Source organism: Cryptomeria japonica, unplaced genomic scaffold, assembly GCF_030272615.1.
Source record: "Cryptomeria japonica unplaced genomic scaffold, Sugi_1.0 HiC_scaffold_406, whole genome shotgun sequence".
Lineage (NCBI taxonomy): Eukaryota > Viridiplantae > Streptophyta > Pinopsida > Cupressales > Cupressaceae > Cryptomeria > Cryptomeria japonica.
In genome coordinates, this window is record NW_026729227.1 from 47,839 (window position 1) to 119,927 (window position 72,089).

General features: G+C 33.9%; 2 protein-coding genes and 1 pseudogene across 2 annotated transcripts; all 3 read left to right on the plus strand.

Annotated features, from left to right (window-relative positions):
- The first annotated feature begins 9,583 nt into the window (after positions 1-9,583).
- Positions 9,584-11,379, plus strand: LOC131045705 (peroxidase P7-like). The gene is made up of 4 exons (XM_057979299.1): positions 9,584-9,873; positions 10,213-10,404; positions 10,501-10,666; positions 10,754-11,379. The coding sequence occupies exons 1-4, from the start codon at positions 9,667-9,669 to the stop codon at positions 11,137-11,139; spliced, it is 951 nt and encodes a 316-aa protein (XP_057835282.1). The 5' UTR covers positions 9,584-9,666; the 3' UTR covers positions 11,140-11,379.
- Positions 11,380-18,992: 7,613 nt separating this feature from the next.
- On the plus strand, positions 18,993-50,779 carry LOC131045679 (peroxidase P7-like; annotated as a pseudogene).
- A 15,074-nt stretch (positions 50,780-65,853) lies between these two features.
- On the plus strand, positions 65,854-67,892 carry LOC131045678 (uncharacterized). Its single transcript, XM_057979272.2, has 2 exons — positions 65,854-66,000; positions 66,100-67,892. The coding sequence occupies exons 1-2, from the start codon at positions 65,854-65,856 to the stop codon at positions 66,745-66,747; spliced, it is 795 nt and encodes a 264-aa protein (XP_057835255.2). The 3' UTR covers positions 66,748-67,892.
- The last annotated feature ends 4,197 nt before the right edge of the window (positions 67,893-72,089 follow it).

Genomic DNA, 72,089 nt, shown 5'->3' on the forward strand with positions numbered 1-72,089 from the left:
TTGGACTTGTTCAAATGAAGCATGGTCTGGACAAGTTATAACATTTAATCAAGCTCATAAACTGAATATTAAATTCTAGGATTTTGTCCACATGCATTATCAATCTTATTTCAGTTGAAGGCAGGAAACCAATAGCACCATTAAAAATTGTCAATTTAGTAAGAATTCTTTTACTAAAGAGCAACTTTTTTGGCAACTTTCTCATTCAAAATAATTTACTTGATTGAACTCATAAAACAATACATTTTAGGAACTACAAAGTAATATTTTTAAACTAAGAACCATGCAACAAACTAACAAAAGGGTGTATAGGGGTAATAGAGAAAATATTTTAAAAAATTGACATGAATATTGAAAATATTAATCGATGTGATAAATTTTTTAATGTAAAATTGAATAAATTTTAAATTAATATAATTTTTTATTTAATAAAAAATTTAAATTAAGAAAAAATTATATAATTAATATTTTTACAAATTTTAATAAAATAGAAGTTCACATTATTATTCTATCATCTTATATTGTTATTATATTATTATTTTTAATCTTATCATAATAGTAATGTATCACTAATTATATATTTATATGAAACACCTACATTAACACTCAAATAACTTCATTCTTAAAAACAATAAGAACTTACTGATCATAAACAATTTTTAAAATATTTTTGATTAAGGCAAAACCAGATTTTGAAGGGACCTAAAACCCTTTAGAATAAAATTACATATAATGTATCATTAAAGCTCAACAAAACAAAATAGACAAGAAAAACAACAAGATTCATAGAAAAAGAAGATAAATAGAGAGGAACCTAGCCCAAAACCATAAAAAAGGTAGCAAAATGCTAGTTGAAGAACATAGCAACACCAACAGATGACACAACACTAACCCAGGTTCTTTAAAGTTTCAGAAACTTCAACTCCAAGTTGATTCATCCTTTGGGCCACTTCCTTCAACTCCAATATGTCATGAGGCATATTAGCAATCTTCTTCTTTGTACTTGCCCTAGTTCTCTAGCTTGGACCCGAAGTATCCTCAGAACCTAGATCTTTATCCTTGTCTAGGTCAACAAAAACCCTATCTTGGTGAATTTTTCCAATCTTGGCCACCACAATACTCATATTATCAACCGATGATTTGACAATTTTGTGACTATATTGCATAAATTTTGCATAGGGTGGTCTCACATATTATTGATCCCCTATTCCACTTCCCTAAACTTGTTATCATTAAAATGTTAATGAGATATCATCCATAACTTGTTAATGATTTTTAAAATGTTCCAAAGATATCATCCATAACTAAAATGAACAATTTTTATTTTTTTAAAAATTGTATATCATATTTTTACACATAAAATTACATTAATCATCATAAAGAAATAAGAAAAGAATTATTTTAAAAAATTGACATTAAAAGTACAAAATATTAATTAATGTGACAATTTTTAGAAATAAAATAAAACAATCTTTAAATTTATAAAATGTTTATGTATATTATTAATTTAAACTAATAGTAATATTAGAAATCTAAACCTTAAAGTTTTATGAAAACTAAAAAAGCTAAGAACCAAGAAATATTAAAGAGAGAAAAAATATTTAAATGTTTAAATATTTAAATGTTTAAATATTTAAAACAAAAAAAGTATAAAAACCAATATTTATTATTTTAGGTTAAATTATGATGAAATTGAATAATGGTGTAGACATTAGCATACGTAGTGATGTTAGAGTTCCAACTGTTTTAATAAACATATATGCAAAATCTGGAAGCATTGACAAGGCAAGTGAACTATTTCAAAATGCCTCAAAGAAATGTGGTCACATGGAATGGATATGTTGAAAACGCTTTAGAAAATTTCAAGCAAATGCAAAATTGACAGGTGTGAATTCAACTTCTACAACCTTTGCTAGCATCCTTCTTGCCTATGCCAAAATGGTAGCTTTGGAACAAGGTATGGAGATTCATCAAAGTATAAAAGGATAAATAAATATAATTAGATGTTGTAGTTGCAACTATTTTGGTAGACATATGCAAAAAGTGAAAGCATCCTCCCTTCCTTTGCTAAAATGGGAGATTTGTCGAATAGGGTATGGACATCTCTCAAACAAAAAAGGATAGAAAAATTTTGTTAGATGTTCGAGTCATCATCGTCCTTGTTGACATGTATTAAAAATGTGGAAGCAATAGAGCATGTTTGAGAAAATACCTCAAAGAAATGTGGTCTCATGGAATTCCACGGTCAAAGGATATGTACAACATAGATTTGTTGAAATTGCTTTAGAAACTTTCAAGAAAATGTAATTGGCAAGTGTAAAGCCAAATTCCACAACCTTTGCAAGCATATTTCATGCCTTTGCCAAAATGGGAGCTTTCAAATAGAGCATGGATATCCATCAAAGCATGAAAAAGGCTTGTAATTTGTATGATAGAATTTGAACACAAACACACAAAAAATTATATAATTTGAGCACAAAAAACAATGAAAACTACTAATGAGATAATACAATGGAACAAAAAAAAATATAGAATTTATTATAGATATTTTTAGAATCAAATCTTTTGTCTGTGCAAAGATTTCAGAAAATAAAACTCATAGAGGCCATGTCAAGTGGCGTTCCTCAAGACTCCGCACAAATTGTACCCTGCTATCAACAATGCTTGATAAGAAAAAATAATGTGAGTTTGCAAGAAAAAATTATGAAACCCTACCACAATTTTTTTTTTTTTAATGAGTCAAACCAAAACCAATCCCTATACAACTGCTACTTCAATTAAATCATAGTAAATAAAAAGTGGATCTAAAAATATTAGATTTTTATGATAGCAAATATTTCACAATTGAAATACAGTTTGATTCAAATCTATATAAATGAAAATGAGAATTTAATTTTTAGACATGGCAAATTTTTTTTTTAAAAATTGAGATCATAACAAGTAACTTACCTCGAGATTCTCAATAAATTTTTCCCTACTATCAACAATACCAATTAAAATAAATGGGTAGAGTTTGCAGGAAACTTTTAGAAACCCTACCATAGTAGGAGACAAACCAAAACCAATATCCATACAAGTATTTCTTCAGTCAATTTATGGTAAATGAAAAGTGGATCTAAAATTATTGGGGTTATCGTTAAGATCATAACAGGTAACTTACCTCAATATTCTACACAAATTTTTCTCTACTATCAACAATGTCAATGAAAATAAATGAGAAAAGTCTTGAGAATTTTTTTAGAAACCTTGCCATAGTAGGAGACAAACCAAAACCAATCTCCATACAATCGCTTCTTCAAACAATTTACAACAAATGAAAAGTGGATATAAATTTATTGGGATTTAAGGGCTAAGATTTCATGACTGAAATTTGATTTGATATAGAGATTTATAAATACTCAATCAAATAGAAATTGAGAGGCAAATTTATACTCACCTATATGCATATGAATGGTTGTATAGTGCAAAATCACATTTTCTCCTTCCACCAAAAAATATGAAAAGTGAAATTTTTTTACCACTAGAATTTGGCATGCACGACATGACTTTTTTAGTGGGATCTTCTAACATATATAGCCTATTGGACTAAAAATAAGATAAGAAAATATTGGATGATTATGATGATGGATATAATGCTCCAACAACAAAATAATTGATAATAACATGGGAAAGGATTAATTTATTTCGCTTTTTTTAGAGTTAGAAGAGAAATAAAAATAATGATGTTTCAATCCTTCATCAACCTACAAAGTAATAGTTTTAAATTCACTTTTTGTTTTCAATCTAGTGTCTCCTATGGTTGAGGGTTAGATGGAAATCCACACTTGTGATTATGGGTTATTTATTTTTTGTTTTGGCTCTCTTGAAGATCGAGATGGTATCCTTGATGTGGGGATTTGGAACTGGGTTCTTATCCTCTCTATATTTGGGTAAGAAATACCTATCTTTCCCTACAATTTTGGTTTTAATCAACTTATGAAGCTATTGGTAATACAGTGGGTTGTTTCCTTAAGGTGAACTTAGATACTAGTAACTTCTTTGATACTACCTATGCCTATATCCTTGTGGATATGGATTTGTGAATAAATTTTTTGGTAAAGATATTTATTTAGGTGAATGAACAAATTTGGACTCAAATGATTGTTCACGACAGTATTCTCTTTCACCATAGACATTTTGATACTATGCATTTGGCCTCTACTTGTCTTCTTGGCTCTCATCTTAGGTGTTCCTCTACTTGGTGAAAGAATTATCTTATGAGTCATTTCAAGATTTTCCCTTATGACTCAAATGATGATTCAAATGATCCTATGGATTTTGTCCCTCCTTCCCCTATCACTTCGACCAATTTAGATGCCCTATATTTTGTCTCCTCTTTCGGTGCCCTAGTGCCCTATGACTTGGACTGCTCTCCTCTTCCTTCATTTGTTATACATACTCAATCTCTCCCTTTGGTTATTCTAGATATTCAATCTCTATTGCAAGAGGTGTCTCTCTCTAGGCCCGGTCTCATTTGGGTGGAATTTATTTTAATGATGCCTCCTCCCCTACTCACTAAATCTCCATTCATGATGATTCATTTTCTAGGTCAATTGTTTGACACAAGGATGAAAAGTCATTATTTGAAAGTATTTTCTTCTTAGGTAGTTCTGTTGGGGATAAAGTTGGATTTAAACTTAGATTTTAATTGATTTTCTTAGTTGTTTGCTAGTTTTTTGGTTTCACTATAGGATTATTCACTTGCAAGTTGGTTGTTGAGTTGTTTCAATCCTCCTTTTTTATACACTATTCATTTTTGAGTAATTTCAATCCTCATTTATTTTTCGTTGTTGATAGTAACCTCTTTGGTAACCTCCTTGTTTTGTTCCAAGGTTTGGTCCTTGTAAAAAGTAAACCTTACCTTAATAAAAAACATTGTCATGTTTACTTAAAAAATACTCGAGTCATCATATTCTTCTACATATGATGTCATTTACTAGAGCTAAAATAAGTACATCTCAATTTGCATTATATATTTTGTATTCAAAATAAATGTGATATTGGATCTATAATTCAATGTACTAGTTTCAAATTTAATACGTCAGAATTTTATTAGGTGAAATTGAGTAGGAGATGGAGCTACTATACATAAATATATTTTTAAACATATTTTTTTAAAGTACTAAAATAAATAAAATTAAACTGATTAGAAAATTGGAATATAGTATGACAATAGTGTTTTTATTTTATAGAACCTTAGCTACTCATATTCATACTAGATAAAAATATTTAATTAAATTTACTGTTTGCAAGTCAAAAACTTAGAATCATATTAATATTTGAAATAAAATACAAGTATTTTTTTGTTTGGAGAAACTTGAGCTTTTACCCTGATTCAGGCCTAGAGAGACCCCTCACGAAGGATCTCTTCTCACTTAGACCACTTCTCAAGGGCCATCTTTCCTTATTAACACACTTCACTTGTAAATTATTATTATTAATACATATTTTTCTTATCAATAGGTAATAGTATGGAAATTTTATTTGGAATTTATGCTATGACTATGATAAGGTAGTAGTATACTATTAATTAGGTGGACTATGAATTTGATTCTATTGCTAAACTATTATGAGTTAATGGCCCTGCTAGTTCATATTTTTTTACCTAGGTGGTATAAATAGGGATATTGTAGAAATTTGGTTTTTTATCATCATTTATTGAAAAAGGTCCAAGTGAATTTATCACTAATTATTCAGGGTTAAATGTTATTTCCCTATAAAAAGGAGATTGTGAAAGTATTTCTTGAGCTATTAGATCAGAGAGTTTTAATTTTTTTATACTTTTATGTTATTGGTTGTTTTCATTAATATGGTCATAAATCTCTCACACCGTATTGTATGTCTAAAAAAGGGTTTATAAATATCATGAACCTATTGGAAAGGATTCTTGAATACCCTATATGTATACAATTTTATTATTATCATGATTCTAGTAAAATATACACCTATTTGTGTGTTTCTCAGGCTAACTATTTTTCTCGAAGAATAAAAATTATTCTATCATATAATATTTTAAAGATCAAAATACTTGTATGTATTTGTATTGGAAGAGATTCAAAGAGCTACTAAAATAGATATAAACTTGGATCAATTCTTACAATATACACTCTTTAGTAGTTATATAATATACTTAAGTGATGTGATCAAATAATTTAGTTTAGTATAACAATATGGGATATGGAGGTATACTAGTAATTTCACACTAGAGAATCGCTTGATATTGTAATATTGATTAAAAAAATTATATGAATTTTGATTATTTCATTTCCTAATGTTTTTTTGAAAAGAAGGGGGTGAAAATTTATTCAAAACAAATCAAGAAGTATAAAGCAGAATTCCCAAGGCTATACAAAGAACACCCAATAACCGACAAATTGAGGTCCCAAAAAGAACTCCACCAAAAAAACAACTACAAAATTTTATCCTCCCTATTTAACTTTTCCAAAGTCTCAGTATACTCAGGACCCAAGAGACCCCAATCATTCAAATCCCACCTATCCAATTTCTTTGAAGGTCATTTTGCCAAACAATCAAAAACTCTATTCCAATCACAAGGAATATGACAAAAAAAAATATTATCCAAAGAAGAGCACAAATTCAAGATTTTCTTTATCACTAGGGCTAAATGGCAATTAACTTCATCTATATGTTGCACATTCTATTTCCTTTCATAGCTTACTATGATTCCTTGTTAGTATTAATATTTATTAAATATAAATTGGATTAAATTATGTATTTATATATGAACTTGTAGTTGTAGAATGGTACTAATTTTTAGTTAATTACTTCAAAAATATGATTAATTTATTGGTATATCTTAAAGGAGAAATGATAAAATATAAGAATAATAGTATGTTAGCTAATAAAATTAATAGCTTTCATATTCTAATTTATGATTTTATTTATTTTAAAGTACAGGGATTCAAAGAAAGCCATTAAAGTATGATATAAGGATAAGATTACAATTATGGTAGGCTAATCATTCAATACATAATGTACAAGATTCAATTATTCTATGTGCACATTAATTTACAATTTATATTTAGTGCTTAGAGACATTATTCCTACCTAAGTCACCTAACTTTTAGTTATCCATGTTTTTTTTAATGAATGGATGGTACACTTGATTTAAAATGTAATTATTAAATGATTAGTAGGTTAGATTTTTCCTCTTTGTCTAACACAACATTCTTTGCTCTTATATTATTTTGTAAACCTTAAAATTTAATAATTTTTAATTACTCTTTTGTTGCTCATCACACCTAGATACAATGCAACAACAAAAAGACTTACTTGGATTAGAAAAAACATGAAAACCAAAAATATAGAAAACCAAGATCAAAATCTTAGATATTTAAGTATTTTCCTATCAATTTTTAATTCTTTAGATTGTTGCAGAAAGATACAAGAGAAGATCATTCTATGTTTTCAATTAAATCCACATTTAATTTATATGCCCCTCAATTTTCATAAACTAAAAGCTAATAAATCTATCCGAGAACAATAAGATCAATTACCATGTTAGTTTCAAAAATAAACTTAAGCTAACCAAAACCTAGTACAAGAAAGAGAACAAATAAAATTATTTGAGCAATGATATGAAATCAAAATAGCAAAATAGAGTTACTTCCTATAAGATATGTAAATAATCAATAACTAAAATAAATATTATGAGAGTTCACATAAACATGAACAAATCAAAACCTATATTGGATACATATGTAGCATCGAGGAAAGGAAAAACTAATCAATGAAAAAGGTAGCTCTGACTACAAAAAGTAGGTAGGATTTACATTTATGAAAAAAATAATATACCATTATTAAACAACTCACTACAAGTAAGTAAGTTAAATTAATTGTATAGGAAAATACAAAATATCTAACTAAGAAAAATTAAGAACCAGTGCTAAGAGATTCACCATTTTGATGAAGTCTAGAATTTATTGAGAGAATGGTTTGTTAATAAACATTGACATTTTTTAGTGGAATATTGCTATTATTAATCCACTTATAGGGACTTACCAATACCGTGCACTAGTAATATTGATACTTTACTATTTTAGAGGTTATGCTTAGGGTTAAAAATTTCCTCGTCATAGCCCTTTATGAAATTATTGTAAAATAGTAGTGAACACTACTTAACAAGACCCCATCAAAATTCCTTCACACAAAGAGTACCTCATCAACTAGAGTGTATGGAATGTCTTAAAATCTATATGCTATATTCCTAATTATAGTGAATTCATTTGGGTGGTGTCCATTTTTCATATATCTAAATCCTGCTCATTCCATCCTTACCTTTTGCTATTCCTACTCAATCCAATAAGGGGATCCTTAGTCAAATGCTAGCATGCATAACCTCTAATGACTTTAATGAGCTTGATATCTAAAGAATTTTTAAGAATTTTTGTGATTGAATAAGCATGCCTCTTGTTGATTTCTCCATCGATGAGAGTTCTTCAATGCTAGAATGGATCATCATTGTTGTTTTGTTATTTGGTACCAAATGTTTTCAAAAATTTTAAACCATTCACCAAAGAATAGGTTTCCTTCTATAAGTTATGCCCGATCTTGTAATCCTTGAGAACCTAGCTATTATTGATCCTCTTTCTCTTCTTTGGGTGAGGATAATAGTAATGTTGTATTTGCTACCATGCACGTATACAATGAAGTCTTTTGAGAAGTTAGAATTTCTTAATAGAAAAATGTCTATGATTGTTTTCTTAATCACACCTTTATTCTCACAATTGTCCACTCAAACAAATATTTCTTAAACATGAATATAAAAGAAATTATTATTTTTATAATATTTTAAATATTTAATTAAAATATCTTTTAATATTAAAAAAAAAATCTCAAAAATATTAATTGTATTCTATAAATCTATAACATCCTTTATTTTGACACCATGTAAACATAATTTCTCTTTATAACCAGGTTTCAGCCTATAAAATAAAGAAAGCTCAAATATTACTTTTATTCTTTAAATATTTAACATCCCCTCTTTTCAATCCACATAAGCATAATTTCACTTAAAAATCGGTATTCTGCCCCTACGACCTTCGAATTAGATAAAAGAAATCCTGAAGGAGAAGAAAAGCATCTAAAGACAACACTTAGACTCAGTAATCAAAGTCTTCTGGTGATTAAAACATTAATTTAATATGGCGACTAGAACAATCCTCGTGGAAACAGAATCAGATCAGAAGTTTAATGTCTCGGTATTCTTTTTCAAAGGGGTTGACTTTGTTGTTTGCCAATTTCAAATCATTCTCTGTACATCATTAACGCGTGGTCGGCTTAACGCGTGGGGTACAGAGCCATTTAATATATGTGAATAAGTCAGTAACGTGTGGGGTACAGAGCCATTTAATATATGTGAATAAGTCAGTTCCGCGAGTTAGGGCATGGAAATTTTTAAAAATAATGAAATCTCGGTGGTATTACAGTATCTTTCTAGATGCAATTTCCGCGTGATTCATGTTGCGTGTAAAATTTGGTTATGTTCAATTATAAAAGCCCGTCAATCCTTACTCCACAATACATAGATTTGATTAGACATTCGACAGGCTTTCGATTGGGTTGCATAGATTTTTTCTCCTAAGAAAAAAGTCTCAGTTTGCAACAATGAGTTACTCTTACTCATTTCTTGCCTGCATTACTTTGGTGTCATGTTCGATTGCTGTTAATGGCCAGCTTACCTCAACATTTTACAGTACGTCGTGTCCCAATCTGTTGTCGACTGTTAAGTCTGCAGTGAAACAGGCCGTCGCTAACGAGAAACGGATGGGAGCATCCCTTCTGCGTCTTCATTTCCATGATTGCTTTGTTAACGTAAGAATTTCCAGCTTTTCGTTATGAACTTTGTAGTGTGCATTCATTATTTATTGCTCTCTGAACTATGTAAAAGTTACTCAATTTGGAAGCAAAAGTAATTACTACATTCTTGAGATTGTTTTAAAAAGTTTGATCTTTTTGAATCGTATATTTTATTCCAGTTATCTATAATCTTTTGAATTTTTTACTACTACATTTTCTTCTTAATTTTGTAACACTAGTTACTTTCCACTATTTTTATTCTTGTAATGTTTGTACACAAGATTTTCCCGACTATGAAGAATTACAATGATGTTTTTCAACACTTTAATTGTTAAAGTCATGCTGATATTGCAGGGCTGCGATGGGTCTATTCTGTTGGACGACTCGTCGACGTTAACAGGAGAAAAGACTGCATTGCCCAATGCTAATTCAGTCAGAGGTTTCAACGTGATAGACACCATTAAGACCAACGTGGAGGCTGTTTGCAGTGGTGTTGTGTCTTGCGCCGACATTTTGGCCATCGCTGCTCGTGATTCAGTTGTCGAAGTAATCCCTAATTCTTCTTATTGTAGTGAAAAATATGAAAGAGCTCGCATAAATTTCTATAGTTTGTTATACTAACTAATTAATTTTTACTTTTAGCTTGGAGGGCCAACATGGACGGTGCAGCTGGGAAGAAGAGACTCGTCAACTGCAAGCCTTAGTGGTGCAAATAGCAACATTCCTGCTCCCACATCAAACCTCAGTGCACTCATCTCATCCTTTAGCGCTCAGGGTCTTTCTACCAAGGACATGATTGCGCTTTCTGGTAACTTATTTGATATCGATCTCCTAATTGCTGTACGATATTTAATACCTAGAAGGTACAGCAGCTCATTTCTCTTTTCATATTCAGGTGGTCACACTATTGGTCAGGCTCGTTGCACTAATTTCAGGGCTCGCATCTACAACGAGACCAACATAGAATCTACATTCGCCACTTCATTGAAGTCAAACTGTCCAAGCAGCAGTGGGGATAACAACCGTTCACCGTTAGATCTTCAGACTCCCACGACATTTGACAACAACTACTACAAAAATCTGAGAAACCAGAAAGGACTTTTGCACTCCGATCAGCAGCTTTTTAATGGAGGTTCTGCTGATTCTCAGGTGACTACATATAGTACCAATCAGAACACATTCTTCACAGATTTCGCTGCTGCGATGGTGAAAATGGGAAACATCAGTCCTCTGACTGGCACCAATGGACAGATCCGAAAGAATTGTAGGAAGCCCAATTGATAGCTGTAGAAAACGCATTCTTCTGGTATCATAGGTTTATATTTGCTGTAGTAGTCATGATTCACTCTAATAAATTATGAGCGGGATCGTTGTCGATCACATAATAAATAATGTTCGTTCTTCAAAATTAATTCATACAGATTTGCTAGTGGTGAGAAATATTCAGATTGTACGTGAATCTCTATGGCTGGAGTACTTAAAATAGAATTCGAAAATAATGGTTAATACGATGATGAATTTCATTCTCAAAAAACTGAAATAACTATAGAATCGCATCGGAGACCATTAAATTCTTTTAGAAAATTAAAGTACAATATTTATGAATCTCTCTCTTTTTCTTTTTTTTTTTTCAATATATGAGAATGTAAACATTTATTCAGATTGTATTTAATTGATCTTTAATATCAAATGCATTAAAATTTTGAAGTCATTATGTCAAGGGTCAATCGGGAGAAAGTGTTCAAGAAAGATATAATTTATAGCAATTTAGGAAAGAAAAAATTATTTTTAAAATTATTAAAATAAATAACATTTAATTTTTTTATTTATTTTTTAACTGTATTAGTGTATAAGTAAAAAATTACATTAAGGAAGGTAGTCAAAAGACTATCAATAAGACTAAAAACAATAATCTAAACAAAACAACTAGACACTAAGCAATTAAACCAACTCAATAACAACTAGCTTTGAAATTGAAAGATGGGCTAATATCCACAACAATATTACATAACAACTCAAATACAACCAATCTAAAGTCCATAAGAAGGACCAAAATCTATCAAGACATTACAAAGATGAAGTAACAACTATAATAATAACTTGAACAAACTTTTAAGTCAACTAGAGAAAGTAAACTCTTTGGTATGGTGTTGGAGAGCTTGTGGCTTAATATTATCTAAATAATTTATGCACTTACAATGTTCCTTACTATCCCCTTGCAATTTAAATAAAATTGAAACAATTTGAAACATGATGTCATAATAAAACCTTCATTTTTTGCATCCTTGTGAACTAACTATTTTAAAAATAATTATAAAATCTTGTTCTTCCATATATTAAGTAAAATAAAATGTCTAACAAAATCAAGAATCACATGATTATGAATACCAGCACCTAAAACAACTTTTTTCCAACTCAAGGAATGATAAAAAATGGTAGGAACATGACTAAAAATAACATTCCTTTTTTTTGTTATAGAACAATCTGAGATTAAATGTTTTAATCTTTCATTCTACTGACAAAAGAGGTATTTGATAGATTGTAACGCATATTTCTGTCTATCCCTAATGGGTAACTTATAATGCAATTATTTTCATTCTAAAATTTGATCATTAGCTTCTACTTTAGATTTCCATATTTTCCCACTTAATCGCCCCCACTTCCTTGCTTGGAACCTACATCTCCATTTTTATTCAACTTCGGATTAAGTGATGAATGAAGAAGAAGACTCAAATTGATATTTCTTAATAGAAAGAAAGAAAAGTAATATTTAGATAACCATAGTCAATCTTTAGTAAACTTGCATTGTAAGTGGGTAGAAAGTTTCATAACAAGGTCCATCGACACTAATGAGTTTGCAAAAATAGGAAATCCTTTAGACATATTGTTTAATTTAAACTTAAACTTAATAAACTTATACTAAGTCCAATTAAATGAGCAATAATCTTGAACATCACCAAAATCATGAACCCCTTTCTTAAAATTATAATAACCATGCTTAGGGAAGGCAATTGCAAGAGGCTAACCTTGATATTGCACCTACCTATTCAACCAAGTATAACAATTTCCAGGCTGAGTTACCCATGTTGTAAGGACACATATTTCTAGCTTAAGCATCAATGAACAAGCTATCAAGCCTTCAAAATTGATAGAATACAAAATAAAGCTCTTAGCTAAAAGAAGGTGTAGGAAGAATCTTATATATCCATTCAACATTTTATTATTTCTCTTTAGCATTAGCAAGAAAAAATTGGTTATGAACTAATTTTTCCTATGGCTCTTCTCTAGAGATACCTCTAACTATCCAATTTGCAATTAAACCAAACCCTTATGTTTTAGGATCCAAGAGGCCCAACCCACCTTTAGCTTTTTTTAAAATATGTGATAATTCAATAAGCCAATATAAGCCAATAGTTCCTTGGAGAAACTATTTCAAATAATAATCCTTGCAAGAGGAAGGAAAATTATCTCTTAATTATCAAAGGGAGAGATAGATACACAAACTAACATTCTTCAGTCCAATAACAATCTAGTAGCACCTATTATGATATTAAATAAATTTTCAAAAACACTCTCTCATCTCTCAAATTTATATTGAAATGGGATAGTAATGCCACAAGTGATTTTTCAAAATAACATACCATCAAATGATGGTAAAATGTAAATTTCCACATCCAAAATGAAAACACAATTAAATAATATTAAATGTAAATCCCAATGATTTATGAAGAGAAAACTAACCTACATACCGATAATAGATGACATATTTGACTTGTAACTTTTCTATAATGACTTGTATCTCAAGGTGGGCATCCAAAATCAACACCTAACTCATGTGTGACTCACCAATAACAATAAAGAAGTCCCATCACTCAATTCTTATGCCAAAGGTAAGAAATTAATTTTAACTAGCTTTGTGACTACCACTACCAACTCTAACTCTTTGATGAATGGATACAATAGCTCATATCAAGATTCTGAGAGAATATAAATTATATATTAATTTCTTGTTATAACCTAGGCCTATCTAAGGACACTTTCCAAGAGTGTTGGAGACAAAATAATAATATATAAGTTGTCAAGGTAATTGGAAACTTAAGACTAATAGTTTTTAATTCATATAATATATTTCTCATAAGAAATCTAAGGTATATGAATATTAGTAATATCAAAATTTTAATATAACACTACAAATTTCAAACAATAGTTTAATGTTTGAATGCAAACAATTATTTTTATTAATTAATTAGAGAGGGTTTTATTATGTCTATCAACCTTGAAAATATTTTGATTAATAAAAACAGGGATAGGCCCAAACCTTTACATAACTACTAAACAAAACCTAGGCCTCATGAGGAATGCAAACTAGTATCAAAAAAAAAGAGAAAAAGAAAAAACCAACTAGCCACTCACCAAAGATACAAAAGGATGTTCTAATGGGTGGAGGTGTTACCCTCTTGCCAATCTTTACATGGTCCAATGACTTTATTAGAGATTTTTTTTTTTTTGTTAGAATCCTTAATAGAGGTTGAAGTACTAGAATCCAAAGTAGCTTTTACCACTAAGGTAGCGGACTCCATCATATCAAAGTGAGAGATTTCATGTTTCTTCCACTTTTGTTTCCTTTATTCAATTTCCTCCTAACTAGATTGTAAGGAGGTCTAATTCTTCCATGCCATCTCCTTGCTTAGTGTAGACATTTCCTCAATATTTTGCATCAAGATCTCCTAGCTCACCCTTGAAAATGTTAAAATGGTGAGAAAATTATAATTAAAGATCAAACCATAAATGCAATGTAATAGTAAAACCATAAAAAAGAATATTAATTTTCTTGCTATAGGTCTTACATTTGATAACGTTATATTTAAAAATCTTTAATTTCCTATGAAAACTAACCTATGGGAATAACTAACAACCAAATAGCATTTATTGATTAATCTAAATATTCTAAAACTAACTATTAATGTAATACCATCCAACATTTTCCCTTATTGCATTAATCTGAATAAAGGATGGAACATTGCAAGGGTTGATCACAATACCCCTTCTGAAGGCTTTGATAAAGCACCTACACAAATCCTCATCACTCACCTAATAAACACTAGGCTAACCTCATCAACAGATCTCATAATTGTAGAACCTACAACCATTTGTACAACATGAGAGAACATAAAGTGTACCCAACCTCCTTACACAATGAGACACCTTTTTTTTTCTAAAATTGCACGTCTCCTTTGAGTGTGTCTAATGCCTCCTCTAATGTTGCAGATGAAAGAAAAAATCTTCTCTTAGTGTCCACATCTCCTCTGTGTTAGTTAAATTTGTCCTCTTCTATACACAACACCAATAATATGTAAATACACTAAGTGCACCCACAAGAAAAACTAGCCTTCCCTTGCTCCTTGAAGGGACACAAATGATGTCAATTCCTCTCTTTTCTCCAGGGATGCTATTTATTAATAATTTTTATTCAAATACATTCTTTCCTTTTGCAATTGTTAAAATATCTCAATTTTTTCAATAATCTCCTCAAAATATTAGTGTAGGAAGCATTTTTGCATACCTTGTAACATTTCATTGTCCTATTATGAGAGTTGTTACTCTTTCATATGGGTGTAAGGATCCAACATGATATAGTTGAATTAATTATTTTCTCATGGGTTTAGCCCATGGATCTAAGAAAATATTTATGTTTCTTGGACCTCTTTGGCCCATATATTATAGTCATTGTATCAGTAATTTATGGCAATTTTCTTGAAAGCATATGCTACTAGAATGACTCCAAAAGTATATCTCAAGATCTCCACTAGAAGCATTGAACTATGTATATTATCCTAACTTTGTATTTCAGTTTAGTAAATTTAATGTACTTCTTAATCTAATATTTCCATAATTTTTTTCTAGGGAAAATATTGTGTTTTCTAAGATACAAAAGTTACTAAAAATAATTAATCTATAACTAATTAAACTATTTCTTTCATAGGGACAGTGTAGGATCTATGCTAGTTTCTTTTCAATACAAAGAATTATAAAATTTGTAAAACTAGCGAAGAATATGGTGTATTGATATTTAGATGATATAAATATTATTATTGTATGTGTACAAAGTTTGTAAAATATATAATTATGTTTCTTCTTATGTTTTTGGGATGGAAAATATTGAGGATTGTTATATTATGTGTCTAAGAATATAACATTAGAGAGACAACAAAGAAAAATTATGTGAACATCATCCATCTTTTTGGCTAGATTAGGTAATGCAAATATCTTGTGAAACTAATATATTAACTAATGGTTTGGTCTATGTTGGGATTACTTATATACCCCTCTATTATATTACAAGGAAAATGTCTCTCTATACATAAATTAAGTTGTAATAATATGCAATGAATAATATATTGATTATAATCTTGAACCTGTAGTAGATTTAGCTAAAAAATATTTCATGATGTTTTCTTACCTTAACAAATTATTCTATTTTACAATATATTAGATATTTTAAATTATTTTAAATTATCTTAAGTGATCTTTACTTTATATTAAGGATATTATTGTTATTTTGACATATTTTTAATCTTATCTGCAAATACTAGTAGAGAACACCATGATATTTTGAATTTCAAATGCACCTTTGCCATTTAGCTATTTGAAATGGGATAGTTTGTGGTTGAATAAGTGGTCAAAGTGAGGTGGTAAGTGGTTGATGAGGTGGTGACCCTCTTTTCTTCTCTAGAAAAATCACTAAGTAGACTAGCTTGTAGTTGAGGTGTGGATTCCTTCACCTATTTAAGATCTATTTAAATGGTAAAATGTTGAATTAAGACAATTGGGAAGATATCCAAAGAAAATTTAGCAAAAGGCTAATTTATAAATGGCTAAATTTGGTGGGTGACAAGATTTTTCTATTATTGTATTTTGCATAAGTCAAATTTGACATCTAACAAGTACTGTAGATGCCAAGAGATACATTTTTTAGCAGAGACCGCCTGAAAAACCAACATTGAGTCCCCTTCAATGACAATGTCTTTAATATTCAAAGAGATGGCAAGATCAAGACCAAAAGATAATGCCTAAAATTCTACTACATTATTAGAGCTCACACCAATATATTTTCTCAAAGCTATAATAATCTTAGAAGTATGATAAAAAATCACTACTCCAATTCCACATTTCCCCAGATTACCTTTAGAAGCCCCATCAAAATTTAATTTGAAGGAGAATTGGGGGGAAGGCCTCCATTTGGCCATCTTACGTTTGACAAGAGAAGATAATCCAGCTATTAAAGCCCCATGAGAAGGCATCACATGAAGTGAGCACCACTTCAAGGTTACCCAGTTATCCCAGTGAGAAAAAGACCTCAGATGATCCAAACTTTTATAGATGTAAGAAAGCACCACTTTAGAAATGGGGGATCGGATCTTTTCAATAACTTCTTCAAGTGAGGTTGATTTATGTTTAAAAATCTTGGCATTCCTTTCCAGCCAGATGCTCCAAACTACAAGAGAAGGTGCCACAATCCAAAGAGATGAATAAAAAGAGGATGAGTACAACAAGGGTCAAGCCATGAAATGCGACAAAGAAAAAAAATATGATCCATGGTTTCCATACAATATCCACATAAAACACAAGGGAAAACCACAATAATCCCAAGCCTATCCAGTCTCATCCTAGTGAGAACTCTATCTTGAATTGCCAACCAAGCAAAAGACCCTGCTTTAGGAAGGCAAGCTGAGTGCCAAAAAAGCTTAGCAGGTCAAGAGGAGGAGGACGAGGAAGTAAGAGACAAAGAATTATACCCCTCCTTTACTGAATAAGAACCTGAGACACTCTTAGTCCAAACCAAAGAATCCTCTTTATCTTGAAACACAAAGGATCTTTTCTAGAGCTCTGCCTCAAAAGCAACTCTAAGATCATTGTCAATGGGCAGAGGAGGAATATCCTTCCATCTGACTACTAAAAAGGGACCTACGTTAAACTTATATATATTAATTGAATTGAATATATTAATTTGTATATGACAAATAATGCTGGTAAGTAGATAGAGACCTTAAACTCTAATTAATTCTAGAAATCATTATAAAAAATCCATAAAATGAAATAACTCAAGAATAAATAATCAATTTTTTAAAATTCATTAAATCCAGATTTATTATGGATCATAGTACAGAAATAAGACAATGATAGGTAGTGCATTTCTTAGGTTAATAAATGCATCCACAATCTCGTTTGGAGCTAAAATTCAAGAGTGTTATCTCATGCATCACCTCTTAAATCAAGGAACTCATGTTTAACAATTTAATATGGACATCATTAGGGTTTCAGAAAATGTAGGAAGAGGACGTGGAGATTTTACAGTCATATAAAATAATCATTTATACATAATTCTCTTATTTATTTTTGGATTCGATTGTGTATACAATTTCATCATTTTAAAGAAAAATCAAACCCAGTGAGCAATGACAACGAAATAAAGGTACTATGACTGGTGCTGAGCGATTCTGAAGGGAAACAATCCATTTAGTTTCCAATTGCTCCAGGAAGTTGCATTCCACTTTTCGTCCATTTTAGGCGGAATGGCTGTAGTTTCCTATCACTATCATATTTGTCTTTATTTGTAGCTTTATCAGTATACTTTTTCACACTCTGGAGACGTCACCTGGTTATGCAACAGAGTCAAAACAAGTGAAAAAGCCTAATAAGACACCATAATTATCAGTACACACTTTAATTCTATAGACGCTCAACCAACGTGTAAACAGAAATGGGGGAAACCTGCCAACTAAATAAAAAGCCAATTATTGGTTTGAATACCATTTTCATAGTAAACCTGAAGACGATTAAGAAAATAGGCAGAAACAGCGTTGATTCAGCTCTACGACTTTCGGAAAACAAAACAATAGATAAAACAGAAAGAAATAGAATCACTGGCTATCTACTTCCAAGTTCCAACACGTAAATGTCGACATCAAATTAAAAATTTTATGTAACGTTGAGTACGATATTCTATTAGTTGCATTTAGACCTAATCTTCGGATTTTGATATAGGTGACGTATTTGAGTGCATTGACTATAAGATGCACCTAATATACAGTTGCAATTGACCCTATACGTTAGATCGTCGTGCCTCTTAAGGAATGAAAGACTCGATACGCGGAGATGTTTTCATGAACAAGACGAAGGATAATACAACTTTTCGTTGGGATCGCCTTACTATGGTTTGTCTTTAGCATAGGATTCACGCTTTCTTTTTGGCTCCTTTCATACCTTTTCTTTAAGGAATTTTTGAGAGTTTATGTGCAGTTTTCTGTTCATCTGGTCCTTACATTCAACAGGTTTAGGGATTCATTAAGATTTCGTGGAGTGGTAAGAATGACTTTTAAGCGCATATAAACGTGTTTTCAAATGTTTAGTGAAGTGATTATCTATAGTTCGATGTTAGAAAGGTGTTAAGTTTACATATAGGAAGAATTGTAGTTAAAATTTTATTGTATTTAATCTTTTGTAAATAATATTTATTATTTTGGTTTAAGTTTTAGGATTTCTACAACATTAAGTTCTTTGAGTTAGGGACATTTTGAATGAATTTTTCTTGTTTACCTTTTATAATCATTGAGAAGTTGACATATTGTTTAAATATTCTAATTATTGGTTTATGAGGAACATGTAGTGATTGCTTTCCCACTAGACTCAAGATTTTAAAGTTTTGATACAAGTGTCCCTTAAAATCTTAATTTAAACTGCACTCTGACGACTCCATATTCTAAATGGGCTACATTATCATACAACTTTTAAAGAGGTGGACCCTATGGACTAGGATTCATCCCACATACCACCTATATCAAGAAGAATTTCAGCATCAAATATATTTGAACAATCAACTAAAATAGTAGACCCACAATAAAAAATTATGTGAGAAGGCAAGGATTTCTATGAGACATACCTACCTAAAGATAAAGGAATAAAAAGAAAATTATTAAATGAGAACACTTATAAGAAAAAAGAACAATCTTTGAACTTATCAACACAACACCACAAGAAAGCCAAATCAATTATATTCAACATGGATCCATAAGTAAAAGTTTTAGTTTTCAACAAAGATACCATAGAAGTCGCGTAATATATATTTGGAATCATTATGGTAGAGGAAAGAAACCATAATAGGCTAGAAATTGATTTTGAAATTGTCGATAATTTGTAGAATGGTACATGAAATTAACCAATATAGAAAACATGTTCTTGACATGATAAAAGAATGGTAAAAATTAAAGAGGATATTTGAAAAAAAGTTAAGTCCCTAGAAATACTATTAAAAGTGTAGTTGGAATGAAAGACATGATATAAGAAGAAGTATATAACCTAGTAAGTATTATGATAATATATTCAAACAAGTTTATATAAGAATATCATTGCCATTGAGAGAGAAATACAAAAAATGAATGGTTTATATAGAGATTACAACCAAAAATTAGGAGATCACTAGATGGGAGATTATTTAACACTTATTTAGAAGTGGTAAACATTAGCTTACTATATTTAGGCTCTGTTAGGACTGTTTTTTGAGTTTCTTAAGGTTTGCATTTTGTTGTGCTTTGGCCTTAGAATGATGTTATTTGAATCATTTCTTTTTTTATCAGTGACTTGTTTTCCTAGTTACCTTTTGCTTAAGTTTGTCCCTCAAGGGTTTAATATTCTTCAAGACCAGTCCTATGTCCTAGCTCTTCTTTTTCAGCTAGTAATTCCAATATTCAAAATCCTTATAAGTTATTTTCCTCTTGTTTTAATGAGCCTTAGGTTTTTGGCCCCTTCTACATGACATCCTAGGGACATAACTTAACATATTGCCTTGAGCTGTTTTTGTGTGGGTCCTAGTCTTTAAAGCCCTCGGTATGCATTGAGATGTTCTATATGCCTTATTGAGCTTCCAAGTGCTATTTGATGTGGCAGCTTTGCAATGTTCCAAAAGGGAGCTCTGGACTCGATGAGACCTTTTCTTCTATTCTACCGAGTCTTGAGTGGTTTTATTTCTACAAGATTTCAAAATATTTGCAACTTGGATGCTTAGTGAATTGTTTTTTATCTCTCGAGAGTACCGAGTTATGCCATGGGGTGTAAGTGATTGTGTACTCAGAGCTCAGTGACTTCCTTATTCATGGTTTGGCAAGTGTCTGAGGAGAATGGTTTAAAATTGATCTTTTAAAGTAACTCAACACTTGTTGAGAGGCTTTCCTTCTCCTGGATGACTCTCCGAGTAAGTGAAGACAAAATGATTTCTTAGTAGATAAAAAGGATCCATCATGCTAGGGTGGCCTAATGGATTTCAACGAGCATTCAAGGAGTACAAGTAAGGCTAGTGATAAGGATATTGAAGGTTAGAAACGATCCCCTGAGGCAGGAAGATTCAAATTTCATTGGTGGTCGTCGATGGTTTTTTATCAAAGGTTCAGATTCAAACTTATGTAATGCCCATTTATGCCATCAAAGTTCACATGAATAACATTAATGAAAGAAAAGATTGAATATTAAAGGCAGCTATTTTACTGATTCATTTTCAAAGTCCAAAGCACAATTTGAAGCAAAAAGGAGAAAAAGATAGGGTTCCTGTGAAGAAATTCGACTACCTCCAAATCTTTTAGTTAGAACCCTAGGTTAGGATATCTATAAAATTTGAGAGAGATATTCTTTTAGAATTCACAAGATTTCCACTTCTTCCACGATTTCACAATCAGACGATCCAAAGGCAAAAGGGTCAAAAAAGGAAAATAATCTTCATGATGATTTAATTGTCTTATTGCCTAGATCCTCGTAGAGGCTGAGAGTTGGTGATTGTGCCTCTAAATTTTTGAACAAACAGAAAAAATTTAGAGGAAGATATTTCAAGGTTAGGGGACACCATATCTTTAAGTTTTTCCTATTGAAATCAGAACAAGAGATCACAGAATGTAACCCTTGGAGAGTAGGGATCACAAGACTATTTGTCCCAAATGTGTTTGTCAACTTAGATCTAATTAAAGCCCTGACCAATTGTTATATAACCCTGTTGGTAAGTTTACTAGCTTTATGAATGGAAGCTTATTAGAAATCAATAGGGACAAGATAATGGAAGTCTTTGACATGTAAGATTGTAGGGACTATACGATGAGGATTGATCTAGTAGGGTTGAAAGTAGAATATGAAGCCACTGAAAGGTTTAACATAAGAAAATGGTTACCTATTCACAGGTTTGGATATAGAGGTAACCTACAACAATTTGTCAAAATAGAAAAGTCTCCCTATAAGGTAGATTTGTTTCATATATATTTTGAGATGACATACTATTGAATATAGAAAGTGCTAGGGTATGAAGGAGGTCCTATGATACCTAAGGAGATAATGTTATTCACTTGTGATGCTCAAAGTGAAACTGGCTACAAAACATATGATTACACCTAGTTTGTTGCAAACAACATCCATAATGAATTGGTTAAGATTGAACAAGGTGAAAACACTATACCTTTAAGTGGTATTCATTTTTCATGCAAATGATGTTATAACAAGGACAAAAACATAATGTGTGGGCATCTAAGCTTCATGTAAATGTTCTTGACTCCAATTTCATTAAAAAGCCAATTGAATTATGGACTTTGATTCGAGATTATGGATATGAATACTCTCAAGCCCTCATATCTTAGCAACACTTTTTAAAAAGTATTTATGTTGCATGTAGTGTAGAGTTCCTGAGGATGGAAAAACAATAAATGAATTTCTTGAGGCCAAAGGGAAAGGAGCAGGAACTCAAAGTCTGTATTGACCATAATTGGTCAGAATAGTATATGACCAAGGATTACAAATATGTTAGGGTTTATAGATTCCGTGGGAAGCCCCATTATTTCTTTTTATTGTGACAAATAGGTTGCTTGCTCCACAAATAGTTTGGCATATGTTTGAAGCTTCTTCCCCTTTTAGGGTTCAGGCCAAGGGGTCTTTCATTCTTGTAAATTTGGATATTGGTGACTACATGATAAACCCTACAAAAGGCTATGACCAAGTTGTTAAACTGCTAAAATATTTCCTCTTGCTAGTTGGATTAACATGAAGACAATTTGACTTAGAGGGGTATTATTCTTCTTCTAAGAGGACAATTACACTAGGAAAATGTGACCATGGGTTTTTGTTGTGTGAGGACTTAATGAGGAATTGCTAGTCTTATGAAGAAGTGCAGGCAAGAAGGTCTACCCATTTCAAAGTGCAAAAGATTGAAAAAAGGAGAAGTCTAGAGAATCCATCCTATCAAGGCATATTTCCAGAAGAATTCGATAAAGTCAAGAAAATGGAGCTATTCATTCAAAATTCCCCTTGCTATTTTGACCAACTTGTCCACTTCTCCACCTCTAACCCCAAGCCCATCAATATTATAGTAGGAGGACTTGTGGTAGCCCCACCATTAGAACAAATGTCTTTGACGTCATCCTCTAATGTTGTAATGTTACAAGGAGTTGATGAAAGGGAAGATCAAGAAGAAGAAGAAGAGGTGGAACAAGAAGTGAGGATGTAACTTTACATACCCCCTAGTGAGAAAAATGATGATATTATTGAAATAAGTAACTATTTGATTGAGGATGTAAGAAGAAAATCCTCTGAATATTTTTTATCTGATGATGGATTTATACATTCTAAGGAATTCAAATTAATCTTATACAAATTAAAAGGAGTAGATTTAATCAGCAACAATTTGATATCCCCAATGAACAATGTGAAGAGTATAACAATAAATTCTATGAAGGTGTAAAAAAAGAGTTCAATAACATGACATCTGAGAAGGGGAGAGAATTGTTAAAATAAGTTGGTTTCTTGATCATTCCAAGGATGGACATCTCATCTTGCATTGTTTTTGACAACTTGAGAAGAAACTGACGGTTTGATTGCCATCTCATAGCTGAAGGACTTGACAAGTTATGTTTTGGATTATAGTTGAAGCCTTTAGATTAAACTCTATCAGTGTGGTGCTTATATCCAGAGGCAAGAGACAGACAATGATTACTAACCCACAACAAATCTTGGGGTAGATTATGGTTTACAAACTCGAAGTTGTTTCAACTACTTAGGTAGCAGAATTAAAGGTAAACACAATTCTCTTCAACAAAGAAAAATTTGAAGAGTAGGAGGATATTATTGTGCAACTTATGACTCAGAAAAAGGATTTGAGAGAGGCATTGAGAATGACTTTAGGAAAGGGTCTTTTGTTGGAAGAAGGGGCAAAAACTTCAAAGATGCAAACATATGTTATTCTTGAAAGGAACATGAGAGAAAAATCAGAAAGATATCTATCCAAGGTCAAAGTTGTTAGGTTTAGGATGGATCAAAATGTGGTTAAGGCTAAATTTGAGCAAATGCTACCTCATTTTCAGATCCTAAGGGCTAGACATCAAGAGATTGTTCAAGTCATCCAAAGATAATGAGAAGTAGAGATTCATCTGAAGCTTGTGATGAAATATTTTTCCAAAAATAAAAAATTAATCTGTTTCCTACACAAGCTTTCCAAGACTATAGAAGATGAAGAAAAGGGACCATGGGAAAATATGTTGAGTGAATTAGAAAATACAATGTCTAAAGTTGATGCATGACTAGTTAAGCATCATAAATATCATGGGCAAGTAGAAAAATATTTATGTAGGTTCAATCAATTGCAAGATACTCCTCCTCCATCATTCATAAAGGACATCAAGTAATATAAAAAAAAGCAAGAAAGGAGAATGGGGATTGGAATTTTTTTTCTACATAATATAATTGTCAAAGTCATAGATGATGTAGATAAATTAGAAGAAAATATACAGAGGCAACTAGATGGCTTGTATGAGATCGATCATAGCATTATAATTTTGAATAGATTAAATGCTTCTATAGTGAGTCAAGCATATAATACTCATCTTGATGCCTAGTGTCAATTTTTTTTCTAAAAGAGAAGTAAAGAGTGAAATGAGGGGATATTTCAGTGCCTTGGCCATTTTCTACCAAAGATATTTTCTTTATTTACATCTCATCTCTACCATAGCCTGCAATGCCATATCAATATCATATTGTTCTCTTCTCCAAATCAACAAAAAGATTAGCAACTGAGGAAGTGGTTCAAGAAAAATCATTGTTAGTCGTGAATTGTTTCTATTTTCTTTTATACTTCTCGTATCACGTGATGTCCTTGGTATATTCATTTGTTTTAAATTGGAATCTTGATATGTGAAAAATTGACTTGAATATTTGTTACTCCCTTATTTCTATAAGATGGAATTCAAGGTCATTTGCAAGGGGTTTTGAAATGTTTTGTATTGACATAATGATTAAATAGAATGTTCTTCATATATTGAGTTTGATAGAGTCTAGTTCTAGTGAATTATACTATTGCAGGCACACAAAATTAATGAAAATATTACCATAGATTATCTCCCATTTTATTTTCCTTTTGTTATGTGATTTTATTTATTAAGGATAAATGAAATTGTCTTTATGAATTTTTTCATAAATATGTGATGCATTAATTGGGTTTTCTTCAAGGAGGAAATTAAATATTGATTATGAATTACAGTAGCTTTGGGAGGATTGGGTGATTTGATAATTTTGATTCCTGTATATGGAAATGAGATGCATTTGTAAGGCATGTGTATCCAGAATCATACCTACAACTTGTGTCAAATCTATTAGATATGTGACTTTGTTCCAATAGATAATGCACTGGTCTTGTAATATACATTTTCAGTAACCAGTTCTAAATCAAAGTAGTTTTTCAATAAGTGAGTGTTTTAATGGATGGTTTTACTATCAAAGATGAATTTTATGATCCAAACACAAAATGGAGCCTATTCTGAAAAAAAAATCACATATGTTCTGGGTAGTTTTGCTGAGAGTCATTTGTTTACAATAAATACTCATCATCATTTGTTCTTGATCTAACATTATTGCTAAGTTTCATTTGCCTAGGTCTTATAGAGCCTGAAGAGTAGAAAAATTACATACCTTATTGGTAATTCTTATTAATTGGCTAATTGTTTCAATTTTTTGTTGATAGATGAAGGCTAATTCTTAGGAATACTGAAGAAACATTTGGAGGAAAAACCCAAAAAAGTGACTTTGCTAGGGAGTGTGTCATAAGAATGGTAGTGTACAAGACTACCTGAACTAGTCCTAGAACTAGAAGAATGTAGTTCCCTGTTAAAATACTTCAAAGCAAGATGCACGAGAGAAGATCTTTACATCAAGGGCATCCCAGTTCACCTCTAGGAGGAGGCAACCAATGCTGGTTGCCTAAAGGCAATAGAGGTAGGCATACTTCTTCCTCAAGTAACTTTCCCTTAGTGGCTTTAAATATAGATACGGTTGATGTTGATCAAATTTTCTTTAATCCATTAATGTATGGTCATCAAAGGTCATATGCTAATGAGTAGTCCCATAGATCTCATAAATACTATTTTGAAATTTCTAAAAGAATTGGGTATTATTACTACAATAGTGATGGGGATCAAGTTTATTATGATTAATAGGGGGGTATCTATATCACATCCTATAGTAAACCTCCTAAAGGGTAATTTAAGGGTCAAGATAAGAAGGAAGGATAAGGTGAGGGAACTAAATGATAGATTGGAACAAATGACCAAAGAGTTCTAGACAGAACTTAATGAAGAGACACACAAAGGCCAATTAAGAAAGGAATTAGGAGAAAACAAGAAAGAGGAAGATCTCTTTGTTGGGATGTTTATAAATAATACCACAGATCCACTTGTATCATCCATGCCTTTGGTGAATGTCTTGACACCCTAGGATAAGGGAAAAGAAATTCCAAATAATGCAAATGTGTGTTGAACTTCAAAAGTGAATACCAGAGAACTCAATGACCAAGAGTTGAGGGAGGATGTTGAGAAGTTAGAATTATATTATACTAGACAAGAAATGTTGATAAGAAAAGTTGAATTGCATAGAAGATTGTAATATCTAGATAGTCTATCACATAAGGGTATTAAGACTTCACAGTTGCCTAGTGTTCCAAAACTATTCTATTTAATGTCAGTGGTCCTCTATTGTTGATCTCTTAACTTGTGGTGAAAGTATGTAGCCTTAAAATATGACTCATGTGACCACATGTATATCTAGCCCTATTGTGTGTTATCCTGTTAGTATACCCATTGTTTCTATACCCTCAATTCAATTAATATCTCAGATGGGTAATCAAAATCCTTTGGCAACGAGGCATAATCATCCAATTGTCAATCCTATAGTTGTTGCAAGTGCAATGAATTCCTCAGTTCCTCAAATACCCTAACCCCTAATACCTCAGTAAATGAATATGTAATAAAATCAACTCTACCAGTAGTTGTTACAACAAAAACAACAATATTAATAGATATTGTAGTAATTTCAAAATCTATAGGTTCAATAGCAGAATGCACCTGTTAATCTGCAAGATCCTAATGGTATTGCAAATCCCTAGGTCATGGTTCCAAAACCAAATGCTGCTACTGTACCATAAAATATCCTAGATCTTGAACCTTATGTTGCTCCAAATATAAGGGAGGATTTCTTCGCTATACCCACAGTCCATATGGATAGATATAAGCAACTTGATTTTACTGGTATTCCTAGATATCCAAATCTAATCAATAATGATATAAGGTAGGAGTTGCCAAAGCTTTCAGGAAGTACTGGGTTATTGGTAGATGATCATATAAAAGCCTTCATGAATGTCATGGATAACATTGAATTTAAACATGAAGATGTATTAATGATTTTTTTATGCATTCATTAACAAATGATGCAAGAGACAAGTATAGGATTCTCTCAAGTGCACACATCAGTAGTTGGAAGGACTTTGAAAGAGTCTTTAGAGAGAAATATGGAGACCATATTGATGCAAGATTTAACCGAGGAGAAATAACAATAATTCAAAAGTATTAGAATTAGATGGTGACATAATTCAAAGCAAGATTTGTTAGAAAATTGAATAAGATACCACATCATTTGAGGCCAAATGATCAAATGTGTTTGATCTTTTATATGAAGGAATATGAATTTGTTTTGGTATGAGACAAGGTCAAGAGAACACCCTACTCTCAAAGATGATTTTAAAACAACACTTAACATTGAGAACAACAAAAATTTGGTTGGGAAAGTTGGTAAAAGGGATGAAGTAAAGATCCTTCAGAATCCAAATGGACACCACAGTAAGCAATTGAAGGAAGAAGAAAATTTTGACAAGGTCATGAGTGTATTGAAAGATATGAGTTATAAAGCTATGAGAAATGAAAAGGGGTTGTCTAATGAGAAGGCAAGTTTCCAAAAGGGTGACATACCAAGACTTCATGAAATTCCATAAAATACTAATTGGCATGATGACAAACCAATATAGAACATCAATAATAAAAAAAGGTACCTCAAATAAGGATACTCCTAATCCTTTAAAGAGGTTGAGTGCAAATATGCTAGATGAGACTCCTTGGTGTTGTGCGCGTGACCTTTATCATTCCCTTGTTCAATGTAGTGTTGCTTTAGCATACAACACACTGATGAAACTTGTGATCAACAATGTGATGATCAACAAACTATAAATATGCTTTCTTGAGGTCTAGATGTACTTTTACATGAGTATGATTAATCAGATGATGAGGCACCTGATAATGATTTAGATAATAAGAGACAATATCATGTTGTTATAGAACAACAAGTATTATCCGATATAGAAAACAATCTGGTAGGAGAGATTGTGGTAAAAAATTATGACCATGTACCTGAAAGGATCAATTTAAGAAGACCTTCTAAAGAAAATAATAAAGCACTGATGGTTGCAGTAGTAGCTCAAGCTATGAGTGACTATCAATAAAAGAACAAAAAATATTAATGTTTATCAAGGTCAGCCATACATTATGTTTGTGGAAGAGTCCTAGGATAAAACAAAGTTGGTGGATCAAAATCTTGAAGAAAAATAGAAGACTCATATGGATCCAAAGAATTATTATTCTGATTTGAAAGAGATCAGTAAGAGAGACAAAGAAAAGAGAAAAGTCCAGGAAACAAATGCCATGAAATACAACACCTCTAAATTGAAAAGAAGAAAAGTGTTCTAAGTGAAGCAAAAAAAATTGATCCTCGGCCTATTCATAGTGTTCATTCATTTGATATTGCACAAACTTTGTCTCAAATAAAGGTGTCAATTTTCTTGTTAGAAATGATGAAATTTGAGGAATATAGCGGTAGTAATTTGTATCTTTAATTTTAAATGTGTCTAGCTATTTTGCTAAGTCAAACCCATTAGTATCTACACAAGGAAAAACAAATAGGCAAATGAATGTTACTCATGCTGAGAAAATGAAGACACGTGAAGTCTATTTGGGTCAACTATTACTAAATGACCATCCCAAATTGATCCTTTCTACTTAACCTTATTGATTAATAATAATTTGTTAAGAAATTGTATGATAGACTCAAGAGCAATAGTTAATATAATTCCAACAAAAGTCATGAAAGAGATCGGATTAAAAGTGGATACCTCATACGAGAAGTGTTTTGAAATGGACAATAGGTCAATCCCAGTCATAGATGTTATAAAAGGTCTAGAATTAAAACTAGCGTCATGCCATGAAGTTGCATACATAATGGATGTAATTATAGAAGATATTGCTCCACACTATGGCATGTTATTGTCAAGAGAATGGGCTACTAGTATGGGTGGAAATGTATAGCTAGAATTGTGCTACACAACTATTTTAGGGGGTAGACAATATATTAGGGTTCATAAAGAAAAAAGATCTAAACAAGTTGTGGAGGAAGTAGATATTGATCAATAGGTATGCTTTTGTGATATTAACATTGACAATTTCAGAGTTGAATAAGTGGAGCCAATGTTGCAAAATACTGACCCTATGATTGATGAGGTTATTAGCACCTAGAGCAGACTATGGAAAATGTTCTTTGATGGTGCCTACAGTAGAGAAAGGTCTAGAGTTGGTGTGGTTTTCATTGCACCAAATGAGTAAACTTTTAAATATTCTTTCATGTTGTCATTTGAGTGTACTAATAACACTGGGAAGTATGAAGCACTACTACTTGGTCTTAGTATAGCTGTGAAACATGGTATAAAGATGTTGGTTATCAATTTAATGACTCAGAGTTAGTTGTCATCCAAATATTCTTCTAAGAATAAGAGGTTGAAACAATATAAGTTTGCAATTTGGGATACCATCAATATTTTTGATGCATTTGCAATCGGATGGGTGGAGAGGTCAAAAATATTATGGTAGATTTTTTGGCTAATGTTGTTTTAAAAAGAAATGACATTACCTTAGTAGGCATATCATAAATAGAGGTAAAGGTTAGACCCTCTATTCCTGATAACATTTAAAATTGGCAGGTCTTTGAAGATGATGATGATCTTCTCAAGTTTTTACACTGCATTGATTAGTATGAAACACAAGCAATTGATTTCAATGCCTTCCTTGAAGTTGAAGATGGTAGAGAAACCAATTTTGGAAATGATGTTGTCTATTTGAAAACTAATAAGATTACAAAAGGTTGGTTGAATTAGAGCAAGTATTTTTGGAAATGATAGTTATGCATTGAAACTTGCCCTCTGTGAATAAGGATGGTCTGGAATAAATAAATCTAGGAACTGATGTTTCTCCAAAGAAGGTATACATCAAGAACAAGATTAGTCTTAAGATTAGGAGGGTGTTGATTACATTGTTAATAAAATACAAGAATATTTTTGCATGGTTTTATGATAACCTCAAGGCAGATAGGGAAGATCTGTTCCAACATGAAATTTCCTTGAAACTAGATGCAAATCCTTTTAGAAAAAAACAAAGGCCAATAAACCCTATTTTAGCCCCAAAGGTGCAAGAAGAATTGATGAAGCTCAGAGATGGAGGCATAATTAAACCAATCAGACATTATAATTTGGTATCAAATTTAGTATCACTGAGGAAGAAAAGTGGGGATATAAGATTGTGTCTGGACTTCATAAACTTGAATGTGTCTTCTTTAAAGGATAATTATCCCCTAACCAATATGGAAGCCATGCTCTAAAGAGTTATTGGGTGCAATTTTTAAGTATGATGGATGGTTTCTCTAGGTATAACCAAGTGAAAGTTAAGGAGTCTAAATAGTATAAGATAACTTTTACAAATCCTTGGGGTACCTATGTGTATATCAAAATTCCATTTGGTCTAACTAATGTAGGTCCTAATTTTCAAAGAGCTATGGATGTAGCATTTGTAGATTTGATTGACATCATAATGGTTGTTTGTTAGGATAATCTCCCAACTTATTCCAAGAGGATTAAGGATCATTGTACACATTTGGAGAGGATATTTGTGAAAGCCTTAGAATATGGTATTACATTAAATCCAAATAAATTCAATTTTGTTGTGATAGAAGGTAAGTTGTCAGGCCACATTATTTCAAGAGATTAGGTAAGGATAGATCTAGAAAGGGTTAAACCCATTGATAAAATTTCAATCCCTAAGATAGTAAAGGCCATTCAATCCTTCTTTGGTCAAGTTAGTTTTGTGAGAATATTTATTTCTAACTTTGTAGAGATTGTCAAGCCCATTTCTAGAATGCTTAAAGAGGGTGCAAAACTTGACTACATAGAAGAGGCATTGTAATACTTTATAGACATAAAGAGAGATATCGAAGAGGCTCCAGTCTTAAAGTCACTTGATTTTGACAAGCCATTTCATATCTTTTCTTTTGCCTCAATTCATACCATCATTTTAGTTATGTTGCAAAAGAATGATGAAGGTTTTGAGGAGCCCATATCCTTCTTTAGTAAATTTATTTAGGCGACAAAGCTAAAAAATGATATTATTGAAAAACAGGCCTATGCTTTAGTTAAAGCAATTAAAAATTTAGACTGTGCTTTGTTGGTGCTAAGGTTATTGCATACATCCTCAATGTAGTGGTGAAGCACATATTTTCTCAATCTAAATTGACTAGTCCTAGGTGCAGATAGATAAATAAAATCTAAGAATTTAATATTGAGATTCAAATCACCAAGCACCGCAGAGGTATGGGACTTGCAAAACTGATGGCAGAAACAAACCTAGAGTCTGCTTAGGTAGACAATGTGGTAAAAAATGATTATGCACTAACAAGTATTGACAGGCAACCTTGGTACTCAAATATTGTGTATTTTCTAAAAAACATTAAGTGTCCTGAATAGATGAGTGACAATCAAAAGGGGGCATTAAAAGTTCTACAAGCTCAAAAATACATACTGAAAGATGGAAATATTTTCTTAAAAAACAGGGATGGTCTCCTATTATTTTTCTTATATGAGAGGAAATCTCAAAATATTTTGAGAGAAATGCATGAAGGGGTTTGTGGTGGATACTTTACATCAAATACTATCACTCATAAGATACTTGGGGTAGGCTATTACTGGACCACTATGTTTGCACACACCCATAACTATATGAGAAAATGTGAACCTTGCAAAATATTTTCTAGGAAACTCAATTACCTCTTAGGCTCCAATAGATAGAAGCTCTATTTTACTAGTGGAGAATAGATTTCATAGGAGAAAAGAATGAGAAGTCTAGTGGTGGCCATAGATGGATTTTGGTGGTAACTGATTATTTCACCAAGTGGATAGAGGTCATTCCCACCAAACAAGCAACCAGTAAACTGGTAATCAAATTCTTGTTAGATAACATACTCACAAGGTTTGGTGTACCAATAGAGCTTATAATGGACAATGCTATGTGCTTCAGGTTAGAAGAGTTCAAGGATTTATGTGAATAATATGGATTCATAATGTCATACTCATTCCCCTATCATCCCTGAGGAAATAAAAAAGATGAGTCCACTAATAAGAGTCTTATGAAGATTATAAAAAGGATGTTGGAGAAGAAAATGAGAGCTTGGGATTTCAAGATGAAACTTGCACTGTGGGTTGATAGGGTAAATATAGAAAAGGCCACATTTAAATCTCCTTTTGAACTAGTTTATGGGTCTCAGGTGAGATTGCCTCTAAATAACTTTCTCCCTATGTACAAGTTCATCCATGAGGAGTATGATGATATCATGGAACCAATGGAAGAGAGGATAGTACAACTGGTTGAATTGGATGAGATGAGAAACAAATCTTTAAAGGAGAATACTAAGTTGCAACAACAAATTTAATGTATATTTGATAAGAGGACTATATAGAGGAAGTTCTAGCAAGGAGATTTGATTATGATGTGGAATTCTAGAAACTAGGAAAAGGGGAAACATGGTAAATTTGAGGCTATTTAGCTTGGTCCATTTGAAGTAACAGATAAATATGGAGAGGGCTCTTATTTTCTTTGGAATGTAGAACATGAAGTTAAACAATTGATAGTGCATGGACAATTCCTTAAAAACTTATTTTCTTAAGCCTTGTTTTCCATACACAATATATTTAGGTTGTACATTTTTTATATATTCCTTTTAGATTAAAGTTTTAGTTCGGACTAGTCTCCCCCCAGAGTTTGGCTTCTCATCTTAAGCATGCTTCTTAACTATCCCCAAATAGAGCTATTGTTAGGACTATTTTTTGAGTTTCTTAAGGTTGGGATTTTGTTTTTATTTGGTGATAGAATGATTTTGTTTAAATCATTATGGGGATTCTTTTTGATCAGTGAATTGATTTACTATTTTCCATATGCTTAAATTTGTACCTCAAGGGTTTTGTATCATTTAAATTTTGTCCTGAATCCTAGCTCTTCTCTTTCAGCTCGTAATTTTAATATACAAGTCTTATATAAGTTATTTCATTCTTGTTTCAATGAGCCTTAGGTTTTTGGCCCCTTCTATATGATTTCCTAGGGACATAACTTAATGCATGTGCCTAGAGTTGTTTTTGTGTGGGCCCTGGTCTTTAAAATCCTCGATACACGTTGAGATGTTCTATATGCCTTATCAAGATTCCAAGTGTCATTTGATGCAGATTTGTAATGTTCCAAAAGGGAGCTCATGACTCGATGAAACCTTTTCTCCTATTCTACTGAGTTCCCAGAGGTTTTATTTCTACAATATTTTAAAATATTTGCAACTCAAACACTTAGTGAGCTATTTTGTATCTTTTATGTTGAGTCTTGAGTTATGCCACAGGGTGCAAACAATTTGGTACTTAGAGCTTGGTGACTTCCTTATTTCTAGTTTGGTGAATGTCTGAGGAGAATGGTTTCAAAGTGACCTTTAAAAGTAATTTGACACATGCTGAGAGGCTTTCCTTCTCCTTCGTGAGTCTCTGAGTAAGTGAAGATAAAATGCTTTATCAGGAGATGAAAAGGATCAAGCCTGTCAGTTTGGGACACGCCAAGACAGCCTAAGGGATTTTAGTAAGCAAATGAGGAGTAAAAGTAAGGCTGGTGATAGGGATATTAAAGGTCAAAAGTAATCCCCTTGAATAGGAAGATTCAAATTTTACTTGTGGCCATTGATGATTTTTGGTTAATATTTTAGTTCAAAGTTATGTCATGCCTGTTTGTGCCATCAAAGTTCACATGAATATCATCAATGAAAGTAAAGACTAGATATTTAAGGAAGCTATTCCTAATACTGATTCATTTGTTTAGTTCAAATTAGAATTCAAGGTAGAGAGGAGAAAAAAGTAGGGTTCCTATGAAGAAATTTGACTACCTCTAAAGTTTTCAGCTAATTCATCAAAAGCCAGTAAGTTGAAGAGCATGACTATATCATTGTGAAACTTAAGGTTAAGAACAATGATTTGAGAGAGGCACTAATATTGACTTTGGGAAAGGGCCTTTTGTTGGAAGAAGAGGCCACAAATTTAAAGCTGAAAATAGATGTTATTCTTGAAAGGAACAAGAGAGACAAAGTATAAAGATAGCTAGCCAAGGTCTAACAAGAAATTGTGTCACTGAAAAAAGAACTCAAACTTGGCAGGTTTAGGATGGTTCAAAATGTAGTTAAGGCTAAATTTGTCTGAATGCTACCTCATTTGTTGTTCATGTGGACTAGACATCAAGAGATTATTTAGTTCATCCAGAGACAATGAGAAGTAGAGATTCATTTGAAGATTTTGATGAAACATTTGTCCAGAAAGAAACAATTACTCTATTTCCTACACAAGCTTTCTAAGACTACAAAGGATGAATAAAAGGGACCATGGGAAAATATGTTGAGTGAATTAGAAACTACAGTGTTTGAAGTTGATGGACAGCTAGTTGAGCATCACAAATATCATGGACAAGTAGAAAAATCTTTATGTATGTTCAATTAGTTGTAGGGTAGTCCTCCATCATTCATAAATGATGACAGGGAATATAAAATAGAGAAGAAATGGAGAATGGATATTTGAAAATTTCTAGTGCATAATATAACTGACAAACACATAGATGATGCAGATAAACTAGAAGAAAATATACATAAGCAAATGGATAGTTTGTATGAGCTCGATTATAGCATTAGAATTCTGAATATATTAAATGCTTCTATAGTGATCCCAGCATATAATACTCATCTTGATGCTTGTCGTCATTTTTTTCTGAAAGAGAAGTAAAGAGTAGAATGAGAGGTTATTTCAGTGCCTTGGTCATTTTTGATTAAAGATATTTTGTTTTATTTACATCTCATCTCCAACATAAATTGCAAATGCCATCTCAACATCATATTTGTTCTCTTCTCCAACTCAACAAAAAGTGTAACAACTGAGAAAGTGTTTCAAGAAGAATCATTGTTATTCATGAGTTTTTTTGTTTTTTTTTTATGCTTCTGGTATCACGTGATGTCCCTGGTATATTCTTATGTTTTAAAGTTGAATCTTGACATGTGGAAAATTGACCCAAACCTTTGTTTCTCCCTTGTTTCTATAAGAGGGAATTCATTGCCATTTCCAGGGGGTTTTGAAATGTTTTTTTATGGACATAATGATTATATACAATGTTCTTCGTATACTGAGTTTGATAGAGTCTATTTTTGGTTAATTGTACTATTGCAGGCATAGAGATTTAATGAAGACATTACCATAGATTGTCTCCCACTTTATTCTTCTTTTGTTATATGATTTCATTTATCAAGGATAGATGGAATTGTCTTTATGAATTTCTCATAAATGTGCAATGCATTAATTGGGTTTTCTTCAAGGAGGAAACTAAATATTGATTATGTATTATAGTAGCTTTGGGAGGATTGGGTGACTTGATAAGTAGGATGTATGTTTATAGAAATGGGATGCATTTGTAAGGCATGTGTATCCAGAATAATGCATACTTGTGTCAAATCTATCAAATATGTGACTCTATTCCAATAGTTAATGCACTAATCTTGTTATATACATTTTTAGTAACCAATTATAAATCAAATTACTCTTTCTTTATTAGTTTAGTAAATGAGTGTTTCGGTGGAAGATTTTACTCTCAGAGATGAATGTTATGATCCAAACAAAGAATGAAGCCTACTTTGAAAAAAGTTCACATATATTCTGGGTAATTTTACTAAGAGGAATCTATTTACAAGCAATATTCATCATCATTTTTTATTCATCTAACATTATTGCTAAGGTTCACTTGCCCGGGTCTTGCAGATCCTAAAGAGTAGAAGAATTGCATACCTTATTGGCAATTCATGTTAATTGGCCAATTGTTTTTGTTTTTTGTTGATAGATGAAGGCTAATTCTTAGCTATACTAAAGAAACATTTGGAGGAACCAAAAAAAATGATGACTCTGTCGGGGAGTGCATAATAAGAAAGGTAGTGTGCAAGACTACCTCAACTAGTTTCATAACTAGAAGATTGTAGTTCTTTATTCAAAACCAGTGCTAGAAGCCTAAAGGCAATAGAGGTAGGAAAATTTCTTCCTCAAGTAACTTTACCTTAGTGTCTTTGAATATAGGTATGTTTGATGTTGAGAAAAGTTAATTTACTTTATGAATGTCTAGTCATCAAAGGTCATTTTCTAATGCATAGTCCCCTAGATCGCATAAATACTATTCTAAAATTCCTAAAAAAAACTAGGTATTATCACTACAATAGTGATGGGGACCAAGTTTATTATGATGATGAGGGGGACCGTATCAAGATCACATCCTATAATAAACATCGTAAAGGGTCACGTTTAAGGGTCAATATAAGTAGGAGGATAAAGTGAGGGAATTTAATGGTAGACTGGAACAAATAGCCAAAGAGTTATAAGTAGAACTTGAAGAAGAGACACACAAAGGACAATTAAGAAACCAATTAGAAGAAAGGAAGAAGAAAGATAAAGATCTCTATGCTAGGATGTTTATAAATACTACCACAAATAACCTTGTAACAACCATTTCTTTGGTGAATGTCTCATCACCCCAAGATAAGGTAAAACAAATTCTAAGTGATGCAAATGTGATCTCAACTTCAAAAGTAAAGACCAGAAAACTCATTACCCAAGAGTTGAGGAGTTGGAATCAAATTATACCAGACAATAAATGTTGATAAGAAAAGTTGAATTGCTCAAAAGGTTGCAAGATTTTGATAGTCTATCATGTGAGGGTATTAAGACTTCACAGTTGCCTAGTGTTCCAAAAGCTAGTCTAAGTAATGTTAGTGGCTCCCTTGTTGTTGATTTGTTAATTGGTGGTGTAAGTATGAAGCCTTCAAATGTGACTCATATGACCACATGTATATCTACCCCTATTTTATATTATCCTCTTTAAATGCCCATTATATTTATACCATCAAGTCAATCAATATCTTAGATGAGTAATCAAAATGCTTTTGAAATGAGGTAGAACCACCCAATTGTCAATCCTACAGTTGCTACGAGAACAAAGAATGCCCCAGTTCCTCAAATACCCCAACCCCTAATACCTCAGCAAATGAATATGCAACAAAATCAACTCTACCAGTAGTTGTTACAACAATAATAGCAATATTAACAAATATTGTAGTAATTTCAGAATCTACATATTCAACAACAGAATGCACCTGCTAATCCATAAGATTCTAATGTTGTTGGAAATCCCTAGGTCATGGTCACACATCCAAATGATACTAATGTAGCATAAAATATCCCATCTCTTGAACCTTGTGTTGCTCCAATTGTAAGCAATGATCCCTTTGCTAGACCCCCACTCCATATAGATAGATATAGGCAACTTGATTTTATTGGTATCCTTGGATACCCAAATCCAATGAATAATGATATAAGGTTGGAGCTGCCAAAGTTTTTAGAAAGTATTTGGTTATTAGGAGACAATCATATTTAAGCCTCCATGAATGTCATGGATAACTTTGAAGTTTAACATGAAGCGGTATTGATGAAGTTGTTTATGCAGCCATTAGCAAATGATGCAAGAGACTGGTATAAGAGTTTCTTGAATGCACACATCAATAGATGGAAAGAATTTCAAAGATTCTTTATAGAGAAATATGGAGACCATATTGATGCAAGATTCAAATTAGGAGAACTAACTACAATTCAAAAGAATAATAATGAGATGGTGGTCGAATTCAATGCAAGATTTATTAAAATCCTGAATAAGATACCACATCATTTGAGGTTGTATGATCACATGTGTTTGATATTTTATATGAGGGCATATTAAATTAAGTTAGGGTATGAGCTAAGGTCAAGAGAACCAACTACTATCCGAGATATTCTTAAAGAAACACTTAGCATTGAGAACAACAGAAAGCCTATTGCAAAAGTTGGAAAAATGGATGAAGTAAAGTTCCTTTAGAATCCAAAGGGACACCAAGGTAAGAATTTGAAACACCTACATTATTGTAATGTAACATTATTATAGATATTTATCTGAAACACCTACATTAATACTCAAATAATTCATTATTAAAAATAATAAGAACTTGTTCGCCATTAATGATTCTCAAAAAAGTGAAGAGGATATTTTTCATAAATAAAATAAAAGATAATATGTTTTTAAATTGTATATCATATTTTTAAATATAAAATTAAATTATTCATCATAAAAAAGTAAGAAAAGAAATAGTTTTAAAAAAAATTGACATTAAAAGTAAAATTATTAATTGATGTGAAACCATTTAAAATTAAAATTAAAAAATATTTAAATTTATGAATTATATCTTAATGTTATTTATCTAAACTAATAGTAATTTTAGAAATATAAACCTTAAAGTTAATAAATTCTAAAAACTAATAAAACTAAAAAAAAGAAATACAATAGTTGTAACTCAGTTTTCTTGCTATCATTGTATTGTTTGTTTGCATCTTGTATTTTCTCTTGTCATACCACATTTATTGTAGGAATTTAAGCCTTTTTATTATGGGTTTGGTCATTCTAAACCCAACAATTGATGTTGGTGTTGGTGTTTTGGCATCTGGAGACCATGGCTCATCCAAGCAAACGACCTCACAAGTTCATCCCAAAATTGTGTCACAAGGTATTGTTTCTAGTACTCCTGATGTTGTTTTGTCATTGAAATATTTTGATAGTGCCTATGATTGGCTTGAAAGTATAATAGGATTTTTTTTGGGAGGGTTCCACCTGAAAGCATGTTGTGTGACTGGGTTAACAAAGCTTGGGCCCCTCATGGGGTGTGGCTTGAGGACGTTAAAAATCTCCCCAAGGCTCTTTGGGTCCTAAAAAATGGGCCATGGTTTGTGCGGTCATCTCTAATGAAGAGAAGTTCAAGGTCCCAGTCTAGGTTCAATTCCCTAGCCTTCCTCTTCCTTATTTTTCATTCCTATAGACTATTGTCCAATCCATTGGAAAGGTGGTTTTCATGGAGTCAGATCGGTTTTTTCATGCTCGTCCTCAAAATAGGGTTTGCATTGAAGTTGATTTATCTCTGGATCTTAAGAAAACCATTGATATTTGGGTTGGTAGATAATGTTTTTCTCACCGTGTGCTTTCTTTAAATTTTCCCAATACCTACTATTGATGCCAATCCTCTAATAATAAGATTATGGATTGTCCTCTAGTTGCACCTCGCACTAAGTCCCCACCTAAAGACATTGCACCCTCTCATCCTTTTGACACTAAGTCTGAAGAAGGGTGGACCACTATGGGTCATAAAAATAATTCTAAGCAAGATTCTTCTATTGCTTTGCACCCCTCTTCACATCCTGCTACTTAGGCTAATCCGGTTTCTACTCATGTGCATGCTAATGTGCAACTAGATGTTTCAAACCCTATTGATAAGGGGAAGGGTTCTGCTAAGGGGATCTCTCGCTCTACATGGGTGCGTACCCCTCAAGTGGCTTTAGTTATATTTTCTTAGCCTCTCTCATTGCACCATTCTCATAGTCCTTTTGGGCAGGATGGTGGTGATGATGAAGAAGTTTGTGATAAATGCAAGGTTCTTCTAGGTGATTCTTACCCTGTCTCTTGACTTGCTTCATATTTTCTGCAGTATAGAGACTCCTCTCTTGAGGACAAGGACAATTTACATGATTTTGAATGATTAATTTTCTATCATGGAATGTTTGGGGTCTTCTTGACCTCGTCAGGAAATATTCTGTGTGGCATATTAAATACAATTATCTAGTATTTATGTTGTTTTCCTTCAAGAAGTTAAAATTATAGGTCTCATGTTAGTCACTGTATGTCGTGTGATTTGGCTAGATGGCCTGGTTTTTTCCTCATAACACAAATCTAGCTGAGGAGGTGTTCTTACTCTTCTCTCACCATGTTGGCATTCTGCTATAGTCGATCATGGGTTGGATCCCACTCAGTGCTTTTTGTGGGTCCTCATGTCAGTTGACAATTATTCCTTTGGGATCATTAATGTTTATGCTCCCAATGATGCTATAGAGCGGTCTTGTTTTTTGTGGTGGATAGCTGACTCTTTGCCACCTACCACTTGGGTGATGTGTGGGGATTTTAGTATGGTTGAAATGGCCTTCAATAAAGATGGCATTTTGCCTTTTCAATGGATAGTTGGTGAATGAGAGACTTGGTTTCACATGCACAATAAATTGGATCTTTTTTATCCCAACACTAACCGCCACCCTTCTTAGTATGTATGACACACTTGGTGTAATTATAGAACTAGCTCTGACAAGATTTTTAAAGGACTTGATTGTGCCATGATCTTGGCTCAATCTTTTTTTTCTTTTGGGAAAAATCAAGTCCTTTCAGTTTTACCCCTTGTTGAAGTCACCTTGTCAGATCATTTTTCTATCAAGTTTAGAATTGAATGGTAGTCAAGTTGTATGAATCCTTCTAAAACACATTTTTTCTCAATACTTCCTTGCTTAGTCATCCACCCACGTTGACCCACATCCAATAGGTCTAGAATCTTGAGAGTAGTCCCACTCAACTTGTTGGTTGGATTACAAAGTGAAATGATGCTATCCAACACACAACTCATTTTCTTCGCATCAATGAAAGAATACTAGATTTTTCTCATAGGCAATCCTATGAAACTACCACCAAAGATTTGAAATATTCCATTGAATCTTTGATGGCTAATCCCTTCATCCATGATTTACAGGTTAGGGTTTCCTAGCTTCACCATCACTGTCAATCCTAAAACATTAATAAAGCATCAATATCCACTTGATGAGTGTCAATTGCCAACAATCTCCCCCTTTGGAATTGATGAAAACACTCATGAAAAATGACTAAGTGTTGAAACCTGTACACCCAATCAAAATTTCTAAGGCTCACCCTTAGATCAAAAAATAACAAATCTGTAGCAACCTATCAACCCACAAAATTGCATCCTTCTTTACATTTTCACTCTACTCTCCCTCTTTGACAACAATTCCAAAGATGGGATGCTCCTCAAAACCTATATACATGGATATCCTGATACATTATACATACATGAAGATATCTTCAAAAATGGTCTTCAAAAATCCTATGTGAGTATCCCACCCATTCTTCAAGTTATCCAAAATTGTGATGAATGCACTAAAAACATAGGCATGAATCTCCACATCCTTCAACTTAGTTGAAACGGGTTGTGCCAAATCCTTCATACAATCTACTTTAATACCCAGCATGGTGTCCAACCGGGGGGCAATTAGGTTATGAAGTTCACCAACTCTCCTCAAAATTTCATCTCTATCTATATTAAGGCTCGCGATTTGATCATTTAGAGGCATTACTTGCCTTATATGATGTTGGTTAGGGCTACATTTGAGTGAATTGACTATGAAATTCTAGCTAGCTTACCCTAACAAATACCAATATTCTTGTCTATATCAACTGTAAATTTGGGCAAAATAAGACAAGACTTATATATCTTTACACTTTTAGATAGTGCCTCAGAGATTGTTTGCAAACCCTTTTTTAGTATCACTCTTTAATCCTATATCATCTTCCAGAATGTTTACATACGAACCTCCTTAAATCTATCTAGTACCTGCTTGGTAGAAGACTTCTCCAATGATTCAAAATTGGTATTTACATTATTAATCAACTAAAATATATTACCAGAGGGGTTAGCATTTGGATCTAGTTGAATGTTCGGTACCACCTTATGAAAAACATCAATAGACATCTGAATAAGTTTTTTGTCTTCACTCTTTGAATTTACTAAGTTCTAACTGGCTTAGCCTAGATTGTTGTAGCTACCATTAACCTTTATGTCAGGGACATCTATCCGATATAAATAGGTTTATCAAAATTAATGGATATGTATGGGAGAATTGATTTCCCTTTGTCCTTAGGAGAGTCAATTTCCATAGCTACTAAGACATTGACAAATATTTTCTCTACCTTCTCTGGAGCCTTATCCTTCTCTGCCTCTTCTTTTCCTGCAACTAGTTGTTGCTCAGTAAGAACTTCTTCTTTATCCTTTACTTATGCACTGGTCTCACCACTTGGTACAGTAACATCCTTAGGGGTCTCTTGAGCCTCTTCACCTTTTATCTCCACTATGTCCAGAGGATTTTAACTATTTGTAGTATCAAGGTTCGAATGGGTCTGGTCTGCCGAATGAGAGGTGTCATCCTTCTAAGATTCATCTTCATTGGTTGGTACCCAATTAATATTTAGAAACTTTCTCCATATGTATTTTTGTTCTTTTCTCATTTTTTCAACCCTACCAACCATAAGCCTTTTCACTCTAGTCTTTCTTATGAATTTCTTCCGGTTGGCCAGATCCATAAGTCTATCAACTTCTTCTTGAGATATGCAAGCACTTATGTTTATCAATTCTCTCTCTTTCATTTCTTTATCTAATTTGCTTTTTGTTAGTCTCCTAACATCAAGAATATTATACAAATCTTTAGGAATACTACATTCTAGCTCAATTAATGACGCCGAAGTTATGCAGATGCAACACAATAGCTTCCTCAACTTCTCTTTGCTAACTTTCATGAAAATCATCAAACTATACATTGATTTTATTAAGATTACCATCCTTAACAATTTCATCAATTAGCTCTTTTATAGTTAATGGAAGAATAGAGGTATGTTTACCCTCTACCTTGCCACATTCAAGGTCCTTATCAAACTATGTTAATACCCTTCTTCCTCTCTTAGCCCTATTGGTTAGAATAGGTTAAGATTTAGTCTTCTTTCTTTGCTTACCACCGGACTGAGGTTTCTTGATTACTTTGAAAAACTTACCTTTCTTCTTCACTTTCTCTGCTTCCTCATCTAATTCAGTTGTTGGACACAATGGATCACTAAGAGGGGGGTGAATCAGTGATTTGAACATTTTTTACTTAATCAGAGCTATACTGGTTCAATATGAGATACACAAGATGCAGACCGATTACCAAAGAAAAGTAAACAGAGTGTGTAGGAAAAATAACTAAAGGATTAATACATCACACACATGAAGATGCAACACATAACACCAAATGTACAAGGAAAACCCAATGTGGGAAAAACCTCGGTGAGAATAGCTGCTAGAGATCTTTTGCTCCAATCCAACCTCACAATGAAAAGATCTGATTACAAATTTTAGGGCACCAACCCAAGGAGCACCAACCCCTGACTTATGAGCATCAACTCAAAGGAGCACCAACCCCTACAAAATTTATAAGCTACAACCCCTGCACTCAACAATATGAAAAACTCAAATAAACAATTTGGATCCTTGCTGCAAATGAACTTTTGCAACCTTTCAAAACTTTGCACTGTCAGTTTTTATCTTACCGATTTATATCAACTCAACACACATTGCAACTTAGCATTCCTTCTATTTCTAACTCTCCTTAATTTTCTTTCCCTCTCTTCTACTGAAATCAAATTGCACTTGGTCACTCTCTATCAAGTACTGCTTCTTTCAGTTTGTCACCTCTACATTCTATGCTCACTCTGGCAATTTGTTCCTTACACTAGTTTACCTTGCTTCTCCTTACCAGTACAATCTTCACTCACAAACACTTCAAGTGTTTTTCTCTTTGACTCTTAGATAACAATTTCACTCTCTTCTTTACCCTTTAGTAGCAGCAACTCTATCTGTCTTAGGTTGCCATATTTTAAACTGAAGCTTTCCCGCCAAAAAACTAATTCAAATAGAGGATGGCTAGGGTTTACCTCTCTCGACCAAATCTGCATCCAATCTAATCCGATCAGCCTTGGATCACAAACCTGCATTGAAGGAGTAAGCCACCATGCATTTTTCATCTTTCCAAAGTATGTTTGCCAAAAATAGCAAACACGACCATGATTTCTGGCCTTGAAATCTGTCGACTCATTTATGACCCAACTGTTTCCTTCTTGAGGTCCTCTTGCAATCTGATTTCCTTGCTTCAATCCAAGTGCCAACAACTCCCTGATCTTTCTCTGTGATTCATTTTTCCTTAAGCCGCATCAATTTGTTATCGACCCGTGATTTGTGGCTATTTCATTTAATAGCGACTAACTACTCCAACAACCATATGAATGGAAACTTCACCGGCCTCTGCATGCACACCACCTTAGTTGCATGTGGCATCACATCGACATACACTCAGCTCATCGACACAAGGTCGGTTTAAACTTTATCATTCATCAAACTCATACATGCACAAGCCCTTATCAGTGAGACCTTCTCCTACTACTAAATCGATAGTATACACTACACCGGTAGCACAACTTCACCTTTGGTGGTCTGTAATCTCTTTGTCACTCTGCCTCTTTATCACAAACATTATCAAAAGTAAACAACCAACATTTATACTAGTTACAACTCATCATGCCAACACACAACTTCATATCACCTCTTATAGGTGATGTCACTGATAGTCTCGATAATTTTTTTTTTTTTTTCAATATGTCAGGGGTATCCCCGTGACCCAGTCCAATGAACTAACCTACCTTACCTTGGGCTTACTTTTATTGCCAAGTTGGGGCCAGGAAGGGGCGAACTGAGGTGAGACTAGTCCCCTAGGGGTTGAATCCAAAGCCTTTATGTTAATCTTCCTTATGTCGGCTCCTCTTCTTCATACCGGGTTGACATACCTCTACCGGTATCCTACAATACCAGTTGACATCAATGACAACTCAATACCAACAATCTCCCCCTTTACCATTGATGTCAACATTGTCTATTCCATTTTCTCTCCACCTTTGACAGCAATGGGAAAGGGAACCTTAGCCTGACACCAATAATCTCTCCCTTGGCTACACCCGGTTAGGACACAATCTCCCCTTGTGTCAATGCTTCATGATTCAAGAGTCATAAGAGAGTAACAAAGATTGACTCCCCTGGAATAATACATTCTCATGCACATTTAAGTGTTGTTGAATGGTGGGACAACTCCCATCTTTTTTCTTAAGTACTCAAATGGACCTAAAGGAAGTGGCTTGGTAAATATGTCAGCAATCTGCTCACCAGTTGGAACATATTCAACTATGACCTCCTTGTCTGCTACCTTCTCCCTCAAGAAGTGATACTTGATTACAATGTGTTTTGTTCTTGAATGCATTACTGGATTCTTGGAGATGTTGATTGCACTTGAGTTATCACCCCAGATTGGAATAGGATTTGGTATCTCCACATGTATTTCCTTCAATGTCTGCTTCATCCATAGCACTTGTGAGCAACATGTAGAAGCAACAGCTATATATTCAGCCTCAGTAGTAGATAATGACACTGAGTCTTTCTTCTTATTGTGCCATGATACTAACTGATCTCCTAAGTAGAAATCACCTCCACTTGTACTTTTCCAATCATCAATACTTCCTGCCCAATTTGCATTAGTATAAGCCTGCAAAGAGAAGTCTCCTTTCTTTGGATACCATAGGCCATAGCTGGTAGTTCCTTCCAGACACCTAAAAATTCTTCTGACTGCATTTAGGTGAGACTTTTTAGGAGCAGCTTGGAATCTTGCTACCATGCAAACAACTTGTACAATATCTGGTCTAGATGTTGTTAAATATAATAGACTACCAATCATAGACCTATACAGTGTTTGTTCAACTTCCGGTGACTCAACTAGTTTTCTCAACTTACAATCAGTAACCATGGGAGTACTTACTGGTTTGTTGTCCTCCATTTGAAATTTCTTCAGCATGTCTTTCACATACTTGGTTTGGGAGATAAAAATTCCTTTTGCCTGTTGTGAGATCTGCAAACCAATAAAATAAGACAACTCACCTAACATAGACATCTCAAATTTTGTCTTCATTTGATCTTCAAATTCTTTGTACATGATGTCCTTGTCGCCACCAAAGATAATATCATCCACATATACAACCACTATAATCATGAGATCTCCATTTACCTTGACATACAAGTTACTATTTGCATTCCCTTTATGGAATCCTTGCTCAAGTATTTATCCAACCAGGAATACCATGCTCTGGGCGATTGCTTCAAACTATACAAGGCTTTCTTCAACTGGCATACAAAACTCTCATTATCATCAAAAAAATAAATCTTTTTGTTAAAGTATTTTGCAGAGACCAGAGCGCTAGAATTTGGGGTAGCCTTGACCAATGAGGTAGGGGGATTCACTATTGCAAAGGGAGACTTTGTGAAGCTTTTCCGTTTCACCTTTCTATGTTCAATTTTATCCTTAATAGGAAGAAAGGAGGTTGAACTCTTCGAAGCCATCTCCTGGCTCAGCCTAGACATTTCCTCAACTTTTCTCTGAAGGACCTCCTACCTCTCCTTCAACTCCATCGGTGTATTTCTCTCAGCCCTCGAAGACAACTTCCCATTAAGATCATCATTTTCCTCCATCACCCATTTGTCATCCCTAGCCCTCACTTTTGCCACTACTTCAAGCATGTTTATCTTTCTTATAGCAACATCATACTATAAGTAACAATTTAATAACCATTTCCTATCACCCATTCTCTTCCAACTTAGACACTTTTACTTCCAAATTATGGGAGCTGGGATTCGGGATAGAAACATCTTATCCAGGTGGGAATGGGGCAACCTCCTCTAAGGCAACAAGAGACAAGTCAAACTTAGAGGCCAAGGAGGACTCAAATTACTCCAAAGCCTTCTCCTCATTATATTCCACCAACTCCACATCTTTAGAAGGTGGGGTTAGGATAATTTTTTGTTTTGCCCCTTTGTTAGGGTTGAAACTAGTAGGAACAAGCTTGGGTTTAGTTGAAGAAACAACATTGGATTAGGAAGCTCCATTAATAAATTTGAATCTGACAAAGGACTAGGCAAAATCAATGGGGCCCCAGTGGGTGGGGATTAAGCTAAGTGGATTTTGTAAAGCCTTAGAATTAGCCATTGATGAAGAGGAAGAGAATTTTTAGATTTAGCCTTAGTAACTGTTTGCATTAGCGAAGAACATACATTGTACCTTAGATTATTTAGCACTGGGAAGAGCTGGGTATGGAGTCCTTTAAACCTTCCTTCCAATGTGACATATTTCATCAACAATAGGGTTTCACCCTTCTATATCACTATTAGGTCTTCTCTATTATAACCACTTTATAGTCTTGAAACCCCTTCTTTAGGCTTGAAAAATCTCTTAAGTTCATCTTTGTAAGACCCTTTTAGCTTCTTAGGAAAAGTATTTCCTTTCAATGATAACCCAATAATAGTAGCTATCATGTCCAAAGAGACTTTAAAGGCAACTCCCCCGATTTTCACCTCACCCTTCTCCCACAAATGAGCAAATTTTTCAGAGAGATCAAGATCAAAGCCTTGCATTCCTTCAACATAATTTGCTAGGTTACCCTTAACAATTTTCAACTAGAGCTTTACATCAACTATTATGTTCAATTTGAATGAGGTTAGCGATCATAGAGAACCTAGTGGTGAAAACCATTGGGGAGAAACAAAAACTAGTAGTATGAAAAAGACAACACTTAGACGGGTTGGGAAAAGTCTGATTGCAATTTGAATGAGACATCTGCCACGTATACATTAAATGACTGGCATAAAGGGTGGTGATGCAAACAAAATAGGCAATCTTTTGATTATACTTCATCATGAGTCTTTATGTCATTAAAGATAATGACATGAACCATATCTAGGATATCATAAACACCCATCCATTTTTTCAAACCATTGAAAAATGGGCCCAAAGATGCTAGCCTATTGACAACTTTATTCCCTTCTCTTTTTATATTCCTAAAACTGACATCGCTCATCCTATGTGTGAGATCCCTATACTTGGCAATAAGGTGATCACATTTCCAATCAAGTTTGGCTTCATTTCTAAGCATTAAAATAGTGTATTTTGAATCACCTTCTATGATGATTTGACTATACCCTCTATCTTCCATAATAACTAAACCATAATAGGCCGCTACCACCTATGCCACACTAGAAGTTTTTGTCCCCAAGTTGGTCACATAGGCTAGGACCAAATTACCCATGAATCACTCCACCCCCGCCTGCTCGACCTGGATTTCCCTTAGAAGAACTTTTGAATTTCAATTTCAGCCAACTAGAGGAGGGGGGGAGAGGGGAAGTGGGGGCCAAGGCTCTATGCTTGTTTTCTTAATCAACTCAACTACTTTTATTCCTACAATTATTTATTTAAATAAATATTTCTTAAAAATGAAAATAATGAACCTTCTTAATTTATAGCAATTAAAATATTTTAAATAACTTTTAATATTTTTAGAGAAAAGATTAGAAAAAAATTAATTGTATTCTATAACATCCCTTATTTTTGACACCATATAAACATAATTTCTCTCAAAAACCAGGTTTGAGCCTCTAGAACAATGAAAACTCAAATATTACTTTTATTCTTTAAATATGTAACATCCCTTCTTTTGAATCCACATAAGCATAATCTCCCCTAAAAATCAGTATTCCGCCTCTACGAGCTTCGAACTAGATAAAAGAAATCCTGAAGGAGAAGAAAAGCATCTAAAGACCACTTTTGACTCAGTAATCGAAGTTTTCTGGTGATTAATCTTCACGTCAAAAATTTAATTTAATACAGCGACTAGAACAATCCTCGTGGAGATAGAATCAGCTACGAAATTTAATGTTTTGGTATATTATTTCAATGTAGTACGAAAATATATTGACTTTGTTATTTGCCAATTTCAAATTATTCACTGTACTCCATCGTTAACATGTGGTCGGCTTAGCGCGTGGGGTACAGAGCCTTTTAATACATGTGAACAAGTCAGTTCCGCCTGTTAGGGCCAGAAAAAATAAAAAAATTATGAAATTTCCGCGTGTGTCGTTACGTGTAAACTTTGGTTATGTTCTATTACAAAAGGTTGTCAATCTCTACTCCACAATACATAGATTTGATTGCTTAGACATTCGACTACACTTAGTCGACGAGCTTTCGATTAGGTTGCATAGATTTTTCCCCTGAGAAAGAAGTCTCAGTTTGCAACGATGAGTCGCACTTACTCATTTCTTGCCTGGATTGGTTTGGCGTTATGTTCGACGATTGTAAATGGTCAGCTTAGCTCAACATTTTACAGTTCGTCATGTCCTAATCTGTTGTCGACTGTTAAGTCTGCAGTGAAACAGGCCGTCGCTAACGAGAAACGAATGGGAGCATCCCTTCTGCGTCTTCATTTCCATGACTGCTTTGTTACGTAAGAATTTCCAGCTCTTTGTTATGAACGTTTATGGTGTTTTTACATTGTTACTTTCCACTCGTTTTATTCTTGTTTTTACAAAAGATTTTCTCGACTATGAAGCATTACAATGGTGTTTTTCAACCCTTTAATAGTTGAAGACATGCTGATATTGCAGGGCTGCGATGGGTCTATTCTGTTGGACGACTCGTCGACTTTAACAGGAGAAAAGACTGCATTGCCCAATGCTAACTCAGTCAGAGGATTCGACGTGATAGACACCATTAAGACCAACGTAGAGACTGTTTGCAGTGGTGTTGTGTCTTGCGCCGACATTTTGGCCATTGCTACTCGTGATTCAGTTGTCGAAGTAATCCCTAAATCTTTACCTATTGTTGTGAAAAATATGAAAGACTCGTATAAATTTCTATAGTTTGTTATGCTAATTAATTAATTTTTACTTTGTAGCTTGGAGGGCCAACATGGACGTGCAGAAGGGAAGAAGAGACTCGACAACTGCAAGCCTTAGCGGTGCAAATAGCAATATTCCTGCTCCCACATCAAACCTCAGCGCAATAATCTCTTCATTTAGCGCTCAGGGTCTTTCTACCAAGGACATGATGGCGCTTTCTGGTAACTTATTTTCCAATCTGCTAATCATTGTACGCTTATTACTACGTAGAAGCTATAGCAACTCACTTCTCTTTTTACATTCAGGTGGTCACACTATTGGTCAGGCTCGCTGCACTAATTTCAGAGCTCGCTTCTACAACGAGTCCAACATAGATTCTATATTCGCCGCTTCTCTCAAATCAAACTGTCCAAGCAGCAGTGGGGATAACAACCTTTCACCGTTAGATCTTCAGACTCCCACGACCTTTGACAACAACTATTACAAAAATCTGAGAAGCCAGAAAGGACTTCTACACTCTGATCAGCAGCTTTTTAATGGAGGTTCTGCTGATTCTCAGGTGACTACATATAGTAGCAATCAGAACACATTCTTCACAGATTTCGCTTCTGCCATCAAAATGGGAAACATCAGTCCCCTAACTGGTAGCAATGGACAGATCCGAAAGAACTGTAGTAAGGCCAATTGATAGCCATAACACATGGACGAGTTTTTTGGTATTATATGCTTATATTTGCTGTAGTATTCATGATTCACTTTAATAGATATGGATTGTGGTAATTTTTTATCAGATATTAAATATTGAGCACAAAGTTCTCATTGTTCGTGCGTCAAAATTAATGCATACAGATTTGCGAGTGGTAAAATATATTCAGATAGTACTTGAATGCCTACGGCTGAAAACTTAAAATAGAATTCGAAAATTATGGCTAATGCGATGATGGATCTAATGCTCCAAAAACAGAAATAACTATAGAATCGCATCGGAGAGCATTAAATTCTCTTAGAATATTTATACATCTCAAAATTTATTATTTTTTATAAATGTTAATATAAATATTTATTCACAATACTGGTAGTTAATTGATCTTAAATTTAAATGTATTAAAAGCTAGAATTAAATATGTCAGAATTCTATTAGCAGAAAGTGTCTCAGAAAAATATAATTTACAGCCATTTAAAAACTATATATTTTTAAATTTTTTAAGATAAATAATATTGAATTTTAATTATAATACAAACATAAAAGATGGAGAGGAGGAAGGGAAGCACTAGGGTTTTTGGAGGTGGGGATATTACAGGAGATTCAGAGGAAGGCAATGATGATGGAGATGGGAATTGTGAAGATGATGGCCATGGTGTGTGGATCCGCCTGGTCAATGGCTTGGCCTACTTTTGGGAAGTTATAATTCTAGGGTACTTGGTTTTGCCTTCTCCTATCTGATGCCCTATTTTGGGTTTGTTGGAGGTCATTTTCTGTGCCATAGGTGTGCTTGTGAGGGGTTTTTGCCCTCATCTCCCTTGTTCTCTTAGCCTGGCTCATTCTTCGGGTCCCCTTTGCAAATCTCATGGTGACATTTTGGATCCCCATTGCGGCTCTCGTGGTGGCTTCTATTTGTTTGGGTTTCCTGTTGTGCCCTTGTTCATGGGTCTTCTCCATACCTTGCTCGTGGGTTTGTCTTTTGCTTGCATTGGGCATAGTTCAAGGTAGGTGACAAGTGTCTAAATGCGTAGAACTAATATTTGAATGTTAAGATGTTGCAAAATGAATGATGGTGCACAGATGTCCATGTCATGTGCTAGTGTCTAAATGAATCACACTAAAAAATGATGAGTGATGAGAGAAAGTTGTGGCTAACATGAAACTGAGCTAAAAGATAGGTGCTTAAAAAAGTTTCCTGAGCATCCTAAGAGGGAAAAGGCTAATGCAAGGGTTGAAATGAGCCTACTCAAATACTAGGGGTATGGACACTAAAGTGGCTACAAAAGTGTAGGTGTAATCACAAAGGGATATATGCAATTTATGAGACTACAATTTCCATCACTTCTAATGTATTGTGGATGGTTGTGAAAATTAGTCAATTCCCTAGCTTGTAGATAAAAGGGAGAAGAGGAGAAAGCTCAAGACTAAAGAATGTGTGTTATTTCTTCACCCTTTTGTCCCTAAAGTAGGTCAAACACCACTTTAAAATGGTTAATGATATATTTGTTTATGCAGTAATCAACCAATTGATAAGGGATGTGGTTTATAAACTATTAGTAGATGTAATGAAGATCATTTCCACATAGGGACATTAGTTTGTCTAGAATCCCAAGTCCGAATGTGTCTGGTTGAGTGGGTTCCACCAAGAACCATTCTTGCTACCAAGGTGCTACACTAGTAGGGTCATCTTAATATATTTCACAAGATAAATATTAGAGGTATTAGTCCTTTTGACTTCCTACTATAAGATAGGGATCAAACTCACATTTAAGATAGGATTCCATGATTGCTTAAATATGCAAGTGTAAAGAACATAATCTATGAGCTTTAAGCCACTAATTTGAAAATATATTTAAGGCCAATAGTAACTATGAGCCTATGGGTAAATTAAAAGCCCTTGTACCCAATACCTTCCCAAATTATGAACTAACCTTGGAGGAATTCTAGGTCAACTTACAAGACCAATATAAACTTGAAAAATGATGCATTGCATTCCAACTATATTTTAAACTCAAGATCCTTAGGAATAAAAGGAGACATTATAAAGAAATTACATAATGTTGGAGAGATTCTTGGAGCCCATTTTTGAAGAATATAAGGTTGTTCAAAGGCCTCTCACTCTAGTCACGTGGCTAGAGAATGAGAACATAAACATTGAAATAGTAACTAAAAAATTCATAAGGAGAAGAATGACATGGATTAAATTGAGGGTACCAATAAACAAGACACAAAGGAGAACAAAGGCAAAGGGGTAGGGAGACCCATATTCCAAGGACAATAAGCAATTTACCAAAAGAATTCAAAGAGAGACAAGAGGCCGAAATAAGAAATAAAGGAAGAGGATGAAGAAGAAGAAATTGACCCTATTAAAGCTACAAAATTGATACAAAAGATATAGAGAAAATAAAGGAATTAGAATTCCTACCTGAGGAAACTAAGGTACGGATCATGTCAAGACTCTTAATAGTTGCACAAGCTTCCATTTCCTTAGCTAGAATACTCTTGAGATTGAAGCTTGGAGGAGCAAAGGAGGACAAAGTTTAATATGTCATATCTCTTGCACCATCTCCCCAAAAAAACTTTATCAGAAACCCCTTCCTAGAAGGAAACCACCACCTCCTCCAAGACAAGCCAAAGTTCCTAAGCCTCCAATTGAATCTATGAAAATAAATTCACAAATGAAGAATCAAAGGAAATTGAGATTAATGAGGAGATTGGTGGGGGACAAATGTTAGAGTTTCATGTGCAGACAAAGACTGTAGGAGAAAAATCCCCCTAGAAAAATGTGAATGAGGAAAAACCTCAAGACATATAGAAGGAAATTAGTATAAGTGCAATATCATGGAAAATAGGGATCACTAGTATAATAATACAAACTAGGAATCCAACACAATGCCATCAATTATATTGAAGAATATCAAATAGGCCCAACTCAAAAGTCGTGGGAGAGTTGGGGACAATGAGCTGATTGTTCTCTTTTGTTGGTTGGATAAGTTGAATGCAAGAACTAGGCTAAATAGTGCGAAATTGGAAATAAGAAGCATAATTAAATAAATGTAGAACTGATAATAAGAGAAAAAACATAGATCTGGAAAGGGGATATAGACACTTGCCCAAGAACCTGTCATAAAAATTTCAGCTCAAAATGGGTGGACTATGGGGCATGGTGGCATAGTCTTGATGCCTGTCCAAGTCTAGAACAAGAATCAAATTAAACTCAAGAGATCCCAATCTTCTATCTTGTCAAATTTTAGGTCAAAATACCAAAGATATGTTGCTAGGCCCCCTCGTTCAAGTGGACTATGATGCTAGTCCCTCATCTTTTCTAGTGAACCTCTCACTGGCCTTGTCTCTATATACACTATGCTCATGTATCCTTTACCTAAACTAGAAATCTATTTTTGAGCCTAGATTTGAACATGAGATGAGAAAAAAGGTGTTTGGGTTGTATAGGATCTTTCCTCAGTCTAACCATAAAATAATGAGGAATACAAAATAGAAATATGAAATGAAATAATTGAATGGAATTGCTTAATATAAATGATTATACCATTAATTTGTGATGCAATGTTCTTAGGATAAATCATCTATGTTTTGATGAAATAACATGATTAATTTTAACAAAATCTAGCATAAATCCATCATGAAAACATAATTAAAGATGTCTTGTTGTATCTTGTTGCTCCTTGAACTCAGAGCTACTCTTGGGGAAGAATGATTGATGTTGGAATGAAACTTCTAGATGATGAAATGAATTAGGGATGAAGTTTTATATAGGTATCTCAAAGTTTTCAAAAATTGTCACTACTTGATAGTTATTATTTGGGAGTTGTAATTTTTTTTAAGTGATTACCTTTTTATCTAATTTTTAAATTTTTTTCTTTATTTTCTTAATTTTTAACCATAAATAATCTAGGAAATTCTTCAATATAAATTTTAACTTGTAGAAACCAAATGCTTGACAACAACTCTTGATTAAATATCATTCTAAGAAACATATAAATTACCTAGATTTTGTGACATGTGAAGCTTCATTCACACAAATTAAAGTATTAAAAACACATTCATCAATTTTAGGAACTTACACACAAAGAAAACTACCAAAACTTTCAATTGTCTTCATATTTTTGACTAAAATTTTTCATAGAATTTCTCTTGTAGATGTGTTAATATGATCAAGTAAATGTGTGAATATTATTATCCATATAATGTTCAGTTCACATTAAGTATTTAATATGATTTCTTAATATGTATTTTAATGTTATAATCCATACTTTATTTTTTAATTTAAATGATAGTTTATGGTACTCTATGTAAGGAAAGCATAGTGCAGAAACACCTTCCTAATATCAATTAACCAGGAAGTTCATGCAAGAATGCAGTTTAAAATTTTCACAGAACATTAAGAATAACATAGACAAAACACATAGAATCAACAAAGAGACACAAAACCAAGAATTACATGGGAAAACCCTTTCAGGAAAAAACCCACCACCAACAGTTGAACACTTTATTACCAGTAAATGAATTTACAATAAAGTTTCAGTCTACAACTACTGGTATTTGTTCTCAAATTCTCATGAGTTGGACACTACAATCAGCATACAATAATCAGTTAAATTCACCATAGTTATCCAATGACTTCATATATCAGATTGTTGAGAGTTCATTTGAGCAACTACACCAACGGTTTGAAGTCTAACCATCTATGTCGGTCTACATTCATGAGAAATACAATATCCCACATGCACTAGGAAGTTGGGGCGGTTTGTATTCATATACACCGACAAGACCATCTTCAATGTCCAATTATTTATATTTTGGACTTCGGTTCGAGTGCACACACATAGTCAATCTCTACACCATTGACCATCGGAAAGACCACAAAAGCATTGCTCTGATCTTCCAATGAACCAGCAGGTGACTCCACTAAAGTGGCTCCAAATAGATGTTCTCCATTGGCTTATCGGGATAGCCTTCAATAGGTAGACTCGATCTCCGATATCAACCCGATCGTCGAAGGTGACCTCATCGGGTATCGATGTAGAAAACAACCAATACTCCTAATCTCTAGTAATAACCTGATCATCGAAGGCAATTCCATCAGTTCATCGATAAGACAACCAAACAACTATCCTTATTGTCTGATATTCCTTGATCTCTTTCTGCGCTCCACCACATGACACCCCCTGATTGGATCCGATGTCCTTGCTCTACCACCTTAGCATGACCTCACTAACCACCTAGAATGAAGCTCTCTTGCTGGGCCCCACCTTGGTGGCCAAGCCACGGAGGATAACCTTTGTGCATCTCGCCATACTGGTATAGCGACAATTATCTGATCATCCCAGACTTGCTCACTCGTTAACTCACCTGAGTTGCTAACTTGTCGGGCCCCACCACTTGGTCGCCAAGCCGCGATGGATAACGTCTGTGCATCTCCATTATGCGGTATAGTGACAATCGTTGATCCACCTTCAACCTGCATGGTCTTTAACTTGCTTCTTTTTGCACATGCTTTATAACCAACCCATAGGGGATAATCTTTGTGTATCTCTCCATAGCAATATAGAAACAATCGTTCGACCATCCTGATCTTTCTCACTTGTTAACTGATCATAGGAAGAAGGTTCCATCAGCTCATCGGCAAGAGTCACACTGACAACTGTTCCATCAGGATAGGTTACTCCAATCAGTCTAAACACAATTCAAGTTAATTCGAGGCACATATTTCCAACAAACTCCCACTTCACGAGGAATTCACTGGACTGATTACCATTTCAGACAATACTGAGAATCAGGGGTACCAAGACCCATAGAATTAGAACACCACCTAAACTTGTGAGTGCTCACCAGTTTCATCAAGGCATCTGCAACATTTTTCAGAATGTCTACCTTGTTAAGAATAACTTTTCCATCTTCCGCCATGTCACAAACAAAATGATACTGAACATCAATATGCTTTGATCTGGCATGGAAAGTAATTTTCTTTGTCAAACATGTGGCACTTTGACTAACACTCCAAATTTCAACCTGCCCTGCATTAAAACCAATATCTAAACTCAAATGCCTAAGTGATACAACTTATTTACAAGCATGTGTGGCTGCGATGTATTCTGCCTCTATAGTGAACAAAGGGACTATAGATTTCCGCTTGCTCATCCAACTAATTGCTCCACCATTCATGACAAAAACATATCCATTGGTGGATCTTCTGTTGTCTAGTCTCCTACACAATCAGAATCCACAAAACAAAATCTGAATGACAATGATATCACAAAGCAAAATCTGAAGTTCCCTTTAGAAATCTAAACACCCTCTTTACATCATCCCAATGCAGCCTTCCTATTCCTGGATTCGACATAAACTTGCTAAGAACTCCCATTGGCTAGGCAATGTCTAGTCTTGTATAGACCATTGCATACATCAAACTGCCAATAGCACTTGCATGAGGTACACTTTTCATGTCTTCTATCTCTTTTGGAAATTTTGGACTGTCAAGCATAGACAACTTAGTTCCCTATAAGATGGGAACAACCTATGACTTACAGTCAGACATATGAAACCTATCAAGAACATTGGTTATATACTTTCTCTAGCTGAGCCAAAGTTTCCTCTTAGATCTATCCCTTTTGATCTCCATTCCTAGAATGTAATTTGCTGCTCCTAAGTCCTTCATTTCAAATTTCATAGATAGTTGAGATTTTAAATCTGAGATCATACCTTTTGTATTTCCTATGAACAACATGTCGTCTACATACAAAGCTATGATAATAATCCTATCACCTTCGGTTTTATAGTAAACACGATGATCATATTTTGATCTCACAAATCCCATGGACAAAACAAATGTATAATACTTTTGATACCACATTCTAGGAGACTGTTTCAAACCATACAAAGACTTCTTGAGTCTGCATACCAAATGTTATTTACCTTTTTCCACAAAATGCTCAGGTTGAGACATATAAATCTCTTCATCAAGATCACCATGGACAAACGTTGTCTTCACATCCATTTGCTCAATCTCCCAACCATATGCTGTTACAAGTGACAAGAGAAATCTGATATATGTCAGCTTAGCCATAGGAGAAAAGATCTCTCCATAGTCAATACCTTCCTTTTGAGAATACCCCTTTGCAACCAATCTTTCTTTGTACTTGTCAATGTTGTCATCTGGACCATACTTCACTTTGAATACCCACTTGCATCCTACAGGCTTTTACCTTTAGGCAATGACACCAAATACCAAGTTCTATTTTTATCCAATGATGACATTTCATCATTCATAGCTTCCAACCAAGAATCTGAATTAGGCATCTTAATAGCTTCTTTGACAATCCTAGGCTTATCAGTATCTACAAGTAAATGATAAGCACAATTAACATTCAACATGAGTGATTGTACTTATTAGTTGTATACCTATTAGGTTGCCGCCTCTCTCAAGTAGATCTTCTCAACTCTGGTGTTGAGGCTTCCTGAGGTTCAACAAGAGGCTCATCATCATGTTCTTCTTCAGAACTACTTGAACTGCTTGAACTCTCCTCATCTTCAAGTATCTCTAGAGATTCTTCCTTAGCTAGAGGAATTTCAACCTCATCTTCTTGTTTCTTTCCTATGTTGTGATCTAGTGACATAGGTTTCAGCTCATGAAAAAACACACTTCTATTGTACATAACTTTACCAGTCACTACATTCCAAAGTTTGTATCCTTTCACACCAACTCCATAGCCAATGAAGATACATTTCACAAATTTGTTATCAAACTTAGATCTATTAACATTAGGCACATGAGCATATGCCTCTACACCAAAAACATGAAGGTACCATAAAGAAGGTTTCTTACCAGACCATGCTTCCATAGGTGTTTTGTCAACCAATATTGAAGTAGGAGAACGATTCAGTAGGTAACATGCTGTAGCAACTGCTTCACCCCAAAAATTTTGTTCCAGCCCAGCTCCACTCAACATGCTTCTTGCTTTCACCATTAGAGACTGATTCAACCTTTCAGCAACTCCATTTTGTTGTGGAGTGTAAGGTAGAGTCTTATGTCTCTTAATTCCATGATCAACATAGTACTTGTTGAAATATGCACTATAGTATTCACCACCATTGTCTATTCTTAAACATTTAATCCTTCTCCCAATTTGATTTTCAACAAGGTTCTTAAACTCCTTAAACTGACTAAACATTTCTAATTTACTTTTAAGAAAGTACACAACTACCCTTCTTGAATAATCATCTACAAAAGATACATAGTACTTAGACTTAAACAGAGGAGGAACATTCACTAGACCAAACACATCAGAGTGAACATAATCCATAATGTTAGAAGATTTATGAGAATTGGACTAAAACTAAACATCATTATGTTTTCCATATATGCAATGTTCGCAGAAATCAAACTCAAAACTCCAATCATCTAGACCTTCAACTTATTCTTCAAAGATTTTAAACCTTTTTCACCTATGTGGCCTAACCTATTATGCCAGAGCATTGTTTTCTCAGCAGGAAGTTTAGCTTCCAAAGAATTAGCATTATGCATCTTTATAGTATTCTTAATAGACTTTTTAAAGCTTACATTACAACATATAGGTTCAACATTTAACTTATACAGTGTACCAATGCAGTCACCCTTTGCTAGTACAATGGAACCCATAGTCATCTTGCAACCACCAGATACAAATGTAACTTGTACTCCAACATCATTAAGTTTACTTACAAACAAAAGTTTCTTGCCAAACTTGGTATATGAAGAACTCCATTGAACCCCTTCACTCTACCATCTAGGAATTGAATTTTAATTATACCTCTCCTTAAAATCTCCAATGTAGAATCACTAGCCAAGTATACCTTTCCACCAACATATGCTTCATACTTCGAGAACCACTCCTTGTGGGAGGTCATGTAAAAAGATGTGCCAGAATCTACTAACCAAGTGTCATATGAGGTAGACACTACTAGGTCTGCTATAAATGCATCTGCATCACTCTGAGAAGATCCAATGTCAGAATACTTCTTCTTCTTCTCCTCCTCGCAATCCTTTTGGATATCTCCTTTTTGCCCACAATTCCAGCACTTCACCTTTGACGTCTTGCCTGGAGATTTTGATCTCTCTTGAGACTTAGACTTGAACTTCTTTCCTTTCTTATTGTCTTTGTCCTTTGGTCTGTCTCAAATAGAGAGTGCATATTTTGTCATCTCAAAAGACTTCTTTCTCATTTCTTCTAACAAAAGAGTATTAACCACATTATCCATCTTGAATTGGGTCATAGTACTACCGATAGCCATCACTAAGTGATCCCAAGAGTCAGGCAATGAACATAATAGTAGCATGCAATGTTCTTCTTCCTGAATGGACACACCAACAAAATTTAACTATGCAAGAACCATGTTGAATGTATTCGAGTGGTCTGTGAATGGTGTTCTTGCATCCATCTTCAAAGAGTACAACTTCTTCCTCAATAAAAGTTTATTCACTAAGGATTTGGCTTGATAAATATCTCCCAACTTATTCTAGAGAAGATGTACAGTTTTCTCCTCATGGACGTTTAACAGAATAGAATTAGCAAGATAGCCCGATTAGACCCCTTGCCTTCTGGTTGGCTAATTCCCAATCCTCTTGCTTCATGCCTGTAGGTTTCTGCCAAGACATAGCAATCCAAAGGTCTCGGTCGACCAACAAGTCTTCCATCTTGAGTTTCCATAGTTTGAAAATAGAACCATTAAACTTCTCCATGCCTATGCGCCCTGAGGTACTCACCATCTTAACCTATTAAACAAACAAGTAGACACTCTGCAAGACTCCCACTAAAATAGAACTGACACAAAAAACCAACCCTACCCAACAAGGATAAAAAAATGGGCCAAGTTCTAATACCACTTGTAAGGAAAGCACAGTGTGGAAATTCCTTCCTAATGTCAATTAACATGGAAGCTCATGTAAGAATGTAGTTTAATTCTTTTACAGAACGTTAAGAATAACATAGACAAAACACATAGAATAAACACAGAGACAAAACACCAAGAATTACATGGGAAAACCCTTTCGGGAAAAAACCCACCACCAACAGTTGAACACTTTATTTCCAGTAAATGAATTTACAATAAAGTTTCAGTCTGCAACTATTAGTATTCGCTCTCAAATTCTCACCAACTAGACACTACAATCGGCATACAATAATCAATTACATTCACCATAGTTATCCAATGGCTTCATATATCAGATTGTTGATAGTTCATCTAAGAAACTGCACCAACAGTTTGAAGTCTAACTGTCTATGTTGGTCTGCATTCATGAGAAACACAATATCCCACATGCACCAGGAAGTCGGGTCAGTTTGTATTCATATACACCAACAAGACCAACTTCAACGTCCAAGTGTTTATCTTTTGGACTCCAGTTTGAGTGCACACCTGTACTTAGTCTCTACACCATCAGCCATCAGAAAGACCACAAAAGCATTGCTATGATCTTCTGATGAACCAGTAGGCGACTCCACTAAAGTGGTTCCAAACAGATTTGCTCCATCGGCTTATCGGGATAGCCTTCAATAGGTAGATTTGATCTCCAATATCAGCTCGATTGCTAAAGGCGACCTCATCGGGTATCAGTGTAGCAAACAACCAGTTCTCCCAATCTCTGATAATACCCCGATCACTGAAGGCAATTCCATCGAGTCATCAACAAGACAACCAAATAGCTATCTTGATCGTCTGATCTTCCTTAATCTCTTTCTACGCTCTGCCATGTGGCACCCCTAATTTGCTCTAGAGTCCGTGCCCTACTACCTTAGCATGACCTCACTAACTGCTCAGAATGAAGCTCTCTTGTCAGGGCCCACCCTGGTCACCAAGTCATGGAGGATAACCTTTGTTCATCTTGCCATAGCGGTATAGTGACAATTGTCCGATCATCCCGAACTTGCTCACTCATTAACTTGCCTAAGCTGCTAACTTGACGGGCCCCGCCACTTGGTCACCAAGTCGTGATGGATAATGTTTGTGCATCTCCATCATGCAGTATAGCGACAGTCGTTGATCCACCTTCAACTAGCACTATCTTTAACTTTCTTCTTTTTGCACGTGCTTTGTTGCCAAGCCCCAAGGGATAATCTTCATGCATCTCTCCATTGCAGTATATTGACAATCATTTGACCGTCCCGAACTTGCTCACCTATTAACCGATCACAAGAAGAAGTTTCCATCGGGCCATTGACAAGAGTCACACCGACAGCTATTCCATCGGGATAGGTTACTCTGATTAGTTTGAACACAAGTCAAGTTAATTCGAGGCACATATTTCCAACACTCTACACATTACAACTATATAAAAAAAGAATGTGATAATAATAAAGAATCATATATTAAAACACCTTCAATCAGTGATGGTGCACCTAGTAATGTGTACAGCACAAAATTTAGAGAATTTCACGATTTCTTTTAATTTCTAAGATTGATACTACTTAACGTGGCTTACTAAAAATATTATAAAAAAACTATATGCTAAGGATATAAAACTATAAACTTGTCTTTCTTATGGTTACTACTTATTCTGACACTTTAGAATATTTTTTGAAATCATCATCAATATTGAAAATAATTAAATATACTCAAAATAATACCTTCCTCTAAAATGATTGAACATATTTTCAATTATCAAATCAAAATTTTATTGAAAATTAGTATCCATGTCTAAAGATATTATCAAAAGATCATTAGATGAAAATAATTACAATTCTTTCATTAAATATTACTTAAAATAGCTAAAATATAATAAATATGTATATTTAACCAAAAGATTTATTAATAAATATTTATACTACTCAATCATTAAATAATTCCCTTAAATTACTCTTTTTCTTTTGGGTGGAGGATTTTTTCATCCAAAAAATCGTTTTAGCTATCTAAATTCGCTTGAGGCTCGCATCGTTACTTTTTGATGTTGGAGCTTTGCACTTAGCAAAACTTGATTACTAGTGGACTCACTACGAACCTTTCTACTTAACAAACAAACCAAAAACCCACTGAAAAATTACTAAATTTTATTCAAACACAACTTTAAAAAAAAAAAGCCCACTAACAACTTTAGAGAAAGGAAATGCTTGCCGACAGTTTGAAATCATTTACATCTTTTTATTATTTTGTTCAGCCCTTTTAAAGTGTAATGGCATGGAAATAACTCATGGGAATACTTTTGAAAAAGAGAGACCCAGGCAAGCATAAAGAAGAAAGCAGCATTCTTCCTTCTGATTGTTTCTCACGTAATGTAGTATCGAAGACATATTCGAAACAGGTTATCTTTGATAAATTCCAAAACGATTCAACAATGTTGAAACCTATAATCTCAAATCCTAATAAGATGCATAAAGTTATAATGTGGGATGAGAAGTGAAGACAGTAAATTCTTTTTCTCCTTGTTTGCCTTCAAGCGTTTGTTTTAATTCGCATGATTTGGTGGTCTAGAGGCATTGACATTGAGCATTTGTTGCATTTGATTCGCCGTCTTCAAATAGAATGGTTTGTGAGGTGTTTGGTTGTGACAAGCATGTTGGTGCAGCTTCTACTGGTTGTTTGTGCTGCCCGCAGGTATATTAGCTCATATCAATTCATACGGCTACTTGTGTGGGGAGCTTAAATCTTAGCTGATGATGTGTTAATATAATCAAATAAATGTGTAAATATTATTATTATTGATATTACATTAAGTATCTAATATTATTATTATTATTTCTTAAAAAGAACCTCCATGTTTTATTCTTCGACCATTCGTAGAGATAGAGGCTTACAAACCGCCGCTTATACATCTTGAATAAAGCATAAGATAAGCAAAGGAGGTAGTCATCTGTTGGCTGTCGGTCTTCGTGGCTCCATACATGTTGTATGGTTGTCACACCTGGAAATTCCCTTGGGGATGTAGGCCATAGATGATTTTCCCACCAATCATTGAGCTGCTTCTCTCCCACCACGATATAATTGAATTCTCCTGGTTCTATCTTGTCCTCATGCTCCATAAATTTATAAATAGGTTCAGTAGAATTCACGATTTCAGAATAAGTGGCGAACGCTAAGGCAGCTGTTCTTTCAACATACTTACAAACTCCTGCGACTAGCAGAAGAAAACCAGCAGCCAATACAAATCCTTCTTGTTTGCATATGCACATAGCATATCCGGCAACAGAAACTTGATAAACCATAGTGCATGCATGCCTTAACCAGAGTTCGTTGTCAGCCAAGGCATACGCAGTAATGCCATAAGGGCCCCCCAAATGGAGAAGCAGCAAAGGAGCCCATATAACGTACAATCCGTTATGAGCATTATGCATCATCTTTCCAAGGGCGGAGATGGCCACAGCGTCAACTAAGATGTAGGCTCCCCACACAAGTACCCGCAGAGATCGACTTGAGCTAATATACCTGCGGGCACCACAAACAACCAGCACAAGCTGCACCACCATGCTTGTCAGAACCAAAAACCTGATCACTTATTCTATCTGAACTTGGCGAGTCAAATGCAGCAAATATTCAATGTCCATGCCTCTGGATACCGAAATCAAATTGATTACAACAAATGCTTGAAAGGACACACCGAGCAATATAATATATTATGTTCGCTTCCCTTCCCACACTAAAATATTATAGATCTTATTAGGATTTGAGATTTAGTGGCTTTTCAGCAAAACCATAGCTTGTATGTTGACAGGTTTCAACTTTGTTGAATTGTTTTGGAATTTGTCAAAGATAGCCTGTTTCGAATAGTTCATTACGTGGGAAACACTCAAAGGAAGAATGTTGCTTTCTTCTTTATGCTTGCCTAGCTCTCTCTTTTTCAAAACTATGCCAATTTCCACGCCATTACACTTTAAAGGATTAAACAAAATAATTAAAAGATGGAAATGAATTCGAATTGTCGGCAAGCATTTCCTTTTTATAAAGTTGTGTAGTTTAAAGCAGAAACAAAATAATCAAAAGATGCAAAAGATTTTGAATTTTCGGTAAGCATTAAAATGTGTCCAATAAATTAATTTAAAGAAATGATTGACTAATATAAATATTTATTTATAAATTTTTTTATTAAATATGTATATTTATAATATTTTAATTTTAATTAAAGGGGTGTAATTATTTTTATATATGAAGGAAAAAGAAACAATTTGTAATTATATAAAGTGGATTGTGATAATAATAAAGAATGATATATTCAAATGCCATGAATAAGTGATGATACATCTAGTAATGTATATAGAACAAAATGTAGAGAATTTTATAATTTTCTTAAATGTAAAGATTAATATTATTTGATGTGACTTATTGAAAAATTGTATGTTTAGGAAATAATTATAAACTTGAATTTGTTATGGTTAATACTTATTGTGTCACTATTAAATATTTTAAACAATATTAAATATAATTAAATGTATTAAACATAATTTCTTTCTTATAAAATTATTGAAAATATTTTCAATTATCTAACTCAAAATTTAATTAAAATCAATATCTAATTATAAAAGTATTATCAAAAGATGAATAGACAAATAATTACACCCCTTTAATTAAAATTAAAATATTATAAATATACATATTTAATAAAAAAATTTATAAATAAATATTTATATTAGTCAATCATTTCTTTAAATTAATTTATTGGACACATAAATTAATTCTTTAATAAAAATGCTTGCCGACAATTCGAATTCATTTTCCATCTTTTAATTATTTTGTTTAACCCTTTAAAGTGTAATGGCGTGGAAATTTGCATACTTTTGAAAAAGACAGAGTTAGGCAAACATAAAGAAGAAAGCAACATTCTTCCTTTGAGTGTTTCCCACGTAATGAACTATTCGAAACAGGCTATCTTTGACAAATTCCAAAACAGTTCAACAAAGTTGAAACCTGTCAACATACAAGCTAGGGTTTTCCTGAAAAGCCACCAAATCTCAAATCCTAATAAGATCTATAATATTTTAGTGTGGGAAGGGAAGCGAACATAATATATTATATTGCTCTGTGTGTCCTTTCAAGCATTTGCTGTAATCAATTTGATTTCGTTGTCCGGAGGCATGGACATTGAATATTTGCTGCATTTGACTCGTCAAGTTCAGATAGAATGGGTGATCAGGCTTTTGGTTCTGACAAGCATGGTGGTGCAGCTTATGCTGGTTGTTTGTGGTGCCCGCAGGTATATTAGCTCAAGTCGATCTCTGCGGGTACTTTTGTGGGGAGCCTACATCTCAGCTGATGCTGTGGCCATCTCCGCCCTTGGAAAGATGATGCATAGTGCTCATAACGGATTGTACGTTATATAGGCTCCTTTGCTGCTTCTCCATTTGGGGAGCCCTGATGCCATTACTGCGTATGCCTTGGCTGACAATGAACTCTGGTTAAGGTATGCATGCACTATGGTTTATCAAGTTTCTGTTGCCGGATATGTTATGTGCATATGCAAACAAGAAGGATTTGTATTCGCTGCTGGTTTTCTTCTACTAGTCGCAGGAGTTTGTAAGTATGTTGAAAGAACAGCTGCCTTAGCATTCGCCACTTATTTTGAAATCGTGAATTCTACTGAACCTATTTTTAAATTTATGGAGCACGAGGACAAGATAGAACCAGGAGAATTCAATTATATCGTGGTGGGAGAGAAGCAGCTCAATGATTGGTGGGAAAATCATCTATGGCCTACATCCCCAAGGGAATTTCCAGGTGTAACAACCATACAACATGTATGGAGCCACGAAGACCGACAGCCAACAGATGACTACCTCCTCTGCTTATCTTATGCTTTATTCAAGTTGTATAAGCGGCAGTTTGTAAGCCTCTATTTCTACGAATGGTCGAGGAATAAAACAAGGAGGTTCTTTTTAAGAAACGGTCTAGAATGTGAGAATGTGTTCAGAGTAGTGTCTTATGTTCTGCAGCGCTTGCTGTGGAGGTTTATCAATTCTGCAGAGTTCTGACATCGGACTGGAGTATGGTGTGGTTCATTTGTGCTGGAATCAATGGAGAAAAAATTAATCCGACCGAAAAAGATGTATTCAGTGGCACAACTTCAAGCTCAAGCTTTTTCATTTAACTAAGTGTCTGCTCCGCAGGATTCGGAAGCGGCTTGGAAATCAGTACTGGAAGAATGTAATTCCGCAATACAGGGTGATAGATACTTGCTTCAAGACTAAGTCTTCTTGTATATGGAAGGTGGCTCGCAAATATCCGAGGAGTTTTATTGTACTGTGGTACATCAAGTTAAGGTATACCAGTGCAACGGCTGTGGAGGATGATCTCAAGCAGCTTATATTTCAGAAGCTTCAAAATGTATGCTCTCCAGACGAAGACATTGCAATTTGCAAATTTTATGCCTTTGAAGCCTGTTTGAGCGAAGATCTAAAGTGGGCTTCCAAAATGGATGTGGAGGATCTCATTCTCACATGGCATATCGCCACCGCGATTTGTGAGGAACACTGGAAGCCGAATCCTGGATAGGATGACAAAAACGTTCGTTTGACTACGATGCTGTCCAGGTACTGTTCTTATCTTTTGGTCTCTCACTCTAATCTTTTGCCTCTCTATGCCGACATTGCAAAGAAAGGTCAAATGAAATTTCACTATGACATTGTGGAGTTTGTGAATAGATTTGAGCTGTACGATAATGCGGTAGTTTTAATAGACTGTGAGGAGGAAACAAAACTAGGTTTTGGGGCAAAGCTAGCCAGGCAGCTGCAGAACATTGAAAACCGGTGGGATATATTAACAGATTATTGGGTGGCGTTGCTGATAAATATTTCTTTCTATAATAAGTCTACATTTCATGCAGAGCTCCTCACCGCAGGAGGGGAATTCCTGATTCATGTGTGGGTGCTTCTGGATCACATAGGATGTTGAGAGCAATCTGACACGGCCATCTCAAGAAAAATTGAGGACAAGTCCATCAAGGCGCCATCCCCACCCCTGTCCTCGTGTTAGGAAATGAAGCTCAACCGGCAGCTTCACCGCTGAACTTTTGTCCGTCGAATTTGAAGGTTCATTTGTTATATATATCTCATATGTAGCTGCTCAGCTTGATGCAATTTTTCAGACAGTGATAATATAAAATTCCCTTGCTCTTAATGTGGATGTAGGCATTTAAAGCCAAACCATTATAAACATTGTGTTAATCTTTATTTGTTGTTTTGGTCTTCTGGTTTTATCTGTATTTATCTGCAATTTCTGGTTTGTTTCTTTCTTCACAATTGGTATTTGAGCGAGGTTGGATCTTTGCTTGAGATTTAGGTGGTTAAAATTCTGAAATCAAGGAAGAAGCGAAGGTAGAGAAATTCTCCGGGCAGAATTTTGGTTTGTGGAAAGTACAGATGGAGTCTTTGCTCATAAAGTAGGACCTTTCACTTGCACTTGAAGGGAAAGCGAAGAAGCCATCTACGATGACTGATGAAGAATGGGAAAAACTAGATAAGAAGGCAAGAGCGATGATTTTTCTCTCGCTGTCGAATAATGTCCTCTTCAATGTCATGGCTGAAACAACAACGAAAGTGGTATGGGACAAGCTTACAGACATGTATGCAATGGCATCAGCTGCAAATAAGGTGTTTATAATGAAGAAGTTGTATAAACTCAAGATGAAGGAAGGTAGCATTATGGCAAACCACATTAATGAATTTAAAACCTTAATCAACCAAGAAAATTTAGTGGGAATGACACAAGATGATGAGAACAAAGCCATTCTCTTATTATGCTCTTTACCAAGCAGCTAGGATGAAGTTGCAATAGCAATTAACACCTTGGTATCTGACAAGAACAAGCTATTTTTTGATGATGTAGTAGCTACCCTTCTCAGTGAAGATTTGAGAAGAAAGAATGAAGAACCTTCATCGGGTGAATCCACAATAGACGCATAAATAACCATAATCGAATATCCAAATTAGTAAGAAGATCGAAGTCTAGAGGCAAAAATGGTGACTGCTGGTTTTATGGTAAATCTGGTCATCAGAAAAAGGAGTCTAGAAATTACAAAAAGGAACAAGAAAAGGTGCATGTAGCATGGTAAAATTGTGACCCTTGCCATTTTGACCACATCTTAGGCCCTCACCTATGTGACTGCATCTCCCTAATCTATTGAGACCCCTCTCTGCATCATCATTCCAAGTCTCCTCCCGTTTTAGCCGTGATATCATCTTAGGATCCTCTCCAGGCCCCAAAATAGGGTAGGACAGGGCGTGATGACCTTGTCCCCCCCTCTTTAGGTGGCCCTAAGATAGGTCCATCCGACCCTTGAACCAAATTTTCTTTTCGGGATTTAATCTCCCTGATGTTGGCCTTCAGTGAGATGAAAAATAATTCTCTTAGGCATGTATAACAAAGAGATTCAATTTCCTCATTTGATATACAGAAGAATAGGCAAAATCCAAGGGGAAGGTCTTCATTATCATCATCAAGCATTCAAGTCTTCAAGCATCCATCAAGTTCTCTTCTTCATGTGTCTTCTTCATTCATCCATTGGAGAAACATTACAGCATTCATTTGCAAGCAAATGTGTGTGATTAGGGTTTTGTCATGTTACATGCCATTTCATACAACATTTGTGATCATATTCAAGAAGCAAAGTAACCATCATCAACAAATTGCAGATCTACAAGGTATAGATTTCCATTATTCACATTCAAGCATTTGCAATTACTTTCTTTCAAGATTGATTCATCAACCAGGGTTTTACTAAGGCAAACCCCTATCCACAACCCTTCTTCCCTTCTTTTATGTGTGTAGGTTGCAGGTGCACAACTATAATTGCAAGTTTGGCCTTCATTTTCAGAGACAGATAAACCCTTTTCGGCATGCAGATTTTTTGAAGGACCAAGTACACTTTCAATGTAGTCCCGACGAATTTCTCTAAATTTGTAGGGTAGATTCGTATCAGTCTAAATATCTCAAATCTGAAGTTACAATGCGATCCCAAACCGGTAGCTCCTTATTTCATCCATTTTATCTCCCTTTTCTACATAGTCAACAAGTCAACATATCTATTTACAAAAGAGAGAAAATCGAATTCCAACTCTTGCAATCCACTTGGTATTCACATCCTTATTTATTTTGGATTTGGATCTAGTGGATTCAAACCCCTCTTTTGAAAGTAAAGTATCTCCAAAGTTAAAATCATCCTAGTGGTTTCCTTTCCCTCTCCTAGGTGGGGAACCACTAGGGTTCAATTTTCCACTTTACATTTTGGTGAACCCGACGTCTTACACCTTAATTATTATTTCTTATTGTTAGATCTGAATATTTGCAATTTGAATTTCAAAGTTTCATTTCCAAATTTGATCTTTTTTGCAAATTTTAGAGGTTAATTGCATAAAAACCCTAATTTTTCATTTTGAGGAAATTAAGCTTGTGAAGTGTGGTATTTTAGTTGCTTGATTCATATCTGATTTCTATTTCAAAATTGCAATTGAAATCTATTTTTTCATTCTCAAAATGAAGTGGTTAAAAAAAAAAACACTAATTTTTAAGAATCTCCTATTTCGACCTTTGACTGCTAATTTGACCAATTTAGACTTCTCCAAATCAGCTATTTTTTTGGATTCTACAATAAAATCATAATTTCTATAATCCCTGAAAATTTCAAAAAAAGTTGGTCAGACCAGGTACACTTTGCACACGGTCCCTAGCTTTTTTCCTAAAATTTTGGGAGTCGGAATTGACTGTATTTTTCTGCTTAAATCTAGGAAATTGCCATACTTTATCAATTTTTACACCTCTTAAGATTGAAAACAAATTCGAATTTCAACACTCTTAACTTTTAAATTAATTTTCATAAAAAGGTCCTAATTTTAGATCTTCTTTCCAAACAAATTAAGATTTTAATTAAGCAACTTTCAATGGCAATCTATGTGTTAGATTTATTTACCATTTCACATATGATTACATTTTTGTTAAAATATATTTATTACAATCATGTGTTGGATAATTGCTTCTTTCATTTCATATTGCTTCTTTTCATTCATAGCACTTGGTCATATTGTGTTGTTAGGATTTCCAAGTCATTTTATTTTCAATTTAATCTCAAAGATTTCATGTATGATTTATGTTGTATTATGGTGATGTTATTAACAAAATGCATTTCATATGTTAATCACCTTAAGGCTTTTGTAGATCCTAATCTTAGAAATCCTAATCCTTGTGCCTCTCTTAGGGTATCTTGTGTGATTGAGATGAGAGCTAATGCTTCAACCAATGATATTTTTAAAAGAGAGTAAGCATTAGAAAACAATATGGGACCATCTTCTTCTCATACACATACCCTTCAGCAAGGGGGGTAAAATCAAAATATTAACATTCTTACAGCTTTGGACCCTCCTTATTCTCCTAGGACCTATCTTCAACATTAAAATATATGTAGGGAGGATGATTTTATGCATTTTATTCATGATCTTTCCCCTCACATAGAAATAAGTAAAATTGAGACATTAGATGATGGAGATATTCATCCCCAATCTAAATAGGATAAGCCTGATAAAGGAAAGAAGATTGTCCTTCCACATGATATTCCTTCTTTATCTACAAATCCTTTTATTTCCCCTTACAAATCAAATTTCAAATAAATTCATGATCCTATTCCCCCAACTACTAATTTATAATATTCTTATAGTTGTGGCTTTCATTTAATAACAAAACAAGGTTTTAGAGGACAAGGATTTCAAAAATTTGAGCAAGGAATTCATGTCCCTATAAACCCTCCTACGTAAGCTATTACATAAGGCCTAGGAAATGAGACTCCTCTCTCTATGGATGAACTCCTTAGGCTCCAAAACTTTAAAAATCATCTCCAAAGGCAACAAATCGAAAGAGCCCGTGAGAATGCTTCTTCTTCAAAACGTCCTTTTTGCTCATTTCATCAAACCCATGATCATAATGTTGATGATTGCCCCAATTTTCAAGAGTCTATTCAAGATGGCATAGACAGTGGAAAAATTAAAATAGTGGATAATAATCCTTCTTCTTCTAATAATTCTTCTCCTCCATGCCAACAAAATTAGTTAAAACATATTTATCATCCTGAAAGACTAGCTACAAGAATCTATCAGAGATTCAAATATGATAAGAACATTTCCTTTCCTCCTAGAAACAAAAAAAAGGAATCTTAAGAAAGTAAAAGGTGAGGAATATTGCATTTTTTGGGATATATATTCACATTCTCCTGTGAAATGTCATGCATTTAAGAAATTTGTTCAAAAGCAATATGATCTTGCACTAATTTGTCTTACAATATATTTATATGTCTTTCTTGGTAAAATAACAGTGCCTTAGCACTTATTTT

Excerpts from the sequence above, each read along its gene's own strand:
- LOC131045705 (XM_057979299.1), top strand. The coding sequence starts at position 9,667 with ATGAGTTACTCTTACTCATTTCTTGCCTGCATTACTTTGGTGTCATGT. Across the intron at positions 9,874-10,212 it reads TCCATGATTGCTTTGTTAAC|GGCTGCGATGGGTCTATTCT; the intron begins GTAAGAATTTCC and ends CTGATATTGCAG. Across the intron at positions 10,405-10,500 it reads CTCGTGATTCAGTTGTCGAA|CTTGGAGGGCCAACATGGAC; the intron begins GTAATCCCTAAT and ends TTTTACTTTTAG.
- LOC131045678 (XM_057979272.2), top strand. The coding sequence starts at position 65,854 with ATGGACATTGAATATTTGCTGCATTTGACTCGTCAAGTTCAGATAGAA. Across the intron at positions 66,001-66,099 it reads GCTCAAGTCGATCTCTGCGG|GCTCCTTTGCTGCTTCTCCA; the intron begins GTACTTTTGTGG and ends TACGTTATATAG.